We start from the raw sequence: 72,089 nt of genomic DNA on the forward strand, positions 1-72,089 counted from the left end.
GGGACTTGTTAAGAAATATATTTTCTTTAGAGTAAGCAAATAATTACAGATGATTTCTTCTGGGTTCACTCTACTAACTGTCTTATTAAGAGCTCCCTAAATGGAACACACTATTCCAGGCATATGCAGTGACATGAATTCAGTGAGTAAGATTATCTCCTCTCTCGTCACAGTTACATTTCTATGAATGTAGTCCTTAAAGATATTAGTGTTTTGTAAGATACTTTATAATGTTCACCCAATTTGGGTGTAATATTAACTATAATATCTAGGCTTTAAAAAGTTAGGTGGTACTTTAAATGTTGAGTAATATTTTCTGCATTAAATTTTAGCCCTCTATTCAGGACCTTATATATCCATTTTAGCTTAGTTTTTTTGATTTGGCTATTTTGTTTGCTAAATTGTCACTTATAATATCCAAAATTGAAAGGCACTTTCATTGCCTTGAGAATAGATAGCTGATTACCTATATTCACTTTAAATCCTTCACAGCTTTGGGAAAGCAGTCTCTAATTTCTTATAAAGAATACCCAGATCTTTATGCAAGTAATGGGTAAAAAATATTAAACTGCATGAAACCAGGATAGGTTCCTGTGCTACAACCCAGGCAAACTTCATAAGGGTATCATCTTTTGAGTATGATCTTTAGGTACTTAAGCCACTGTGTAAGATGTATAACATGTAGCATTTCCCATTTTAAGGAATATATAATGTTTCAGAGCCAGGTCTATGGTGGGTAATGGGGGGGGGAGTAAAATATAACAGATAATGTGAGTTTTCAAGGATTTTATCCCTTCCTAAAGAGCAGCCTTAACCATCCTAACATATGGATAAAGTTACATTCAATGTTTAATTTTAAACTGGTAATAGTGGTTCTTTGACTAATCCCAAGCTATGAGAGTGCCATCCCTGTTTTAATTGAGTGTGGGAGCATTTTACTCCGTGGTTGATAAGAGATCACTCACTGGGCAGTTCTTACAAAAAATAAGATTGCATTTCAATACTAAGCAGCATACAAGATGCATACTTTTCTTTCTATATTATAGTCACTGAAAATTACCAATTCAATTAAAATTTTTTATCCTTAACTTCACACAGAGCCCTGTTCGTTCTAATACTGGGAAGGCTGTGATCAATAAAATTCAGTCCCTCTACTTAAGAATCTTACATTCTAATGAAGGGCGTAAGACAATTAATAAATACATATTTTAGGGCAGTGAAACTATGCTGTATGATACTATAATGGTGACTACATATCATTATATATTTGTTAAAATCATTAGCACATACCACACCAAGAGTAAACCCTAATGTAAACTAAGGGCTTTGGATGATAAGGTGTCAATGAAGGTTATTGATTGTAACAAATGTATAACTCTGGTGTGGGATGTTGATAGAAGAGGTTATGCATGTATAAGGGCAGGGGTTATATGAGAATTCTCTGTCCTTTCTGCTCATTTTTTTTTCTGTGAACCTGAAACTGCTCTGAAAAGTCTATTAAAAAATACATGTAATAAAATGTTATATAAATGCCACCAGCAAAATTCTGTGAGCGTTGAGTTACTTTATGGGAGGACGAGTTGAGAAGAGTTCATGATGGATGGATAGGACTCACAGGTATTCCAGTTAGCAGAAACAGGATGAGCAAAATCTTGGCAGAGAGAAATTTAAAGGACATTTGGGTAGGAACAAGGGTTCTTGATGCCTCTTACCCGCACTCCTTCTGAGTTAATGGCCTGTGGAATATACAGACAAGGATTTATAGCCAAATGAGAAATAAAGCACTCATCCTAACAACCCAGAAAATGTAGGCCTCCAGTAAACTGTATTGAAAAAAATGAGTGGGTCTTGTTATTCCTCCCACTCTGCCCCCCGTGGAATTATCAACCTTTTTGGAGGTAGAAAATATGAAACAAGGGGCTAGTGCAAATAACTTTTTTTCTTCAATTAGGTGATCCTGCCCTCCAGTGGCAGGTAACCCACTGAGTGCTAGGCTCTCTCCGCTGTGCACTCAACACTATCAGGTGATGGAAGGGACTTATGCTAAACCTCTGTTCTCCCCATGGATTCAGGCAGAAGCATGAAGTCAAATGAAGACTAGATCTTATCCAGATCATATTCCCTTCCACCCTGCCTCCAATAATTCAATATTTGATTTGATGGTAATCTTGCAGAAAAAAATAATAATTTGCTTTTTGTACTTACTAATCTATTTCCAATATTGATACATACTTGCTTAAACTGACTTATGTTCATTTTAGACTTCATCTTAAAGAAATTTCCATTTATACACTAAGATAAACATCCAATTTATCCTTTTGTTTTATAATCACCGCAGCAACTGAATTACTATCTTTTCTTAAGATGGCAAAACAAAGGAGTGCCTGGATGGCTCAGTCAGTTAAGAATCTGACTCTGGATTTCAGCTCAGGTCTTGACCTCAGGAATGTGGGATCAAGCCTGGTATTGGCTCCATGCTGGGCCTGGAGACTGCTTAAGATTCTCTCTCTTTCTCTCCCTGTGCCCCTCCCCACTGTGCTCTCTCTCTCTCTCAAAAAAAAAAAAAGATGGAAAAACAATAACAAAAACAAAAATGACTTTTTTTTAATCTGGTTATTCTAGATTCTAGACATAAAAGAATCTTACAAAAATAATGGGCTTTGATAAAGGTACTTTTTTTTTTTTTTTTAGGATTAGAGTGAAATGAAAATAATTGTAAGGGTGAAATTTATGGCATTGAAAAGAAACCAGTTGGGGGGCGCCTGGGTGGCTCAGTCGTTAAGCGTCTGCCTTCGGCTCAGGTCATGATCCCAGGGTCCTGGGATCGAGCCCCGCATCGGGGTCCTCGCTCCGCGGGAAGCCTGCTTCTCCCTCTCACGCTCCCCTTGTTTGTGTTCCCTCTCTCACTGTCTCTCTCTCTCTGTCAAATAAATAAATAAAAATCTTTAAAAAAAAAAAAAAAAGAAAAGAAACCAGTTGGGACAGAGAAACAGAGACTAGCATAGTTTTTTGTTTCAAAGAAAAAGTCTGTAAGATGGCACAGAGAATTGAATTAGGACGACAGCTCTGAAATGAGGTTTTAATGTGGAAGAAATGTTATTGCCTGGCTTTGGAAGAGCTGAATAGATCTGGGTAACTGAGAATATTCAAGAGCTATTTTAATAAGTTATCACCCACATGCACACTAATAAAAATGCCATTGAGAATTTGTTTTACTATATGGATTTGTAAGCCAAAAATTAGGACATAAGTTTCATCATACCCCAAGCTCCTTTGCCCTATTCCCCCAAATTTGTCCAATCAAGTACCCAGGCTCCTAAGCAGCCTGCAAAAAAATTAGGATAATCATCCTTCATTTTTCTCTACAGATATTATGAATATTCTAAACAGATAAATTCAATTGTTAAGCAGGTAGATGTGTTCATTTAAAAATGATAAGCATTGTTAATACATACAGATGAACAATTTATCATGTAAAATATTAGAGCAAAAGACTGTTTAAAAACTTACAAGCACATACAGATCAAACAAGCTGGCACTAATTCAAGCCTTTACCAAAACATAATGCAGATATAGAGATCACTGAAGGCCCATTAACTAAATCCTGTAAAACTACAATTCTTTGGTCAAGTAGTCTGGCTAGACCCACGCGTCCTTTGGAGCTAGGGTGTATGGAATGTAAGAATGGTACAGAAGACATACAGAGAGAGGGTGGGTGCCCAGTGTGTGAAGTCAGGAAAAAGTCAATACCAAGTAAAGATTCTCGGGGGACATCCTAAGGAGAGAATGCCTCCTTTTTAATACTCATCTCCATTATCTTACAAAGATCAATTAAAGTACACACCTGATTGGTGAGACAGACAAACATCACCCAGAAGCATCTGGCTTGCTGCAATTTCTATAACTGAGGTACATTGACGAGTATTTTCAAATACACACACACACACACATACAAACACTACCTTTATGCCTCTTATCCTTTCTCACACCCACATACAATATATCTTCCCTTTTACACAAGGAATTGAAAACAGGGGAGGCAAGAAAACAAATGAAGGATTGTGTAACACTAAAACTAAGACCAGGTAGAATGGTTCATTCAGAGCGGGTATGGAAAAGAAAGGTGAGTTTTGCAAAGTATTTTACAATAATTGAGCTGGATGTGAAATTTAGTACGGTGCAGAAACAGTTTTGATGGAGTAAAACACTATACCCACGAATGTTACCTTCAGGAGGTATTGCCTTACCTTTGCCTCATCTGAAAACTACTGAGGGCCTGGCACACCTTCACTCCTCAGAATCTTCCATCTGGGATCCCCTTTTCTTCCTATCCATCCTTCTTCATCCTCCTTCTATTTACTTTCTTCTAATCTGGAAAGGTATTTCCGTTTCCTTTGCATCGCTCTGTGTATTTAACTGTCTCCAATTTGATGACATTGAATTTGAATTAATATAGGAGTCAGCAAGTTCAGCAACTCATTCTATTCTTCACCAATATTAATGGTGTCTTTGTTTTCTTCCCAAATTGTTCCCCTTAGTGTAAAAGTAACATGTTTATGGATTAAAAAATACTATGCATAAACATAATGTTTTATATCCTGCAATTTTTTTCAATAATTTTTAATGGCTTTTTACCATTATATGCATGTATTATAACTCAGATCGCAATGATTTAAAATCTTACAGTTGTAATATTATAAGAACATCTCCAAGTTTGGAGTGTCATATTTATTGATTTATATCTCTCACACTAGAAAATAATCATAAACTATTAGCCTATTTTTTCCCATCCAGGAGCTTTCCCATCCAGGGATAGCCATAATATTACTGGGGATTGCACAATGTTAGAAGGCATTTTGGGGAGTCAGGGTGAGATCATGAGGTACACCAACAGGGCCTTTAAGCCAACGATTTCCAAATGTCTCTCCAAGTCTCCCCAAGTGTTAAAAGAACATAGCAGTGGGATGGCTAGAAAATATTTTTAATACTTCCAAAAGTTTAAGTAGATATACATTTGCCTACATAAATGCAACATGAGCTAAGGAAAGTATTAATTTTTTGGCTTTGCTAATGCTACTTAAGTCATGCTGTTTAGAATTTCTTATTGGCATTTTTATATGAGTAATAAAATATTTGTACAAGAATTGCTTAATTAGTTTGATGTAGACAAAAATCTTTCAAGAATCATAAAGTCTACCCTGATAAAGTAGCAAAAAGTTTCTTGATAATGAAAAGAAATGATTAGGAGTTATTAATTTAGGAAGATTTCTAAAACAAATACTCAGCCTTTAAATATGTTCCTTTGTGAAAAACCTAGTTTAGACATTCTCCTGGGCCTCTTGCAACAAAAGTGAGAATACATTTAGCCACCTGGTATAGGAGAGATACCATAAAGAATGGTACTCAAGAAAATGGATATGCAAAAGAAAAGCACAAAAAGTTAGCTTGGAATAAAAACAAAATATTAGTCAAGTCCTGGTGGACATGTTTATATTGTGATTGAAATTCAAATAATTTCAGGGGAGAGAATGTTATACTCTTGAAAGAGAAGTAATCAACAAAATAAAAATAATAAAGTGTAAATGCTATCGTGGAAAGAGCATTTGGTTGGGTTATAGTCTAGGCTCTGAAGTTAGGGTAACTGGGATTTTAATTCCAGATCCATTGCTTACCAGTAATATGTTTTGGAGAAATTTACTGAGGCATTTTGTTCTAAATTATAAAATGTACATATTAATATCTAATTTACAATGTTCTGCTGGATTTTAAGTGTGTGCTTGCATACGTTAACTACTTCAAGAAAAGTTATTATTATTTTTTGGATGACCTTGGGCAAGTCACTTAATGTCACTTAATGTTCCTCATTTTCTAAATGTAAAACCAGGGGCTTTGTCTAGATGATCTATCTGTAACTCCTGAGACACAATTACAATTACTGCAATATTTTTGGAGTGCTCATGGTTTAAAAATATGTAATAAATGAGAACATACTAAAATTTAAGTCCAACATGGACTGAGTTTACAGGACTGAGAACTCTCATATCTAAGTGCCCTCAGATTTATTTCCTCTTTCCTCAACAGTGTTGTGATTTGTGCTTTGAATCTCGTGATTACCAAGTTTTTTAATAGATGAGTCATTTGTATCATTTTTCTAATTTCCAAATGTCCATCTTCCCCCCTCACTGCCCATCCAAAGTGGCTACATGTTTGTGTATATAAGTATATAAAAGGGTACCTTTTTTTAAATTGAAACTTTGAAACCCTGGATACAAGAGTTGTCAAACAGAGGTTGGTAGTTGCTAGGTCAAACTCATCTAGTTCCTAAAGACTGATAAATAACTCAGTTGGTTAATGTTAGCCCAGTCAGAAAGGGGACGGATCCCTCTCCTTTAGATGACATAAAAAACAAGTCAATAGTGAGTCAGTGGTGTTATCTCTCTTTAAAACGACCAGCATATATTTTCTTGTTTAGTTCTATGACCTAAAAATGTTTTTATGGCATTCAGCCAGGAAAGAATCTAACAAGCCATGGACCATACACAGGGTAGTCATCAATCCTTCTTTTGCTGTCTTAATGTTAGATTCCCAAACCTCTCCAGCAGAATAAAAGGTGAAATAAATTGCCAGGTTTAAATTTAATACCTAGCTCCCATGCTGAATAATTATGGCTGTGCTGGAAACCTTGATAGAGTAATAATGAGTGGCCCAATCTATAATGTGTAATGTATCAACTAAAATTTTATATTGGATTCTTCTAGCACACTTGGTTCCTATATGGCTGTGAAAGATGAAAGGCATTAGCACCAAAACCTGAATACTAAAGTCTCTGAGGACTTCTTCCCCAAACACACACACACACACACACACACACACACACCCTTAAAAAAGAATAACAAGGGACACCTGGGTGGCTCAGTCGTTAGGCATCTGCCTTCAGCTCAGGTCATGATCTCAGGGTCCTGGGATCGAGTCCCACATCGGGCTCCCTGCTCAGCGGGAAGCCTGCTTCTCCCTCTCCCACTCCCCCTGCTTGTGTTCCTGCTCTCACTATCTCTCTCTCTGTCAAATAAATAAATAAAATCTTAAAAAAAAAAGAATAACAGAATGACATGATTTTATCGACAAAACATGAGCAAGCCTAACTATATAAAATAATCGACAGAAATGTAGACAAGGAGAGCTTGTACACAGGCTTTCAATATAAAGGAGAAAAGCAATGCAACATGCCTGAAAGAAAGAAAAAGGTTGTTTTCAGAAAAGTCTAGGGAAAAGAAAGTTTTAAGAAAGGCAGAATGGTCAACAGCAGATGAGAACTGACCAAACAGTGCCTTGGATATATGACAATAGAAATAACTGGTGGCCTAAGAGGCACCTGCTAAATGCAGTGACAGAGGCTGAAGCCCGACTTACGTAAGATCAAAAGTAGGAAATTGAAAATATGCAGGCAAGATATATAGGCAGTTTTTTGAAACAGTTTGTAAAGAGGGAAAGACATTACTTGATTCATCCACCAAGGCTAACTGGTAAGATTAGACATCCCTTCTGCAAAGATTTCTCTGACACTCCACCTTCATCCTCAAGACTGTTTTAAAGGCTTCTTACATAAGTTCCCACAGTATTAACTCTTACTGTAGCACATATTATACTCTTTTGCCACTGGCAGTCTCTTCTTATTAAATTGTAATCCATTTGAATGGCAGAAGTTGAGTCTTTTTTGCAATTGTACCCTCAGCACTTGGCTCTCAGTAAGTATCTTTTGCTTTTAAAAGCAAGAATAAGAAATAATATAACAGACTTCCAAGAATTACATATAGGAGAAATATATATGTTTTTGTGTATGTATGTATAGGTATGTGTACACAAAACACACATACATTGATTTTGAATTAAACCAAAAAGAAACTGCTATATCATAGGGATGCAATTAGTGTAAATTTTTTTGTCTTAACCCAAACTTTATTAAAGAAATTCTTTTTATTGCTGCTATGGTATAACTTAAAAATTCTAAAATTAACTGAAATTTAAATACTTAAAATTTAAAATATTCAATAACATGCTAATGGATGGTGATTATATTTGATTAATTCTATGTATAGTATTCTCTAGTGGAACTAGTTACTAGAAACTAGTTACTACAGAACTACTTATACATTTGCTTTAATAAACTGAAGACTATACTAATTTTTCCCAAATGTGAAAATTAAATTAATATGTGAACACGCATCCTCAAGACTTCTTGAGCTGAAGTCAAGGATATTAAATGTCAGTATAAAAATGTATTTCATGAAAATCTAAAGAGTAAAAATATAGAAAGCAGTATCTTTTAATGAAATCTTACAAATTGCCAACCAAATACTAATAGAGATGCTGTTTTGTTATTTTTCAAAGCAATGTTTTTTATACCAGAGGATAACATGTTGTTTTTTTACTGTAGGAAATACACTTCCTCACATATTAGAGGAATAGAAATCATCTACCCATCAGCTGTCACTTCAGATCTGAGGCAGCATAATGGGCTCCCAGGCAACTGCTGGAAATATCTCAGAAATAGCTTTTCAGAAGTATGTGGCCTGATGCATACACAATGTGGCTGCTAATATGATTTAGGAATAAATTAGTACTTTTTTCACCACAGAACAGCTCTGGAAAGCTGGAAAACGACAACTTTCCTTGACACTGATGAAGATTCACCATTGCCTTACATTTTTTTAGCTTTTAAAACACTTATTTCTAAAAAAGACTTTATTTTTTAGAACAGCTTTAAGGTTACAACAAAATCAAGAGGATTTCCTCATAATTAGATGTAGACTGTAAATTCTTTGGCGGGAATATCACATATGTAGTTTTCTGTTCTTCCCAGTGCAATTTATCAGGGGGTACATGATGTTGATTTGCCACAATCTTGTTGATTTGAACTTTAACCAGATAGTGTCTACTAGGTGTACATATTGTAAGTTACTATTTTCCTGTTTTGTAATCCATTTATTAATGGAAGATATTTTGACATGACATGAGGTTCTTCATCAAAGTTTCCTCTACTACTAATATCTTTGATTTTCAAGCTCCATCATTCCTTTGTTGTTCCATAGTATGCTTTCTAGTATATGTAGGAGCTTTTATTTCATGTTTATTTGAAATCTGTATATATTTATGGATTTATACTTCATTTATTAAATTATAGTCCAATAGTTTCATTATTTATTTTAATGCACAAATGTCCCAGATTTGGGAAGCCAAAGCCCCTTCAAACTGTGTCCTGTATTCTTTTGACATATCCCCATCATTCTTTGAGTTATTTCCTAGCACAATAAGAATTTCTAGGTTCATTCTGAAATTTCCTTATCCCTAACCCTGGAATCAGTTATTTCTGCCAGGGGTCCTGATTCCTTTCAGTGAAGAATAATACTTAAAAACCAAGGTCTGGGCATTTATTGTGGTCTTTTTGATTGGTTCTTTAAGTGTGCATATAACTAATGCTTCTAGATCCTCTTAGAAATACACACACAAACATACATACTCAAACATTCATTCACACATATATAATATCTATTATCTATTTATTTATCTTTCTCTCTCTAGGCATGTATTTCAACTGGTATCTCCATTTCCAATCAAACACCATAGCATATGATCTATTCCTCCACATTTTCTTATTTGTAACTCAGTGGTTTTACCATTTTATACTTCCACCAGAATGTTTCAGAGTTCGAATTGCTCTCCATCCTTGCCAATATTTGATGTTTCCATTCTTTTTTTATTTTAGCCACTCTAGTGGTTAAATAGTGGTATCTTATGGGTTTTTTAAAATATTTTATTTATTTATTTAAGAGAGAGAGCATGAGCAGGGGTAGGAGCTGAAGGAGAGGGAGAAGGACAAGGAGGTTCCCCACTGAGAGGGAAGCCCAACACGGGGCTTGATCCCAGGACCCTGATATCATGGCCTGAACTGAAGTCAGATGCTTAACCAACTGAGCCACCCAAGTACCCCAAGGGTTTTTTTTTTTTAATTTAAATTTTAGGTATAGTTTCTGGAATAGAACTCAGTGATTCATCACTTACATATAACACCCAGTGCTCATCATAACAAGTGCCCCACTTAATAGCCCTCTAGCCCATCCTCCACCCACATCCCTCCATCAACCCTGTTTGTTCTCTATCATTGAGTCTAATGTGGCTTGTTTCCTTCTTTCCTTTTTTTCTCTTCCCCCTTCCCATATGTTGATCTATTTCCTTTCTCAAATTTCACATTTGAGGGAGATCATATGGTATTTGTCTTTCTCTGACTGACTTATTTCAGTTAAGTCCATGTTAGCTCCATCCATGACATTGCAAATGGCAAGATTTCATTCTTTTTGATGGCTGAGTAATACTTTTATCATCTATCTATCATCTATCTATCTGTCTATATATATATATACACTGAGTAATACTTCTATCTACCTATCATCTATCTATAGATATATATATACATAAAATATATATAGATTAGATAGATACAGATGTAGATATAGATATAGATATAGATATACCACATCTTCTTTATCCATTCATCAGTCGATGAAAATTTGGGCTCTCTTCATAGTTTGGCTATTGTTGATAATGCTGCAGTAAACATCGGGGTGCATGTATCCCTTCAAATCTGTATTTCTGTATCCTTTGGGTAAATACCTAGTAGTGCAATTGCTGGGTCGTATGGTAGTTCTATTTTTAACATAGAGTTAAAATGCAACACCAGTTGCATCCCACCAATAGTGTAAGAGGGTTCCCCTTTCTCCACATCCTCACCAACACCTGTTGTTTCTTGTTTCTTGTGTTATTAATTTTAGCCATCCTGACAAGTATGAAATGGTATCTCATCGTGGTTTTGATTCATATTTCCCTGATGATGAGTGATGTTGAGACTCTTTTCATGTGTCTATTAGCCATCTGGATGTTTTCTTCAGAAAAGTGTCTAGTCTTCTGCCCATTTCTTAACTGGGTTATTTGTTTTTTGAGTGTTGAGCTTGGTAAGTTCTTAATGGATTTGGGATACTAATGCTATATCAGATATGTCATTTGCAAATATCTTCTTCCATTCTGCAGGTTGCCTTTTAGTTTTATTCATTGTTTCCTTGGCTATGTAGAAGATTTTTATCTTGATGAAGTCCCAATACTTCAATTTACTTTTGTTTCCCTTGCCTGTGGTGACCTGTCTAGTAAGAAGTTGCTACAGCCGAGGTCAAAGAGGTTGCTGCCTATGTTCTCCTCCAGAATTTTGATGGTTTCCTGTCTCACATTTAGGTCTTTCAACCATTTTGAATTTATTTTTGTGTATAGTGTAAGAAAGTGGTCCAGTTTCATTCTTCTGCATGTTGCTGTCCAGTTTTCCCAAAACCGTTTGTTGAAGAGACTGTCTTTTTTCCATTGGATATTCTTTCCTGATTTGTTGAAGATTATTTGACCATACAGGTGTGGGTCCATTTCTGGGCTCTCTATTCTGTTTCATTGATCTATGAGTCTGTTTTTGTTCCAGTACCATACTGTCTTAATGACTACAGCTTTATAATATAGCTTGAAATCTGGAATCACGATGCCTCTACTTTTGTTTTTCTTTTTCAAAATTGCTTTGGCCATTCAGCATCTTTTGTGGTTCCACACCAATTTTAGGATTGTTTGTTCTAGCTCTGTGAAAAATGCTGGTGGTATTTTGATGGGGACTGCATTAAATGTGTAGATTGCTTTGGGTAGAATAGACATTTTAACAATGTTCTTCAAATCCATGAGCATGGAATACTTTTCCATTTCTTTGTGTCCTTTTCAATTTATTTCATAAGTGTTCTATAGTTTTTCAGAGTATAGATATTTTACTTCTTGAGTTGGATTTATTCTCAGGTATCTTATTGTTTTTGTTGCAATTGCAAATGGGATCAATTCCTTGATTTCTTTTTTCTGCTGTTTTGTTATTGGTGAAATGCAACAGATTTCTGCATATTGATTTTATATCCTGCAACTTTGCTGCATTCATGTATTCTAGCAACTTTTTGGTGGAGTCTTTTGGGTTTTCTACATAGAATATCATGTCATCTGCACATAGTGAAAGTCTGATTTCTTCCTTGCCAATTTGGATGACTTTTATTTCTTTTTGTTGTCTGATTGCTAAGGCTAAGACTTCCAGTACTAGGTTAAATAGAAATGTTCCTGACCATAGTGGAAAGACTCAGTTTTTTCCCCATTGAGGATGATATTAGCTGTGGGTCCTTCATATATGGCTTTTATATTGTTGAGATATGTTCCATCTATCCCTACTTTGTTGAAGGTTTTTATCAGGAAGGATGCTGTATTTTGTCAAATGCTTTTTCTGCATCTATTGACAGGATCATATGGTTTTTATCTATTCTTTTATTAATATGGTGTAGCATGTTGATTGATTGCAAATATTGAACCACCCCTGCAGCTCTTATAGGGTTTAATTGGAATTTCCCAATGACTGACAATGTTGAGACCTTTTCATATCCTTGTTTCATATCCTATTTATACATCTTCCTTTATGAAATGTCTATTCATGTTTCCCCCATTTTTATTCAGTTATTTCTTCTTTATTGCTGTGTTGTACGAATCCATTATACATTCTATATTCTGTATAATGGTCTTTGTCAAATGTGTCATGAATATTTTCTTACAGCTTTTGGCTGCTTGTTCCAATTTCTTAGTCGTGTTTTTTGATGAATGAAGCATTTTTTTAAATTTTGATAAAGTCTAATTTATTGTCTTTTGTCTTAACCTTGAAGGTAATTTTTATTTGTGTCCTGTTCAAGAAATTTTTTGCCTCCATCTGCCCCCACCTTGTTTAAACAGATATTTTCTTTTTTTTCTTCAGTTTTTATGTTTAGATTTATGATCCACATCAAATTACTTTTTGTATAAGATATAAGATAGGGGTCGGTTTCTTTTTTCCCTATATGAATATCCAGTTGTTTCAGCATCATTTATTGAAAAGACTTCTTTTTTCCCCATTGAATTGTTATGGATCTTTGTCTAAAATCAACTGGCTATGTATGAGTCCATTTCTGAATTCTTATCCTTTTGTGAAGACTATACTGCCTTGACTATTTTTATTATTTAAGTCGGGTTAGTTAGTCCCTTCAATTTGTTCTTCTTTTTCAAGATTATTTGGCTTCCCATGTCCATCATATTTCTAAAGAAATTTTAGAATCATCTTGTTAATTTCTATTTGAAAAAAAAGATACCTTGCTGGATGGATTACCTATTATCTTTCATTTCCTAACAAGAGCAACAACAACAAGCAAAATAAAAACAAATTTTATTTGGATCTAAATTTAGAAAAAAAATTTTTTCAATGAGTCCTGAGACTTTTCAATGAGGTCTTCTTTATGCTTTTCAAATTTATACACTGATAGAGATACATGTTGGCTGGAAAATTTGAAGGTACCATAAGATTTCTAAATTCCATTAACAGTAATCTGTAATTTATGGTTCCTTAATATAATTTCAGAGGTAGAATACTTCCTGCCACATTACTTCAACATTATAATGCAAGTTTAGAGAAAAATTTTTTGAAAAGTCTTTACAAAATTGTTTTTATGAAACAGTTTTTCAGTAAAATTAATATTGAGCTGGCATATTAAGAGTTCATTCTTTGGAATTCTTAAGCTAATCCAATAAATAAAACAGAAAAGTAACTAAGAAGCTAACCCAATAAATAAAACAGAAAGTAACTACAGAAAAGTAACTAAGAAAAATGAGAAAGTAACTTTCTCATATAAATAACCTTGGAATCTCAGTGTTTCTCTTGGTTAATATCTAATTCTCAAACCATATAAAAAAGCAAAACAAACAAAAATTAACACCAGTTCCTTATTGTTAATTACCAAAAATTTATAAAAGAACTGCCTATGATGTGTTTCACTTGACATGACCTTTTGTCAAAACCTTCTCTATTCCCAATATTGCTTAGAAAAATGTCTTTTAAATGAGGGCCTGAAAACTCAGATCAATACTTCAAAGAGATAGGGATGCTATCATCACAACCATTCATGGCAATTTTATGTCCTAATCATCCCAACCATATCTTGCCTTCTCTTCAATCTTGTTGCTGTACTGATAGTTCCAGGGTCATGATATCACAAGGATAGGACAATGAGGACTTAAAAGTCATATGGCTTATAATTCCAAATGCTGTTGTCAATGACTTCTCCATGATAAGCTTTGTTGGAGCCATGGGGAAAATGAGAAAAATTAAAACAAGGTGGTAAATATTTCATAAAATTAAATGTATTCATCTTTTTATTCTATGCCCTTCTTGCTTTTATATTAAAACACCTCATATTTTATGAAATTATAATGAAAATTTACACACACACACTTGTTTGGTAAAATGAAAAAATGGTTGTAGGTCACTACAATTTAGGAGAAGAAAGACCTAGAATTTCTGATTTTAACACAATCTTTCCCTTTCTTCAATGAATGCTAGAATGTCCCTTATAATATGCGTGACAATCATGATAGTATTAGGTGATTACAATCTGAAAAATTTAGGGTTTATCTTAGATATTCTTATGCTATAAAGTAAGCTTATATAACTATTGAGATAACTCTACCAGAGTTCACTTGATTGTCCAGAGTCCATCTCATCATGTGTTTCATGAGCCAGATAGTTTCTAGAAAAGACAACCCAGGGGTATGTCATAAGCTACAATTACTGAAACAGGGAATACAGCCTTTTAAGGAATTAACCTGACACACCAAACTTCACCAATAAGAAGTCAACTCTAATCACTCTAAGAAACAACTCAGCCCAACGGCAGTGTTCTAAGAAAAAGTGATTTTAAAACTGGAAAGAGAAACTAGAAAAACGGAACCTGGGTAGTGATAAAGTAAGGCCAAAAATTTAGAAATGGAGGGGGGAGGGGAAGGGAGGAAGGGTGGGCTTAGAAATTAAACTTCTTCCTGTATTCTAAGTAGCAGCATTCTTCTTAACAGAAAATTCTTTTATTTAGTAAAGCATTTTGAATTTATGAAAGATGATTCCCTACCCTCTACTCACAACATGGTTCAGTTTGGAAAGGGATGTCAAAATAATGAAATGTCTATATAGCTCTGTTTAAGAAAATAAAAGTTGAGAGAAGAGAAGATGGGGAATGGCATGAGAAATGGAGAAGGTATTGGAGGTAAGAAAAAGTGAGGATTTGAGCAACATGATGGCATACAGGTATCCCCCGAAAATTATGTGACAGCCATGATGGCCAAACAATTTTCAAAAACAAGTTCTATTTTAAGTAGTTTAGATTGTGGTGGTATTAAATAACTATCTTCTTTTACCCCCAAATCTTCAGTTTGAGGAAATGAAGACAAACAAGATGATTTCAAATCTAAGTTGCCATAGTCAAAGTGGAAAACAACAAAAATCTTTCTGTCTGCTGTGTGAAAAATTGACCTTTGGTTAACTCTCTAACTTTGTTGCCTCTAGTAACCAAAAAAGGAGTATCTTTAACAACTATGTTCCTGGACAATACTGGTTATAATAGAAATGACATGTGTTTTTGTGAAGCAAATAATTTTAACAAAGCCAAAGTATTAGTTTTGCACTGTTTTTTAGTTTTGGAGGCTACTAGAAAGCATCTATATTTTGAATAATTATAAATTGTTCTACAGGAACAAATTTCTCTAAGTTTTCCTATAAATGACTAGAGACAATAGTAAGGTGGTCTTGAAACCCTCAAGTAATTCTTTATCATAAATATTTGGGTCCTTTATAAGTAAAATCAAACAAAAATCTAGATTGGTCCACTAGAGGGACAGAAAAAGTAGAACATAGATCAATCACAGGGAAAGACTTTGCAGACAAGAGTACTGAAGTAAGCATAGTTGCAGGGTTTGGAAGTACAGGGGTTAATGAGACAAAAAATTGTTTTTCTAAGATCTTATATAAATCTCTGTAGCAGCCAACCAATCTCTGGCAACTTTCCTTTTTTATGGAAACAAGGGAATATTACAGAGTGAGTACCCCCTTTCAAATTATCTGTTCTTTATCTAGTTCTTTTTTACCTGATTTTACTCTTTCTAATTGAACATTTGAAAATGGATGTTGATTTACCTCATGGCCATACCTTATCTTTTTGGAAAACTATTGGTATTAGTTTTATATTTTGAATTAAATCAGAATCATAATTCCTTAGGGCCCAAAGCTATGCATACATTTGTTTCAGCTTGGGGTGCTTTTTTAGAACAGTGTAAGACTGCCACTCTCTGATATATCCCTTTTCTTCCAGAAGGCATAGAATAACCAATCCAGGTGCCTTTTTCCTAAGGAAGCTCCACAAATATTCCAACTGGAGTATAGAATATGATAGCCTTTAATTTGCACAGCAAGGCTGTCCCAGTGGGTTTATAGGAGATTCAGCAGAAAGGATGCCTATTCCTCAATCAGAGCACCTATCTGTAAGGGAATTGTGGAAGGCAAGAAACAAGTAAAGGATGATCAAAATAGCACCAACCAGGGGTGCCTGCATGGTTCAGTCAGTCAAGCATCTGACTTCAGCTCAGGTCAAGGTCTCAGGGTTCTGGGATCGAGCCTGCCTCAGGGTCCCCTCTCAGTGGGGAGTCTGCTTGTCCCTCTCCCTCTGTCCCTCCTCCCGCTTGTGCTCAGTCACTCTCTTTCTCTCTTAAATAAATAAAATCTTTAACAAACAAACAAACAAACAAAATAGCAACAACCTGCTCTGTCACCAAATGGAAAGTGAGAAATTTCCAAGGAAACTGCAGAATAAGTAACACCAGTAGCAATCAGAAAAGGCAAAGATAGATTAGCCTAAGAAAAAGTTATTGACACATATGGCTCATCAGTTCCCACCACCAAGATTCCCTCAATGTGGCTATCCACTTTAAGCCACTTGCCAAGTACTTCCTAGCTGAGGGTTGTCCTTTAGCCTCTTTTGATTCTCTAATCCTTATAAATCCTATATCCTTCCGAGTCTCTTTCTGCAATCCCTCTTCTATGTCCTGGCGTTTTGCAATAAGGACATTGATTTACTATCTCTTTTCCTGCTTTCTCCCTTTCATAGGTTGGCCAGAGTAGGGATTATTCCCTTTCGTAGAATTCTAACTGAGCAGCCAATACAGCAGTCTAATCTCTTCTTTGGCTTTCTTTAAATTATTCTCAAACAGTAGCTACTGCTAACATTTGAGTAATAATCTGTCCTTGCCATACCACCACCTTTTTCTTAAGCTGGGTTTGGATAATGGGCATGAGAGCCAAGACAAAGGGAGTTAGGCCATAGATTCTTCCTTGGATCTATGAGAATAGACTTGCGAAAATTTCAACAAACCAATGACAGAAATCAGTGGAACCTCATCCATCTTCTGAGTGTACCACTGCAACTTCTCCCAACTTATCTTTAGCAGAAAGATATCAAGTATATGGCTATTAGCAACCCCTCTCAATGGATCTCTATTGCTCTTAGCTCATCCATATTTGGGGGGGAGGGGAGTAGCAGATCATTGATTTTCCTCGGCCACCATACCCCTTGATGTGGTGATTATCTGGACCCCCACATTTGCTCTATCAAAGGATAAAAAACAGTTTTCTAAAGTAAATGCTCTAAGACAATGGATGGGGAGGAGTATCTTCCCTTATTTTCAACAGGGAAATTTAGGCTTCTTATTTTTTTATTTTATTTGCCCTTACTATAATATAAAGAGGGTTTTTTTTTAACCATAAAATATAATCTCCTCATAACATGTAAATAGGAAATTTCACAAAGAAAATCCAAACTGAGATTACTCATTATTAAATTATGCTGTATAATTCCTTTTCTCATCTTTGGAAAAGCAAATACCACAAACATGTTTATAAGACTTAATTTTACTCCCCTGTGCATAGAGAAAACTGATGATAAATTTGATAGACTTAATGGAAATAGCCTCCATGGTTTGTAATCACTGTCCCCAGTTATTAAGTTCTTATTCTAAATAGCTGATAACTAATGGCATTATTGGTTACAGCTCTCTTTCTCCTGTGCTGCTCATTAGTTTCATCATCACTGCATAGACTATAACATGTACTCAAGCTTTGTAAAACTTGTACTGTCCCTATCCACAGCCATCCAACTAATTAATTCTATTCAATCTCAATATTACTCATAGAGGCAACATATTTCACTGATCATAGTGGTAACTCAGCCAATGATTCAGTTGAAGCTGCTAAGGGAATATTTAATTTTTGAAAAGAGATCCTCCATGCAGCATACTAGCAATATTAAAAGTACTTATATCCATAAGATATTCTCCAGTGTTTTTTAACTTTGGGAAGCTTTCCTGGACTTCACAGCACATTAAGAAAAATGAGTATGACATAAGGGGAAATTACCACAAGTTTCAATGTTTTGTAAGATGTAATGACATATTTTATGGCAATGCTGAGATTATTATACTCACTAAAGGGAAGTTATAATACAGTCACATATTTTTTGATGGATTGAAAGAAATTGCATTAGATAGCCAATAAAAATTCTGTGACTCTTCTTTTCTTTTTGTAAAAGAACAAACTGACTTAATTCTGATATTTCTTTCAGACCTCTCTCTCATTCCTAAAAATTAAGTTTGAGTATTTTTTAAAAAAATAACATAGACTTGTCATAATGTGAATATATCTGGCCAGTACAGACAATAGTTTAATCTTTTAGCCATATATTCATTCATTCTGACTTTCTAATTACCCACTTGGTGATAAATAGAACACATGGCCTCTACTGAAACCACAGGGGTGAAGGGTGTCCTCATTAGTGCTAAGTGGTAGTAAAAGTCCTGACTCTCCACCCGGCTTCTTCTGACACAACACCAGTGAGGAGTGGACAGGATGGAGCAAGAGTGCTGGGTGTAGATGGAAGTCCAGATTCCTCTCACATGGTCTCTACTGACGCTGGCAGTGGGGTTTTAGACTACTCGGTAAGGTTAGAAGTCCCACTCCCCTAATTTTATGTTCTTTGACACCACTCTAGCAAAAAGGTTCGGTCTCCACTTGTCCTGGCTAGAATGGATGGGGGTTGAGACACAGCCTTTTCTGTGGCATTTTGCCTGAGTAGAATGGTTATTATATACAAGTTTTTAGTCTTACTAGTTTCTCTCTTTCCTGGTGCTTTGATTAGAGATTGCAGGTTTTGTTGTTGTTTGGTTTGCTTTTTTGTCTGTGTCCATCGGAATTTCTAAGTTGCCTACTTCTTGAGCTCTAATTATGAGATATATGAGAGAAAAAGTATGGAAGTGTTGAATGACTATGTTGTATACCTGAAACAATATTACACTGTATGTTAACTAACTGGAATTTAAATAAAAACTAAAAAAAAAAAAAAAAACAAGGAGAAAGAAAAACCAAGGAACTAACTATCATATTAGCCCTTGTTTGGTCAAAAAACATTACATTTTGGATTATTTTTAAGAGAATATCTTCTTGAAAATGCTTCATTTCTCTAAGAAAAATATGGATTATATATATATATATATATAGAATATTCAATATTTTACTATGTTGACCTATAAAAACTTCAATTTCATATATTTAGTTCCCAAAGTTAGTTAATTTTCTTTCAACAGCACACCAGTCAGGGAACTTAGTGGTTAATCTTTATCAGAGCAATTTTTTTTTCTCCTGGAATGTGGCATGCTTACTCTCTTGAAATAATATTAAATCATCATTTCTCAACATTTAATGCTCATATGAACAGCTTTATATGTTCTAAAGGCTGTAAATTATAGCATATATGGTAGTGGGATATTGGACCAAGCTTATATTATGCTATAACCCAGGACGTGAATATGAATAGAAATGTCTGCCTTGTGAGAGACCCTCCACCTAGCACCCTCACATAACTTCTCTAAGAAACCAAATGGTATTATTAAGCTTCTTAATACACTTTCAAATGATAGGGAAAATGGAGTAGACAGTCACCATTCTTAGTGCAAATAAAGTGACTTGGTCTAGAAATTGTTCAGGCCACTAAGTTTCAAGAACTGGCTTGAATATGAAACTGTATAGATGAGATGATGCCAGTCTGCTAGTTTCAGTTCAAGCTTCTCAAACAGCTGCTCCATTTTAGCTTATGCCAAGCCACATGAAAATGCCACGGTTTGGATTCTTTCAGATCTAGTAAATTCACCAGACTGTCCCTCCAATTACTAAAATTCCTCATCTGGAACGTATCTGGATAGTGTCCAAAAGAGAAAAGGTTCTGAAAAATTAGCTTTTCTAATAACTTTTAAAACTAATGACTACTTATTCATTTTTAAATCATGTTTGAATTTTAAATATATTTATTTCTCTAGTTAAAAATTAAAAAAGTCTTGACATAAAAGAATGGCCACACTGATGTCTATCAAGCTCACCCAAATAGCCATTTATCACCTATAAAAGTAACATGTCCCTCTAAATCCAGTTTGTGTCCCTGATAAACTGTATAAAATCTGCCTCTATATTTTGATCACTACTCCAGAAGTGCTTGAGATCTGTGTTTATATGTATTTACATGTCTTGATTTTTTCAAAAGTTTGTACTTACTCTATGTTTCTCGTTCATGTAAAGCAGAATCTTTTGGTGAGTTGCATGAAACACTATTGAAAGTGACTAAAAAATAAGAATCATGTCCTTTGAACCATTTATCACCCAACAGATATATCAATTTTATTGGAAAGCTTTGATTAAATTTATTTCAATGGATGTTCACAGCAAATCTTGAAATAGGATTTTATTACTGTATCATAACATGCCTGGCCCTATTATGCTTGGGTTGGATATTCTTGACTGGGTGGAAAATTAACATTTTCTGTCATCTCTTCCTAAAAAACTGAAAAAAAAAAAAGCATGCTGATGACATGTTTTTATTGTCAAATGTAGAGTGGTTTCAATAAAAACTATTCTTCTAGCTAATTACTGTCAGAAAGAATAGTTTTTAAACTCAAATGACCATTTTTGGCAGCTATCTTCTAACATTTTATTAGTATATATTTACAAATCCTAGAGTAGTAAGTAAAATCATTTAAATACCTGGAGATATATATTGAAACCAGTTTTTCTTGAACTTATCATTACTTGAAATTTGGCAACCCATAGGTACTATATTAATAATTCAAATGACTGCATTGGGTATTTGAAATGCTTTTTACATTTCAAGGCTAAAATTTCATATAATACTTTACAGCCCCAAATTCTGAGGTTTTGATTGCTACATAGTCCGGTATTTGAGCAGCTTTAGAATTACATTTTGAGAAAATACTGGCCCTTCTCATAGACACAGCCTTGTCTTATCTTATGCTATACGTGAGATGGCCCTCTACTCAGACATGTTTCCTGACTAGGGCATCTTATTTTCATAAGATTTCAATCCAAACTTCAATAAATCAACTGTTTGCCAAAGCAAATGCATGTGACCTGGGTTGTCAGTTTAGATGATCTGCAATTAAGTTTCATGGAAAATTGCCTAAAGGAAAAGCAGTCCATTAGTCCTAGTCATTTTGACTTTTATCCTTGAATCAAATTGTGCCATCAACAAGCTACAATCCTGAACTATTTAATTTTGATGATATATTAACTTCATTAAGATACGTCATATGTGTGATCCAAGTGTCACCGGTTCCTACAGAGGATATCATACATCGACTTAAATCTCAAATTTTGCTGTCTAGCTTGGTAGGCTTGAGTAGCATAGCAGCAGGCTCTCCAGCTCCCTGCAAGTATCACTTCCCCACTCCACCCTTTACCACCATATAACTCAGAGTCTGTAGAAGGGGTGCTACTTATGTCGCAGGAACTGTGCCACTGCCAGCCACTGTCATTTATCAGCACTGGCCTTAAGAATGCCAGTTCCTCAGTTTGTGCCAGCAAACACGGCATTTCTCTGTTTGTGGCCTAGGCCATCAGGTCCTCTATCTTACCCCTTCTGTTGCACATTAGGATGCCAAAGCTGATGGGTAGTCTGTAATACAGTACAACAGAAAATGAGCCTCCTTTTCACATCTCACACATTACATCTTACATGTTAGAGGAATAGTATTGTGTGAACCACAGCATATTATGAAAATAGCTATTCGTTTTATTTACAAGCTGCTATATTTTTAAGACCTAAACACTGTTGATGTGATCAGGAACATTATTTTTAGTGTTTTTCTGCTTCAGTCACCTTGACAATAGTGTTAGCTAACCACTTTCAGAGTCATGTCTCACTTCTGTAGTAGTTTCCTAAACACCCAATGGAAGCACTATTCTTGCTTCTCCTTTGGACACTATACTCATTGTGACAAATCTTCCCTACAGCACAATGTGTAATGCAGGGACAGGGAAGAGCAGATGGCTCTCTCCTCAAGTACTTGTTATGAAACCTAGAATTACTAACATTTGTTCCCATAGTCAATTTAAGTCATTTATGAACACAGCTCATGTTTATGCTGCTAACTCATCTCCATACCATGCCCCCCAAACCAACTCAAGAATGAGACAGTGGCAGGGGCGGAGCAAGATGGCGGAGGAGTAGGAGACCTGGATTTCGTCTGGTCTCAGGAATTCAGCTAGATAGGGATCAAACCATTCTGAACACCTACAAACTCAACAGGAGATTGAAGAAAAGAATAGCAACAACTCTCTGAACAGAAAAGCGACCACTTTCTGGAAGGTAGGACGTGCGGAGAAGTGAATCCGAGGCGATATTCGGGAGGATAGACGGCGGGGGAGGGGCCTCCGTCGGCCGCTTCTGGCAAGTGATAGAGCCGCGGAGCACAAAATCGGAACTTTTAGAAGTCGGCTCCGCTGAGGGACGTCGCTCCAGTGGCTAAGCGGGGGGTGGAACCCTCATGGGACAGTGTGGTCTCAGGACCCTCGGGGTCACAGAAAGACCGGGGGTGCCTGAGTGCGGCAGAGCTCCCAGGGATCGGAGCGGGGAAGCCGGCTGCAGAGACAGAGCTGAGGTGCAGGCTCTCAGCTTGGGGTTGCCATAAACTGTGATCTGCGGCACAGTTGGGCCACTGCTCCTCCAGCAGGGACCCAACAAGCGGCAGATCCGGGGAGACTCACCTTCTTCCCCCGGGAGAAGCGGCGCGGGAGCGCACTGCAGGGATCTGCTGGGTTTGGAGACTCCACACGGGGTCGGATGCCAGAGATAGAAATGCTCGGTCACAGGCCGGGTGAGCACGGAGAGCGGCCGGAGACCGGGGAGACAGGAGTGACTGACGGCTTTTCTCTGGGGGCTCGCTGAGGAGCAGGACCCCGAGTTCTCAGCTCCTCCGCGGCGGAGATGGGAGGCCGCCATTTTCACTCTCCGCCTCCAAAGCCGAACGGAAAGCTTGCAGGGAACAAAAGCTCCCGAGAGCAAACCGGAGCAGATTCCTTAGCCCGGACCGGCAAGGGCGGGGCAATTCCGCCTCTGGCAAAGACATTTGGGAACCACGGCAACAGGCCCCTCCCCCAGAAGATCATCGAGAACAGCCAGCCAGGACCAAGTTTACCGATCAATGAGAAAGGCAGAACTCCAGAGCTAGGGGAATACTGCACATAGAATTCATGGCTTTTTTACCATGATTCTGCAGTCTTTCAAAGTTAATTTTTTTTTAACTGTCTTTTTTTTTTTGGATTTTTCTTTTTCCCTTTTTCAACCAACATCTTATCAATCCCTTTTTAAAAAATCTTTTTCATTTTCAGAGCCATATTCTATCCCTTCATAGTAGTTACCCTTATTTTTGGCATATATATATAAGTTGTTCTCTCTTTAAAATTTTGAGATAGTTTCTTCTAACAGATCAAAATATACCCTAAATCTCTAGTGTATGGCTTTGTTCTAGTCTCCAGCCTGATCACATTCTCTCCCTTTTTTTTTTTCTTTTTAAATCTTCTTCTTTCTTTTTTCAAACAACTTCTTATCTTACCAATTCCTTTTATAAAATTTTTTATAATTTTCATCTTTACAGTCATATTCCATCCCTTCATCGTATCAACCCTTATTTTTGTACATATACAAGTTTCTCTTTCTTTAAAATTTTGGGAGGCACTTTCTTCTAACAGACCAAAATACACCCAAAATCTAGTGTGTGGCACTGATCTATGCACCAGCCTGATCATATTTGATCATATTCTGTTTTGTTTGTTTTGTTCTGTTTTTGTTTGCTTTTATCTTTTTCTTTTTCTTTTTTTTTCTTTCCCTTTCTTTTCCCCCAGTTTCAGGTCTTTTCTGATTTGTTTAGAATATATTTTCTGGGGATGTTGTTACCCTGTTAGCATTTTGTTCTCTCATTCATCTATTCTCCTCTGGACAAAATGACAAGACGGAAAAAAATCACCTCAACAAAAAGAACAAGAGGTAGTACCGACTGCCAGGGACCTACTCAATACGGACATTAGTACGATGTCGGACCTAGAGTTCAGAATCATGATTTTAAAGATACTAGATGGGCTTGAAAAAAGCATGGAAGTTATTAGAGAAACCCTCTCTGGAGAAATAAAAGAACTAAAATCTAACCAAGTCAAAATCAAAAAGGATATTAATGAGGTGCAATCAAAAATGGGGGCGCTAACTGCTAGGATAAATGAGGCAGAAGAGAGAATCAGTGAGATAGAAGACCAAATGATGGAAAATAAAGAAGCTGAGAAAAAGAGAGATAAACAACTACTGGATCACGAGGGCAGAATTTGAGAGATAAGCGATACCATAAGACGAAACAACATTAGAATAATTGGGATCCAGAAGAAGAAGAAAGAGAGAGGGGCAGAAGGTATATTGGAGCAAATTATAGCAGAGAACTTCCCTAATTTGGGGAAGGAAACAGGCATCAAAATCCAGGAGGCACAGAGAACCCCTCTCAAAATCAATAAAAATAGTTCAACACCCCGACATCTAATAGTAAAACTTATGATTCTCAGAGACAAAGAGAAAATCCTGAAAGCAGCTCGGGAGAAGAGATCTGTAACCTACAATGGTAGAAACATTAGATTGGCAACAGACCTATCCACAGAGACCTGGCAGGCCAGAAAGGACTGGCATGATATATTCAGAGCACTAAACGAGAAAAATATGCAGCCAAGAATACTATATCCAGCTAGGCTGTCATTGAAAATTGAAGGAGAGATAAAAAGCTTCCAGGACCAACAAAAACTAAAGGAATTTGCAAACACGAAACCAGCCCTACAAGAAATCTTGAAAGGGGTCCTCTAAGCAAAGAGAGAGCCTAAAAGCAACATAGACCAGAAAGGAACACAGACAATATACAGTAACAGTCACCTTACAGGCAATACAATGGCACTAAATTCATATCTTTCAATAGTTACTCTGAATGTAAATGGGCTAAATGCCCCAACCAAAAGACATAGGCTATCAGATTGGATTAAAAAACATGACCCATCGACATGCTGTCTGCAAGAGACTCATTTTAGACCCAAAGACACCCCCAGATTGAAAGTGAGGGGGTGGAAAACCATTTACCATGCTAATGGACACCAAAAGAAAGCTGGGGGTGGCAATCCTTATATCAGACAAATTAGATTTTAAACCAAAGACTGTAGTAAGAGATGAGGAAGGACACTATATCCTACTTAAAGGGTCTATCCAACAAGAAGATCTAACAATTGTAAATATCTATGCCTCTAACATGGGAGCAGCCAATTATATAAGGCAATTAATAACAAAAGCAAAGAAACACATTGACAACAATACAATAATAGTGGGAGACTTTAACACCCTCCTCACTGAAATGGACAGATCATCTAAGCAAAAGATCAACAAGGAAATAAAGACTTTAAATGACACACTGGACCAAACGGACTTCACAGATTTATTCAGAACATTCCACCCCAAAGCAACGGAATACACATTCTTCTCTAGTGCCCATGGAACATTCTCCAGAATAGATCACATCCTAGGTCACAAATCAGGTCTCAACCAGTACCAAAGATTGGGATTATACCCTGCGTATTTTCAGACCACAATGCTTTGAAACTAGAACTCAATCACAAGAGGAAAGTTGGAAAGAACTCAAATACATGGAGGCTAAAGAGCATCCTACTAAAGAATGAATGGGTCAACCATGAAATTAAAGAAGAATTAAAAAAATTCATGGAAACCAATGAAAATGAAAACACAACTGTTCAAAATCTTTGGGATGCAGCAAAGGTAGTCCTAAGAGGAAAGTATATAGCAATACAAGCCTTTCTCAAGAAACAAGAAAGGTCTCAAATACACAACCTAACCCTACACCTAAAGGAGCTAGAGAAGAAACAGCAAATAAAGCCTAAACCCAGCAGTAGAAGAAGAGAAATAATAAAGATCAGAGCAGAAATCAATGAAATAGAAACCAAAAGAACAGTAGAACAGATCAACAAAACTAGGAGCTGGTTCTTTGAAAGAATTAACAAGATTGATAAACCCCTGGCCAGACTTATCAAAAAGAAAAGAGAAATGACCCAAATCAACAAAATCATGAATGAAAGAGGAGAGGTCACAACCAACACCAAAGAAATACAAACAATTATAAGAACATATTATGAGCAACTCTATGCCAGCAAATTAGATAACCTGGAAGAAATGGATGCATTCCTAGAGATGTATCAACTACCAAAACTGAACCAGGAAGAAATAGAAAACCTGAAAAGACCTATAACCACTAAGGAAATTGAAGCAGTTATCAAAAATCTCCCAACAAACAAAAGCCCAGGGCCAGATGGCTTCCCAGGGGAATTCTACCAAACATTTAAAGAAGAATTAATACCTATTCTTCTGAAACTGTTCCAAAAAATAGAAATGGAAGGAAAACTTCCAAACTTGTTTTATGAGGCCACCATTACCTTGATCCCCAAACCAAAGACCCCATCAAAAAGGAGAATTACAGACAAATATCCCTGATGAACATGGATGCAAAAATTCTCACCAAAATACTAGCCAATAGGATCCAACAGTACATTAAAAGGATTATTCACCATGACCAAGTGGGATTTATCCCTGGGCTGCAAGGTTGGTTCAACATCCGCAAATCAATCAACATGATACAATACATTAACAAAAGAAAGAACAAGAATCATATGATCCTCTCAATAGATGCAGAAAAAGCATTTGACAAAGTACAGCATCCTTTCTTGATCCAAACTCTTCAGAGTATAGGCATGGAGGGTACATACCTCAATATCATAAAAGCCATCTATGAAAAACCTACAACAAATATCATTCTCTATGGGGAAAAACTGAGAGCTTTCCCCCTAAGGTCAGGAACATGACAGGGATGTCCACTATCACCACTGCTATTCAACATAGTATTAGAAGTCCTAGCCACAGCAATCAGACAACAAAAAGAAATAAAAGGCATCCAAATTGGCAAAGAAGAAATCAAAGTCTCACTCTTTGCAGATGATACGATACTTTATGTGGAAAACCCAAAAGTCTCCACCCCAAAACTGCTAGAACTCATACAGGAATTCAGTAAAGTGGCAGGATATAAAATCAATGCACAGAAATCAGTGGCATTCCTATACACCAACAACAAGACAGAAGAACGAGAAATTAAGGAGTCGATCCCATTTACAATTGCACCCAAAACCATAAGATACCTAGGAATAAATCTAACCAAAGAGGCAAAGGATCTGTACTCAGAAAACTATAAAACACTCATGAAAGAAATTGAGGAAGACACAAAGAAATGGAAAAACATTCCATGCTCTTGGATTGGAAGAACAAATATTGTGAAGATGTCAATGCTACTTAGAGCAATCTACACATTCAATGCAATCCCCATCAAAATACCATCCACTTTTTTCAAAGAAATGGAACAAATAATCCCAAAATTTGTATGGAATCAGAAAAAACCCCGCATAGCCAGAGGAATGTTGAAAAAGAAAAGCAAAGCTGGCGGCATCACAATTCCGGACTTCCAGCTCTATTACAAAGCTGTCATCATCAAGACAGTATGGTACTGGCACAAAAACAGACACATAGATCAATGGGACAGAATAGAGAGCCCAGAAATGGACCCTCAACTCTATGGTCAACTAATCTTTGACAAAGCAGGAAAGAAATCCAAGGGAAAAAAGACAGTCTCTTCAACAAATGGTGTTGGGAAAATTGGACAGCTGCATGCAGAAGAATGAAACTGGACCATTTCCTTACACCACACACAAAAATAGACTCAAAATGGTTAAAAGACCTAAATGTGACACAGCAGTCCACCAACATCCTAAAGGAGAACACAGGCAGCAACCTCTTCGACCTCAGCCGCAGCAACTTCTTCCTAGAAACATCGCCAAAGGCAAGGGAAGCAAGGGCAAAAATGAACTATTGGGACTTCATCAAGATAAAATGCTTTTGCACAGCAAAAGAAACAGTCAACAAATCCAAAAGACAACTGACAGAATGGGAGAAGATATTTGCAAATGACATATCAGATAAAGGGCTAGTATCCAAAATCTATAAAGAACTTCTTAAACTCAACACCCAAAGAACAAATGATCCAATCAAGAAATGGGCAGAAGACATGAACAGACATTTTTCCAAAGAAGACATCCAAATGGCCAACAGACACATGAAAAAGTGCTCAACATCGCTCGGCATCAGGGAAATCCAAATCAAAACCTCAATGAGATACCACCTCACACCAGTCAGAATGGCTAACATTAATAAGTCAGGAAACGACAGATGTTGGCGGGGATGCGGTAAAAGGGGAACCCTCCTACACTGTTGGTGGGAATGCAAGCTGGTGCAACCACTCTGGAAAACAGTATGGAGGCTCCTCAAAAAGTTGAAAATAGAGCTACCATACGATCCAGCAATTGCACTACTGGGTATTTACCCCAAAGATACAAATGTAGGGATCCGAAGGGGTACGTGCACCCCGATGTTTATAGCAGCAATGTCCACAATAATCAAACTGTGGAAAGAGCCAAGATGTCCATCCACAGATGAATGGATAAAGAAGGTGTGGTATATATATACAATGGAATATTATGCAGCCATCAAAAGGTATGAGATCTTGCCATTTGCAATGACGTGGATGGAACTGGAGGGTGTTATGCTGAGCGAAATAAGTCAATCAGAGAAAGACATGTATCATATGACCTCACTGATATGAGGAATTCTTAATCTCAGGAAACAAACTGAGGGTTGCTGGAGTGGTGGGGGGTGGGAGGGATGGGGTGGCTGGGTGATAGACATTGGGGAGGGTATGTGCTATGGTGAGCACTGCGAATTGTGCAAGACTGTTGAATCACAGATCTGTACCTCTGAAACAAATAATGCAATATATGTTAAGAAAAATAGAAGAAGAAGATAGCAGGAGGGGAAGAATGAAGGGGGGGAAATCGGAGGGGGAGACGAACCATGAGAGACGATGGACTCTGAAAAACAAACTGAGGGTTCTAGAGGGGAGGGGGGTGGGAGGATGGGTTAGCCTAGTGATGGGTATTAAAGAGGGCACGTTCTGCATGGAGCACTGGGTGTTATGCACAAACATTGAATCATGGAACACTACATCAAAAACTAATGATGTGGGCGCCTGGGTGGCTCAGTTGGTTAAGCGACTGCCTTCGGCTCAGGTCATGATCCTGGAGTCCCGGGATCGAGTCCCGCATCGGGCTCCCTGCTCAGCAGGGAGTCTGCTTCTCCCTCTGACCCTCCCCACTCTCATGTGCTCTCTCTCTCTCTCAAATAAATAAATAAAATCTTTAAAAAAAAAAAAAAACTAATGATGTAATGTATGGTGATTAACATAACAATAAAAAAGAAAAAAAAAAAGAATGAGACAGTGGCTATGCCTTTCATCCTATCTCTTGCTCTTATTGCCTGGTGTTCGTGCACCAAAACAAATCTCTCCCTAACCCCACAGAAACAAAAGCACCCAAGCAGAACACCATGTGCAAATCAATACCAGCAAGGTCACAGGCCCACAGGCTTCCAGAAACAGTAATTCATTTGGGCTCAGTTAGAAGTCCAGTCCTTGGCAAGTACATATAAATTGAATATGAATAACGAAAATGAATAAAGAAACCATCATCTAGTGTCTGCAACTCTGTCTTCTCAGATTCTCTCTACATCAATGGGCTTGTATCTCTGACTTCACATTTGTTATAGTCCCTTGCTTGTTGTGGAACCAACTGTTTTAATTTCTTCTTTCTGGTTTAACATTTCTCAGGCAATTCTCTGTCTCTGAATGGTCTTATAGGCCTTTTTACCTGAACTGTCCCCTAGAGGCCAAGGGCTGGCATAGTTGTGCCGGTCCGGCCTTAGAAGTTTGGTGATCAAACCTGTAATGGCAGGCACATGGTAGATGCCTGATTAATGTTTGCTGATGATTCTGAATTCAGAACCAATAATAAATTACTTTACTTTATTACAGGATTGCACTGTTCTGCAGCTGTTTCTCATCCATTTTTGTCACACTATATCAATGAGCCACATTCCCCAAGGCTTTGGCTGAGCTACAACCTGACTATAAATTAGACATCTCTGGAAAATGTGTTAAACTTTTTCATGATAATAGTTTTCTTGTGGGGGTAGGTAGTGGGGACTGTTGTTATTATGTTGCTGGTGTCGTGTGAAAATGAATACAGCTTTGCTAATATAAATCCAAGTTAGATAACTCAAAATGCCAAACTCAGTGGGTAGTAAAGGCTGAGCCAGCATTGCACATAGCCAAGGGCTTTCCTAGATCTAGTTAGGTGCATTAACCAAAAAGCAGCCTATTCATAAGAAATGTAAAAATGTGAATTAAATCTATTCTAGTTACAATCAAACACCTAGGAAGTAAACCTGTTTAAGTCTTCAAATATGAATGACATTTCTATATATCATTTCTTAGAAATAATATCAATTATCCCAGAGTTATCAAAATTTACTTTTCAAAGAATATTCTTTGTATTTTAGATCCCAGTTGTAGACCTAAGTAAGTATTGGTATAGCTCTTGGGAAGGGTGTCTGTATCACTTCCAGACATGAAAAATGTCTACACTCATGCCATGGTATTAACAGATTCTACTACTTAAAGGACAGCGGCAACTGACCATTTTCCCTGTATAGGTTTAGACATTGCACACCCTTTGGAAATACTCCCCACCTGAATCTAAAATGGACTTAAACCATTTAAGAATGTTAAGCAATGTCAGCATTCTACATCTCTATTTAATTATAAACTCCTCAAGGGCAAAAGCATTGTTTCCTACCCCTGTGTTCTGTTCACTGTAACATCTACAATAGAATTATTCATTCAGCAGCCTCCTAATAAACACTGGTGACTGGACTCCTTCTGAAACATGCCACCTTAGGTATCTGTCAGTTTATTTGTCAAACACCATAAAGCAGGAGGTCTTAAACTGAGAATTGAGGAAGGTATGTGTTCCAGTATGGGAAAAGGTTGAAATTTTTATTTTCATAAACCTCTACTGAAAATTAGCATTTCCTTCAATTATGAAGGTAGGTAGTAACAGCACAGAGTAGAATGAATGGTGTCTATGACTCTATAACCAATAGAAGTCAGAGGTGATTTTACACCATATTACAGTAAGTTTTTATCTTTAAATTTATTTTATACTCATAAATATTTGAAATAACGAGTGATTGGGCAAGCCACAAAATCACACATGATTAAGAGTTGTCTATTTACAGATGTTAGAGCAACCTAACTGCCAACTCATGGGCAACTCTGTGCCTGATGACCATTCAGGCACCTAATAAAGCTGCATGTGTAAACATCAGTGCTTCAGACATTTCCATTACTTTGCAATACTCCATATCTACAGTTATTGATTAATATGTGCAATAAGGTTAGCAAAGACCACCTTAGAGCTTAATGATCTTACCTACATTAAGCAACAGCAGTCTATACAATGATGTCTTAAAAAATTAAATTTAACTTTTAACATGTCTTGTCTGTTAATGCACTATAAAGAAGCATATATTTGAGTATATCATAAAAAATTTAAAACATTTTCTTAACTCTTTTGGTATGGCACAAAGCTTTCAATGAACATATGTCTCGAGGAATAGAAAATAATGGAAATAAAAGCAAGTCCAGGTATCTCATGTCAGTGATCACTGATTAGTAAACCTTTTTATTCTTCTTTCTATCTCCTAATTGATTGGTTCATCCACAGTGGAGTAGAACTTTGTATTCATGTGTCAGTATAGTGCAAAATAATTCCATGAAGACTCTTTTGTATGGCTACTGTAAAGATTTTCAACTTTGGGAAGGGAGAATTGCCCTTGCACCTATTAACCTTTCAAAAATAAGCAGAGTAGTAAATGGTGAAAATAAAATGTAATTAAACCAAGTATTTGACTTGTAGACAAAAGAAACATTTTCTCAAAGAACTAAACCCAGTGAAAGCAATTTTGGGATATAGAGTTTTTATGATCATTTTTATTGAATATACATTTAAGAGGTCATTATCCAGGGATTCATTTCTAAGGCCTCTTTACCACAATAATATTTAGAATTTTCCTAGTAAGAATTGTCACTTATTCAAGCCGAGTCTTTGAATTGAACTGAATCCAATGCTCTAGGAAACAAAGTCACACTCAGTAAAAGTCAGTTGCTGAGCAATCAATGGAAATAGAAACTTTGTGTATGAGACCATTGATTATTTGCTATTGGGCTGGATAGAAAAGACACTACTATAAGTGGAAGATTTGGTCACACCATATGGACATGATGGGTCTGTATAGTTGTTACCTTGACAACAGACTTTGCCATAAACAGAAAGACAATTTATGTGAGGCATTAAGCTTCACCCCAGTAGAACACTGCAATTATGCAGTTTTTCTGTGACAGAATTGCTTTCATGACCTCCAAAATCTATTATGCACCATTTCCTATAATATTACTTTCCCATAATTTTCCTTAGCAGGTAAGATCTCATCTATACACTTAATATAAATTGTGAAAACAGCATCTAGGTTATTAAGAAGTTCCAATAAGTCTTCGAAGTAAATAGAACTTATAACAATATTTTTAGTTCTGGACTTTGCTTCTATATTTTACTAACCGACTAGAAATAAAAACCGGACTGTAAGTTGATAGATTTTAGAAAAATATTCCCAATGAGAACAAATTTTATCTTACTATTTCTTGTATGTAGTTTCATTTTCCATAACACTGTAGTTTAAATTACATCAATTGGGCTCATTTCACTTAATTTCACACTTAAAAGACAATGCAAATTTGGAAATCACACTTGCATGTGGCATAGGTCTAGACTTTAAATTTCATGCTTCTGTTTTTGTTTATTTGCTTTCTTTTCAAAGCCCCTGGCTTTGCCATGGAGGAAGTATACAGTTTAAAGACAGAGCTCACAGAGGAAGCAAGCCATGGAGGAAGTATACAGTTTAAAGACAGAGCTCACAGAGGAAGCAAGCCATGGAGGAAGTATACAGTTTAAAGACAGAGCTCACAGAGGTGCTTAATAGGATGTATGTGGGATATAAGAGAAAGTGTGGAATCCAGATGACTACACATTTTGAGTCTAACAAAACTGGATTCTCAGTAAGGAAGATGAAGGAATGAGGAGATTTAAAGGCAGAATTAATAAGCCAGTTTTAGTATCTCATAGTTAGATGCCTATTAGATATCCAAATAGAGATAATAAGAAGAAATTCAGTTATAATAGTCAAGAGAGGGGTTGAGCCTGGAGATACATGTTGGAACCCCACAACATATAGATATAATTTAAAGCATATCAATGGATAGGATCTCTTAGGGAGTAAGTGGTCAAACAGAAGAGAACAGTTTTCAGGTCTAAGACAGAGACCCCTGTAAAATTTAAGAACTGAAAAAGTGAGGAATTTCCAGCAAAAGATACTGGAAAGGAGTGGTAATTGTGCTAAGAAAAGATCTGGAGAATGTGATGTGAAGAAATGTTTAAAGAAGAAAGACAAGATCAAGAGTTTCAAATACTATAGATGGATCAAGTAATACAAGCTAAAATTTGCCCAATAAATTTGGCAACAAGAAGATCACTGGTAACCATGATAAGAATGGTTTCCATGAAGTAATGTGATAGAAATGATCCAGTACAGTGAAAAAAATTGATGATTTAATGAGTCGGAGGATAATTAAAGGATAAAGGCTTTAAGTAGGTGATGAGGGATAGAATTCACGGCACAAATAAAATGACATTCTTACATTCCTTATACTATAAGAAAAGGCAAGTTGTAGAGGTATACATATAGGTCACTTGCAGGAAGATGTAGAGGTTCTTTTAAAATGACTTCAATTATTTTGTTGAATTAATAAGATAGCTCATCATCTGAGAGTGCAGATGAAGGAGGGATAAAAGATTAAAACAGAGTGGATAAAATATGAAATAGTATTCTTAAAGAATAGGGATACAAACTGATTATGAAAATGTCACAAAGCATTGGGCAGCATTGGGGTTTCACTTGAATTCTGTGATTTAGCATCTGAAATGAGACCAGTCAGCTTGGCTGTATTTTCTTCAGCAATTTTGCTCTGATGTACATCTGGAGTAGGCAGAGAGTTTGATTTAACAAGCTTTGGAGTTTTGCCAAGAGGAAGGGAGAAAGAAAAAAAAAGAATTATGGGTATATGCAAAAGAATGATTATAATAGTGAATCATGGCATCTAATTCTGTGTAAGAAAAGAAATGAGGACATAACATGGGTAACAATGAAAAACTAATAGAATGAATATATTGGAGTTCTGAGTCAGGTGAAAGAGTAGTTGGAATTAGGGTGCTAAAAAATAAGATGGAAAGATGGAGTTGGTTGTCAAAGACAGGGATACTTGTAATAAAGAATTTAGATGAGTTGTAGTTATTGCACACAAAAAGACCTGGAATACATTAGAATATACGGCTGAGATAAGTGGAGAAAAAATCACTAGAAGTGAGCAGGTGAAGAAATTAATAAGTCAGAGTACTGAATGTATTATATAGATGATATACATGGAATAGAAATTATTCAGATTGGAAAGAATGGGAATAATGGTGAAGAAAAAGATCTTGAACCAGTTGCCATTATCATCAATAAATGAAAGAAAGTGACCACTAGGGATGAAGATGACTGGAACAGAAGGTGACAACGTGAGAATCAAAACTGGGCTTTTTACAGCAGCTGAAGAAACAATATCTGGAAGGAGCAATGAGGAAAGGTGAACTTACCCCACCTCTAGTAATATGTAGGATGCCACCACCTGAGAAGGCTGTAAAAAAGCTAGCTTCCAATTAAGAATAAAAACGAGCGCCAATTTATAGAACATGCAGAGCCATGTGGAAAAGAGATTCTGGGTAATGAGAGATGTCTATGAGCCTTGGGCTTCTTAAATCTGTTGACTGAAGTAAACAGAAATGAGAGACATCATAGAATTATTCTCTTAAGGAGAAGTTCTATGTTAGTTTTTCACCTTGGGACAGTTCTCAGGTAATTTGTAGTGGTAAGTCAGAGGGTAGATGGTATTGATGAATATTGATCTTACCAGGAACATGGAGTAGTCTATGCCCCTCTTGAGCTCTACAAAGACAGTTAAGAATAGGCGGACAGCCTTGCTAGGAGCATAAAATTTCAAAGGTTATAAAATACAGCATTTATGAATGCTCATCAGATCCCATAGGGCTTTGCAATGATATTGAAGTGCAATAGCAGAATATGTTGAAGATCTGTTAATGAATTTTCCAAGAGGATTCTGCATTGTTAAATAAAGGCTGCTCTTTTATGGAAAATAGCAGACTTCTGCAGAAAGGCAGTTAAAAAAAAATCTTCTGTTAGTAAAATTCATACTTTTTAATTACTGACTCTGAGGTATAACTAAATATTTATTGGAGTGGTAAGAAGGAAATAGGTGACCCTAGAGGGGAGTGGAAAGGCAATGAAGAATTCACTGTTCTAGAAAAAAAAATGATTTTTACATATAGAAACCAGTTTCTGCAAGAAAATGCAAGACTAAAATAAAAAAATTTCATTATTTCAAAACATAATATTGACTTAAGAAAATGTTACCAAGAATAATCTCTGACAACAATCTACACAGTCTACCTCGCTTTGAACTGAATGACAAACTACAAGTCTAAAAATATGTCCAATACTCTGTACCAACCTGCAGAAAGACTGTCTAATATTGGATAGATCATTACAGATGAGGTACGACTATCAGTCAACTGGATTTGTTGTTCTTAAAAAACATCTGAGCCTATTATTCAAGAGCTGGGATTTCTATTTCCATTACTGTCTTTCGGCCTACAGGTCTGTGTTGCTCAGAACACAAGATGTGCATTACAGAGAAATGCCCAGTTTAGAGAAATAGCATCATCTTCTCTTTAACTCTAGGAATAGGTTGACAAAGTTATCAGCAAATCATAGACAGGGTTTAAAATGAAGTCTTACAAGCTTTATTTCTATCATTCATATAAAGAAATCATACAATTTATTTACTAATTTTCCTAAATGTATTATGTATTCATGCATTCACTCATTTATAATTATTTTATTAGTGTCCACCCTGTACCACACACTGTGCTAGGCACTGCAAATATAACATGAATAAAACTGATACAATTCATTCAGAGAGATAGCTACAACAAATAGACATAATGAATAAATAAATAATTGGAAACTATAATTAATATATAGATAAATACCAGGTCCTCACAGAGACAATATTATGGGAATATAGTTTAGATTATAAAGTCAAGAAAGTGAAATTTAAGCTTATCTCCCCACAATTTACTTGTTACTTACAAATGGGAGAAAATGTGCCTTTCCAGTGAAGAAATCTGGCAGATACTAAGAATGAACAAAGTTATCACCACCAAATATGGAACAACAGATGTGGTACACTGAGAATATACAATTATTTCTGAATATACAATTATATTATTATTTCTGATGTGGTACACTGAGAATACACAATTATTCCTATTAAAAAATAACCTAAATCCAACCATTAGGCAATCACTGAAAAAAACAAAGAACTGGCTTGGACTTCTCAAAAATGCCCAAGACATTAATGACAATGAAAGGTTGAGGGACTGTTTCAGATGAAAGGAAACTAGAGAGATATAACAACTAAATATGATTGATGCAAGAGTCTGGATTGGATCCTAGATGGAAAGGTAAAGTTGCTATAAAGAACATGGAGCTAACTGGCAAATTTTGACCATAGAGTACATATTAAATGAAAGTATTTTATTGATATTAATTTTCCTTAATTTGATAAAGTACTATAGTTATATAAAAGAACGACCTTATTCTTAAGAGACAGGTGCTAAATTATTTAGTGGTGAAGGATCGTGGTGTCTGTAGCTTACCCTGAAATGGTTTAAAATAGAGATAGGTAGAGAGAGAGAGAGAGAGAGAGAGATACACAGAGAAACAGAGACAGAAAGAGACAGAGACAGAGAATGATAAAATATATACAAATAATGAAAAGATTTACAAATGGTGAATGTATATGGAAGTTGAGTATGTGTTCATTGTACTATTCTTACAAATTTTCTGTTGTTTTAAATTTTTCTAAATAAAATTAAAAGCAATTTAAACTTAACACCTGATGGAGGAAGAATGGATATTACCTATATGGAGACTATTATAGGCAAAGAGAAAAGGATGTGACAAGGTTCTGAGGCAGGAAAAGAGAAGAAAATTCCATGCAGTCTAGCTGAACGAAAGAGGGTTTAAGTCTTCCCTGAGTTCAGAGAGATTCCTCTACTGATGTTGAAGAAGCAAGCAACCATAGGTTTTATAGCTACAAGCAAATGCATTCTGAATATAGGCACGTGAGATTGGAAGAGGATCCTGAGCCTAAGATTAAACCGAGCCCAAGCTAACACCTTGATTGCAGTCTTTTGAGGGCCTGAGGGGAGCCATCCCTGGACTCTTGACTCGCAGAAATTATGAGATAATGTAACATTATCTTTTCTCTAGCAAACTTCATTATAAGATAAACTATATAACACATATAAAATATGTGTTAATTAACTGTTTATGTTATTGGTAAGGCTTCCAGTCAACAGTAGGCTATTAGTAGTTCAGTTTTGGGGAGTCAAAAGTTCCACGTGTATTTTCTTTTTTTTTTTTTAAAGATTTTATTTATTTATTTAAGAGAGAGAATGAGATAGAGAGAGAGCATGAGAGGGGGGAGGGTCAGAGGGAGAAGCAGACTCCCCGCTGAGCAGGGAGCCCAATGCGGGACTCGATTCCGGGACTCCAGGATCATGACCTGAGCTGAAGGCAGTCGCTTAACCGACTGAGCCACCCAGGCGCCCTCCACGTGTATTTTCGATTGGGCAGGGATGGGCTTCCCTAATCCTTGTGGTGTTCAAGGGTCAACTGCATACTATGCAAATGACTTAGCACAATCTTGGAAAAGAAAGGTTGGAGGACATTACCTGATTTCAAGACTTACTATAAAGCTTCATTAATCAAGACAGCGGGATTTTGGTGCAAATACAGACAAACAGATCAATGAAACAAAAACAGAATCTAGAAATAATCACAAAAATAGTCAACTGACTTTTCACAGTCGCTTAGGCAATGTGATGGGGGAAAACCAGTATTTTCAAGAGATAATACTAAAAAAAATGAATAAACAAACAAAAAAATCAGCCTCAAAGCTTATTTCAAACCATGCACAAAAATTAATTCAAGATGGATGATAGTCCTAATTTTAAAGCTAAATCTATAAAGCTTCTAGAAGAAAACATAAGAGAGTACCCTCATGATCTTAAGACAGGAAAAAATTTCTTTTTTTTCCACCTTTATTAAGTTTTTTATTTTAATTCTAGTATAGTTAACATATAGTGTTATATTAGTTTCAGGTATACAATATAATAATTTAACAATTCTATACATTACTCAGTGCTCATCATGATAAATGTACTCTTAGTCCCCTTTGCCCATCTCCCTACCCATTTCCCTTCTGGTAACCATCAGTTTGTTCTCTTTAGTAAGACTCTGTTTCTTGGCTTGTTTCTCTCTCTTTTTTTTCTTTGCTTGTTTGTTTTGTTTTTTAAATTCTACATGTGAGTGAAATCATATGGTCTTTCTTTGATATATCTCACTTAGCATTATACTCTCTAGATCCATCCATGTTCTTGCAAATGACAAGATTTCATTTTTTTTATGGTTGAATAATAATATGTACCACATCTTCTTTATCCATCATGTATTGGTGGACATTTGAGCTGCTTCCATAATTTTGCTGTTGTTAATAATGCTACAGTAAACACAGGGGTACATATATCCCTCTAAATTATTTGTATTTTTTTGGAAAATTACCAATAATACAATTACTGGATAGTCAGGTAGTTCCATTTTTAACTTTTTGAAGAACCTTCATACTGTTTTCCACAGTGGCTGCACCACTTTGCATTCCCACCACAGTGCATGAGGGTTCCTTTCTTTCCACATCCTCGCCAACACTTGTTGTTTCTTGTGTTTAGCCATTCCAACTAGTATGAGGTGATGTCTCACTGTAGTTTTGATTTACATTTCCCTGACAATGAGGATGTTGAACATCTTTTCATGTGTCTGTTGGACATCTGCATGTCTTTGGAAAAATGTCTGCTCATGACCTCTGCCCATTTTTAAGTGGATCATTTGTTTTTCTGATGCTGAGTTGTGTTAGTTCTTTATATATATTAGATACTAAACCTTTATCAGACATGTCATGTGCAAATTACTTCTCCCATTCAGTGGGTTGCCTTTTAGTTTTGTTGATTGTTTCCTTTGCTGTGCACAGGCTTACGTTGATGTAGTTCCAATAGTTCCAATGCTTTTATTTCCCTTGCCTCAGGAGACATATCTAGAGAAATGTTGCTACAGCTGATATCAGAGAAATTACTGCCTGTGCTTTCTTCAAGGATTTTTTATGATTTCTGGACTCATATTTAGGTCTTTCATCCATTTTGAGTTTATTTTCATGTATGGTGTAAGAAAGTGGTCCAGTTTCATTCTTTTGCATGTTGCTATCCAGTTTCCCAGCACCATTGTTGAAGAGACTGTCTTCTTCCCAGTGAATTCTTTCCTGCTTTTTTGAAGATTAATTGACCAAATAGCTGTGGGTTTATTTCTGGGCTGTGGGTTTATTTCTGGGCTCTCTATTCTGTTCTATTGATCTATGTGTCTATTTTTTGTGCCAGTACCACACTGTTTTGATTACTATAGCTTTGTAAAACAACTTGAAGTCTAGAATTGTGATACTGCCAGTTTTGCTTTTCTTTTTCAAGATTGCTTTGGCTATTCAGGGTCTGTGTGTGGTTCCACACAAATTTTAGGATTGTTTGTTGTAGCTCTATGAAAAATGCTATAGGTATTTTGATAGGGATTGGATTAAATGTGTAGATTGCTTTGGGTAGTAATGAACACTATAACAATGTTTTTCTCCCAATCCATGCGCATGGAATGTCTTTCCATTTCTTTGTGTCATCTTCAATTTCTTTCATCAACGTCTTATAGTTTTCAGAGTACAGGTCTTTTACCTCTTTGGTTAAGTTTATTCCAAGGTATTTTGGTTTTGGTGCAACTGTAAATGGGACTGATTCCTTAATTTCTCTTTCTGCTGCTTCATTATTAGTGTATAGAAATACAACAGATTTCTGTACTTTGATTTTATATCCTGCAAATTTACTGAATTCATTTATCATTTCTAGCAGTTTTTTTTAGTTGAGTCTTTGGGGTTTTCTCTATATACTATCATGTCATCTCCAAAGAGTGAAAGTTATACTTCTTTACCAATTTGGATGCCTTTTATTTCTTTTTGTTGTCTGACTGCTGTAGCTAGGACTTCCTGTACTATGTTGAATAACAGTGGTGAGAGTGAACATCCTTGTCTTGTTCCTGACCGTAGAGGAAAAGCTCTTAGTTTTTCCCCACTGAGGATGATATTCACTGTGGGTTTTTCATATAAGGCCTTTATTATGTTGAGGTATGTTCCCTCTAAGCCTATCTTGTTGAGGGTTTTCATCATGAATGATGCTGTATTTTGTTGAATTCTTTTTCTGTTTCTAATGACATGGTCATATGGCTCTTATCCCTTATCTTAATAATTGATGTATCACATTGATTGGTTTGCAAATATTGAATCACCCCTGCAACCCATGAATAAATCCCACTTGGCTGTGGTAAATGATTTTTTTAATGTATTGTTGGATTCAGCTTGCTAGTATTTTATTGAGAATTTTTGCACATTTGTTCACCAGACATAATGGCCTATAGTTCTGTTTTTTTGTTGTTGTTGTTTGTTTGTTTGTTTTTGTGGTATCTTTATCTGGCTTTGGTATCAGGGTAATACTTGCCTCATAGAATGAATTTGGAATTTTTCCTTCCTCTTCTATTTTTTGGAATAGTTTGAGAAGAAGACATATTAACTCTTCTTTAAATGTTTGGTAGAATTTGCCTGTGAAGCCATCTGGATTTTGCACTTTTGTTTGTTGGGAGTTTTTTGAATACTGTTTCAATTGCTGGTAATCAGTCTGGGCAAATTTTCCATTTATTCCTGATTCAGTTTTGAGAGGTTATATGTTTCTAGGGATTTATCTATTTCCTCTAGGTTGTACAGTTCGTTGGAATATAATTTTTCATAATATTCTCTTACAATTGGTTGTATTTCTGTGAGGTTGGTTGTTATTTCTCTTATTTCATTTTTTTCTTTTTTTAGAGAAAGGCAGACTGCCACATGCAGCACCTCATTTGGATGTGTCTGGAGTCTTGGAAGCTTGATTACCCTATGTTCTCCTACAAATGGACCTTGAGAGCTTTTCTGGAGGTTCTAGCAGGGGAATGCAGCTTACTCATATACCCTAAACCGAAGAACAATCCTCCTCTATCAGGGAAGTTTGTCCTCTTCCACCAAGCATGCAGCTTTGGGAGGGACACACATGGAGTGGCAGGAGAGGAAGGGGACTTCTCCCTTGCCAGTCAGATCAGCCAAATCAATCCTGACTATCAATGGGGTGACGTCATTTTGTTTAACTCTGTGTCTCTTTCTGTGTGTTAGGAAAGCGAGCTACATCTCCTACTCTTGAAGGTAATGGTTTTTTGAAGAAGAGGTCCTGTAGTGTCCTGCGGTGCAGTGTTCCCTGTTCCCCAGGACCTGGTACTTCAGACGGTGTCTCCTATGTGTGTTGCATGTGCCCTGCTCTTGAGTCCAGTCAAGTTGTCTGCAGAGGCTCTCTTTGCTTGTTGTTGTGAGCAGTGTTTGGTCCCTGGCCAGGTCAGATGCTTTTTAACAAGATGTGCACTTGTCTGCTTGCATAATGAGACTGCTGCCATCACTGCTGCCACTGGAACTTAGGGTCTCAAAATGCATGGCTTGGGAGAGAAGGTATTGGTGAGGTTTGCACAGGTCTTCTGTGGGAGGGGGCCCATAGCACCAGGAGTTAAGCAAGTGTGACTGGGCAGGTGGATCTGCCAAAGCGGAGTGGAGGTGGCACTTGGTGTAAGCAAGTTAGATAGTGAGTGTTGGTGCCAGGCTTGTTCCCTGTGTGTTTATGTTGGGGAGTCAGGGAGGGAAATAGTGCTGCCAGCTCCTTTATTCCTGCAGGGGTCTCCCCATGATCCCTGCCTCTCTGGGTCACATTCTGAGATGAGTAACTAACTTCCTCCTGTCCGCCTCTGGTGTTTTGCAAACTGCTGCTTCTGTATGTCCCCTGGCTGTTTGTTGTGCTGTCCCTTTTAGGGTGGGGACTCCACTTTCTGACACCCTCAGGGCTCTCCCAGAGCCAAGCATGATTTTTAAAATTCCTGTCTTTAAATCCTGCTGGTTGTAAGAATTCAAGATATTCGACCCCTCTAGCTTTCAAAGCCAAATGTTATGGGGATTTAATTTCCCTGTGCAGGTTCCCCAGTGTAATAGTGAAATAAATCTTCCCTCTTCTCCCCACCTTCATCTCCCTCCCCACCATGGACCACCTCAATCTGTTTTGCTCCCAAACCTCATATTCACCCTTCCTACCTTCTTCAGTGTGGCCTCTTCTCCATCTTTAGTTGTGGAGTTTGTTCTGTCAGTCTTTGGGTCATTTTCTGAGTTATTTATGTTGATGTGAGTGTTATCTAGTTGTACCCATGGGACAAGGTGAGCTTAGGGTCCTCCTATTCCACCATCTTCCCCTGCCAACCACCAGGAAAGGATTTCTTAGATAGGATATAAAATGCGCTGAACATAAAAAAGTTAATAAATTGGGCTTTATCAAATGAAATCTGCTTATTAAAAGATTCCATTAAGAGGATTAAAAAGGCAAATTGTGGCCTAAGAGAATACATCTAACCAATACATAAATAATAATAAGCAATAATAAAAAGAAAAAACAACCCAATTTATAAACTGGACAAATTGACATTCACATCCCCAGGAAAGGTACTTGAATGGCCAATAAGCTTCTGAAAAGGTATTCGACATCATTAGTCATCAAGGAAATTTAATTGCACCAATTAGAAGGCTAAAATTATGAAGACTGATAACAATAAAGGTTGGCAAGGATCTAGTACAATAATATGAAAGAATAATAAATATTTACTATAGAATTACTTTATTTTTAAGATTTTATTTATTTATTTGACAGAGAGAGAGAGAAAGCACAAGCAGGGGGAGTGGGAGAGGGAGAAGCAGACTCGAGTTGAGCAGAGAGCCCAATGCGGGGTTTGATCCCAGGACCCCGGGATCATGACCTGAGCCAAAGGCAGACACTTAACCAACTGAGCCACCCAGGTGCCCCAATAAACCCCTCTCAACTTGAGTTTATGTTAATGAGGTAACTTTTAAAGTTAGAAAAGCACCTAAGGATGGGGGCTTGTTGCCACAGGAATTAACCATGTGATTTGAGGGTTGGAACCTTCAGTTCGACCCCACTGACCTCTGGGGAGGGGTAAGAGGCTGGAGATTGCATCCATTAATATGACCAATGATTTGATCAATCCTGCCTATGTAATGAAGCTTCCATAAAAACCCAAAAGGGCTAGATTCAGAGTGCTTACAGGTTGGTGAACATATGGAGGTTTTTGGAGAATGGCGTACCTGGAGATAGTATGAAAGCTCCACACCCTTTCCCCATACCTTGCCCTATGCATCTCTTCCATCAGGTTGTTCCTGAGTTATATATTTTATAATAAACTGGTAATATAGTAAGTAAAATGTTTCCCTGAGTTCTGTGAGCCACTCTAGCAAATTAATTGAAGCCAAGGAGGGGGTCGTTGGAACCTCCAATCTATAGCCATCCAACTAGAAGCACGAGTCATAACCTAGACTTGAATTGCCGTCTGAAGATTGATGGGTGGGGGCGGCAGTCTTATAGGACTGAACTCTTAACCTGTGGGATCTGACAGTATCTCCAGGTAGATAGTGTCAGAACTGAGTTGAATTGTGTGTCAGACAATTACTTGGTGGTTTGGAAAACAACACATATTGTAATTGAGAGCAGAATTATAGCATTATATATTCACATCCAGATTTTTATACACCTGGACCTACCACACCTAGTTTTGTCAATATTTCTTGATGACAATATTTATTTACATATAAGACTATAACCTTCACCAGAGAAGAGTCTGTTTACTTTACTCAGGAATGATTCTTAGTGCTTGGTAGAATGCCTGGCACATAGTAAACACTCAGTATCTATTTGTTGATTGGATGATTTATATCTAAGAAGAAATGGAAATATATGGTTACCAATAATAATTATTGAAAAAAATCTCATCCTGGTACACTGAATTGTTTCCCAAATGGCTGGTCTATCAATATAAAGAAAATGCAGGACAAATTATTAGGCATAATGCAGCTATGTAAGAAGCTCAACTTGAATGACTAGTCTTCTTATATAAAATGTTTAAAATAATGACCCATAAGAGACTCTTAATCTTAGGAAACAAACTGAGGGTTGCTGGAGGGGAGGGGGTTGTGGGTATGGGATAGCTGGGTTATGGACACTGCGGGGGGTATGTGTTGTGGTGACCACTGGGTGTTATGTAAGACTGATGAATCACAGACCTGTACCCCTGAATTATATGTTAATTAATTGAATTTAAATTAAAAATAAATTTAAAAAAAATGAAAGATCAAAAAAAATAAAATAAAATAAATGACCCCAAGAACTGGGCTAACAGGTGCCACAGTTCTTGGCATTTGATTTTGGGAAGTCTTCCAGGCTTGCTGCCTCCTACAAGCTTCAGACCTATGTGTTAGTCAGCTCTCCTCAGTCTGTGTCAGCTCTCCTCAGAAATGTGTCTCATTTCAATTCATAGCCTGATGATTTTTCAAACTTTCTTTTATATTTTTATATTTTCATATTTGCAACCCAAATTCATAATGGTGACCTATATGTTATCCAGTGCCCCTTTAGAGTAATACTTCCAGACCTGGGTGCTACCATAGAGGACATGTCATATATTTGAGATTCTGCTCGTAGGTGGTCCATGGTAATTCTCAAATAATGATTATTAGGGAAAGGAGGCCAGAAGACACCAGGAAGTACATGTATATGACAAAGACAGTAAGCAAAAAAATGAGTAGTTAAGAGAGAAAATAAAAATTTTTTTAAAAGATTTTATTTATTTGACAGAGAGAGAGACAGCGAGAGAGGGAACACAAGCAGGGGGAGCAGGAGAGGGAGAAGCAGGCCTCCTGCCGAGCAGGGAGCCCGATGTGGGGCTCGATCCCAGGACCCTGAGATCACGACCTGAGCCGAAGGTAGACGCTTAACCGACTGAGCCACCCAGGCACCCCGAGAAAATAAAATTTAATATACACCATAAACAGCAAGGACAATGGAAGGTGCCATGAAAAGAATAGAGTCATGATCACCATAGATTTGTCAAGGCCTCAGAGGACAAATCATCTGGTCTACTCTGTCATTTGAGTAAAACAAATTAGCTCTATCTTTGTAACTCATAGAGGTTTGACTAAAGTTTTGATTAATTTTACTAAATTTCTGACCAAAATGGCAGGATGTTTCTGGTCTTCTATGGACATGACCTAAAAGAACAAAAGACTGAACTTAAAATAAAAAGTCCAAAAATCAGAAAACAATCATAACCCAGTAAGAATACAACAATAATGAGCCATCATCCTTAGCTAAATGGTATGCTGAGACAATCTAAAACCTCTGAGGTGAGAACTGCAGGTTAAGTATGATGAAAGCTCACATACAGAGAATGTCAGTAAAGGAAAATATTGTGAACAAATTCCTTGGAAATGGCTCAAGGAATGAGCAGGAAGGAGAAAAAAAGAATTCAAATAAAATTAGTAAAATTAGTAGTGTTTTATTATTAAAGCAAAGAGTGAAAAGTCAAGATATCAGGAAACTTGCAGGGATGGAAATGTTTAATATCTTGATTACAGTGATAAGCTTAGAAATGACCACATTGTACACTTTAAATATAGTCAATTTATTGTTTGTAATTATACCTCAATAAAACTGTTAAAATCAATACATTTGTATCTTCTTCTACCTCAGAGGCTTTACTTGTGAAACATTTGGCATAAATTCCCTGTCTCCTCTGCAAAGCAAGCAAATACTTTAAAAATGCTGTAATTCCAATGAGATAAAAAAATCTATACGTTTTGGAGTGAGAGCTCTCATGCTGGCTGTAGCACTGATAGCCTGAAAAGTTACAGAGTTGCAGGAAAATATCCTTTCCTTAAACAGTCTTCAAAAAGTTATGCAAACAAAAAATAGAAATGTGGTTCACGAAGTTACCTAGGAAAAATGTATTTAAAAATAATATCACAAGCAACATTTCAGATGACAATTATGGAGTTTAAATTAGTCTGCAAGATTCCAAAATTCCCTGTAGGTAAAATGCAATAGCAACAGATGGCAGACAATTTGGAAATCACAGTAGCAAGCAGAGCATCTTAAAATGCAGATATATACCTAGAAAAAATTTCGACAAAGCCTTATATGTAAGCACTCTGAGCCAATGCACATATTTAAAATAGGTTATTTTTCACTGATAAAACAACTTTAATGTAGATTTCTCCAAGATAAGACTCTATCAATATTCTTTCTGATTCTTCAGGAAAAAAAGTATTTTTGTAGATTTGGTATCTTTCATGATGATGAGTATTTCCTGATGTGGAACTTTTCTTTTTCTTGTTTTATCAATTAATCAGAAGCATTGAAAGAACTTAAAATTCCTAAGCTAGACCTATATCACTTGCAAATTGATCACTGACCCACTGAGTAATTAAATTGCCTGAATTTTTTAAGATAACGTCTGAGATAATTACACTGAAGCCCATTGATTTGGTTGATTCATTTATTCACTCACATATTCCTATAATACTGTTGAGTATTCAATATATATCAAACACTAGATTAGACAGTGAGGATTTAAAGACAAATAAGACCCAGAAAGGTCCTGTGGCACAGAAATCTGCTATCTATTGTGAAGTTAGAAACTAAATAGAAAATATTATGTGATAAGCACTGTGACAGAATTCCTGCACATAGTATTGGGTAAACACAGGTAGATGCACCTATCCATGGACTGGAGTGAACTCAGCAAAGTTTTTCCAAGAACTCATGTTAGAATTAACAAGGCAAGGAAGAAGTGTTGGAGATATAGAACATGCAAAGCCAGGAATTGAATGAGCACTTCCTCTCTCTTTACAATGAAATTTGACTGACCTTATACCAGTTTTTCTATATTGCTTACAGATAAGCCAGTGAATAAGTTGGGCTAAACTTAAAGCAGTTGAGACATCCACTCAGACCGCTTCATCAAACAAACATTAATTTATCATGTGTTTCTAACCTGCATGGAATAAGTGCCAAAATCAAGGTAATATCACAATCTAATGTACCCATATCTAGGTTCATCCTTCCACCCTGACCAATGCCTTCTCCTGTGGCATGAGTGTCTACCTGATCCCCATATTTCATCAAGAGAAGGGATCTGTGAAAGAAAAGAAGTTTCTGCAACCAGAGTAATTGTTCTACAATGTAGAGTGAAGTTGTGAATTTAATTCACACTACAATCTATATATTCACAAAAAAAGCAAATTCCTTTATCTTTTTTATAGATTATTTATACTCCCATACAAATCCACCCATCCTTTAGCATGGATATATATATCTATATATCTATATCTCCAATACCTAATGTAATTAACATTTATCCTAACTTAAATAGTAATTAAGCTAATGTTAGACTTCCTAGGATTAGCTCAGTTCCTCAGGTGGTCTTCTCTCCTTGACTCTCCTAAGATGGTATCTCAGAGCATGAACAGAGGAATGCATGGTTCATGAGATCACTGAAGAGTGAATTATTTGGGTTCTTTTTACATGGTATTCTCTGGTATTCTGTGTGATGCTCAAATATGATCTCTCAGCTCAAGATTTGTATATCTTGGTGCTTACTTGACATTTTATATGACTATCTAATAGGTATCACAAACTAAAATGTCCAAAACATAAAGTAAGTTTTATTCCTCTCTGAATCCTCCTCATTCATATAAATGGTCTCATCATCACCTAGTTTTTCAAGCCAAAATCCTAGGAGTCATTCCTTTTCCCTCCCACATCTTATATCAGAAGAGCCTATCAGCTCAACTAAAAATGTACATGGATTTATCCTTTTCCCTCCATCATCCTTGCCATTATTCTGGTCTAAGCCTCATCATCTCTTGATGAGATTTCTGAAGTAACGTTTTGTATCATTTCAACTTTGTTCTTCTCTTGGCAGCCAGACTGATCTTGGAAAATGTCACTCAGACCCTCAATTTCCTTCAAACCCATCAATTGTTCCCATTGCATGTAGACTGAAATCTTGTCTAATAACATCAAAACTGAGGTTACCTTGTCCTATAGGCCATGCATGATCCAGCTCCTCCTCCTTCTTCAATGTCATCACTCCCGCTCCCAATCATAACAGTCTCTTTTCTGTTCCCTGAGTAAGACAAGCTCTTATGTGCCCTAGAGCCTTTGTAATTCACTGTACTATGTGTGCCTAGGTTCTTAGCAAGCAAAAATGTCACTTCACCCGACACTTCTGATCACATTGTCAAGAGTGGCAAGAACTCAGTTCTCTGCTTTGTATCACATCACCTTCTTTGTATTGCACTACTTTTCACAAATTGTAATTATATCATTAAGTAATTAATGTGTTTATTTTACTAGTTTATTGTCTCTCTTCTCCTTTGTTGTATGCTCCATAAGGAAAGGACCTTATCTGTGCCGTTACCATTATATCTCTGTCACTTAATTTACTGAGCAGAATGGATGAATGAATCACTAGATGTAGTAGTTTGATGCACATTTGGTTATGCTTAAAATTATTTGTCAAATTACACAATGTCTTTCACAGTTGGCATAATATGGCTTCAGTCATCTTAAACTACGCTTGTTACTATTAATACTTTTACTTTTGTTATCACTACTACTACTACTGTTGCCTTTTAAACATGCCATAATAAAATAACTGATCTCTCCTAACATATTTAGAAACAAGAGCCTAGTGCTTCAACTGGGCAGAACTGGTAAGAATTACCGGAGTGTTGGCCATATCTGCTACCATCACTTTAGGACTCTGCCAGGAGCATTTTAGAAGCTAGCGATGATGATTGCCTTGAAGATTCAGTCATTCAGAAAGTTGAGATAACCTACATTCACTTGGAAGAAATGTATAGTTCCTAAACATAAATGGGTAACTTCTCTGGAGTGTGCACTTCGTCTGTAACCATGCAGATCTAAATTTTATGCCCAAGGCTCTGATAAAACAGATAATCCAGATATCCTTTGCATTTCTATGGTGCTGGGCCATGAAGCATGATATTGCCTGAGACCAGTATCACCCAAAACTATCACTTGTCCTGAGGCCTGGAAAGACTTAATGGAATTTAATTTTTTTGCTAGGAGCATTATTGGCTCAAGCATATGGCATTCATCTGGAAGTGTATCTTTGAAAACGTAGCAATAGCTGCTTTGACATTAACTTATTCCTCCTGTTTTGTATCATTGTGAATATTGTGTTATCTCTAGAAATTACTCAAAATTATACCTGTGGTGGATGAAACTTTATTGGACTTTCCAAACACATGAACTTTCCTCAAATTGATGCACAGAAAGAAAATTCAAGAGAGTCTTTCTCCCAGGAAGCTTTCTTAGAAAATCATTTTAAGTTAACCAATGGAATACTTGTATTCTCTATTAAAAGTCCTCAGAATTAATTTTCACAGACATTTTTCACCTTTACACCTTTTGCTGAAACTTTGTTCAAGCCTGATAAATATGTTAAATGGCTCAAACTAGCTGATATCCATCAGCCCTAGCTCCTATAATTGCTTTGTGCTATGTGTCTTTGGTCAAGTTTTTTAAACCTTGTTAAGGCTCTATTTTTCCCACTATAAAGTAAGAAACTAATAATTTCTATGGTATATGATTCTCTAGGATTAAATGAGTTATAGCAGTAAAGTCCTTAACCAGAGCTTTGGCACTGTTGCCCAATATATGATAATTACTATCACTAGCTACATTGATGACTACTTCTTTATCTAGTTAGTTCTTTGTGTATAACACATTTGTTCAGCTGTAAATTAATTGTACACTTGTATAGAAAGTTTGTTGTGTTTTCTTTTAAAAAAATTTATTTAAAATCAATTTAATTAACATATACTGTATTATGAGTTTCAGGGGTAGAATTTAGTGATTCATCATTTGCATTTAACACCCAGTGCTCATTATATCAAGTGCCCTCCTTAATGCCCATCACCCAATAACCCCTTCCCCCTACCCACCTCCCCTCCAGCAACCCTGTTTGTTTCCTATATTAAGAGTCTCTTATGATTTGCCTCCCTCTCTGTTTTTGTCTTTATTTTTCCTTTCCTTTCCCTATGTTCATGTTTTGTAGCTTAAATGTCGTTAACTATTCATTTTACTAACTTTTTTTCTATTTTTCTTAATTCTTTTACACTTAACCTCTTAAACAGGTAAAATATAATTATATGGGCATTATATATTTTGAATGTCTTTATTATGCTGGGCCAAATTTTTAAGACAACTTTCAGTACCACTTCATTGGCTATAGTTGTGTAACAAGGACCATTCTTCCTTTTTGCTCATGCTTCAGTCCTATAAAGTACCTCTGCCTATAATAAGAATGGACTTTTCACACCTTTTTCCCACTTAAAGAAGTATTACAGAGACTTCTTTCAACTCTATATGCAATCCCTTATTAACTCCCCACCAAAGGAGGGCTGGTGATGTAATTGGTTAGAGCCTAAGATAGTCATTGTGCTTTAAATGATAGTGTTACTGTACCTTGAAAGGCAACCACATGGGAGCCTCTCTTCCCCTTCACCTCATTGTCTGCCAAGAGGATTTAGACCTTTTGTTACACCATTTATCTTGCTTTTTTATCCCCCTTGTGGAAAGCAGACATGAACGTGTTTCTCACTGAGGCAAAGATGCTACCGGCCCTCTCTGTTCTGATGTCTCTCCCTGTGGATAGGTGGGTACTTCCAACTCCATGGGGCTGATTGGGCACGATTTAGAGTCTGTCTGAAAGACCCACGTGTTCTAAATCCAGGGAGTAGTGAGTAGGAAGCTTTTCGGTCTAGTTTATCAGAGAAGCCCTGCTTTCAGAAAGTTCTAGCTTGCCTAGGAATTAAGAAATGTATTTGGCTCTTGTTTCTTGTGTGTGGCATAGTTTCAAAGGATACCCACAAAGGGAGAAAAAGTGAACAAAAGCTTTAAGTCATCTGTAATCCCTAGTGTTATGCTTCTTCTTTTAGAACAATTCCAAGAACGGTTTCATACATGCAACATAAAGAGTTATAAAAAGAGGACAGTTCAGGGGTGCCTGGGTGGCTCAGTCGTTAAGCGTCTGCCTTCGGCTCAGGTCATTATCTCAGGGTCCTGGGATCGAGACCCACATTGGGCTCCCTGCTCGGCGGGAAGCCTGCTTCTCCCTCTCCCACTCCCCCTGTTTGTGTTCCCTCTCTTGCTGTGCCTCTCTCTGTTAAATAAATAAATAAAATCTTAAAAAAAAAAAAAAAAAAGGACAGTTCATTTGTAATCACAGATTTTCACTAAATATTTTGATTTTTCACTATTTATTTTTCTCTAAGTCCACCTAGAAAAGGTTTTCAGAGTGCAAAATTTTGTTTAAAAAAAAAAGACTTCTAAGAGGGAAATAAACACTAGTTCTAAATATAGCTTTTATGCTCCACAGAAAAAGGCAGCCATAATCTCAAGAACCCAGCCATGTAACCCGACCACTATTTAATGTCACAGGGACTTGTAGGCTCTATTTATATAAATTGGCAGACACTGAAATAGTTTCAAATATATTTCTAAAACCCCACACCATGCTGCACTTGTGTGCTAAAACTTCACAATCTCATGAGGAAAAAGAAAATCAATTTTAATTTCAAAATTAAACATAGAAGAAAACAACAAATTAACAATAACAAAAATGTTTGAGTTAATGTTCCCAGAGCTGTTAGTGACACACCACTATAAAAGCTTATTTTTTTAAAGATTTTATTTATTTATTTGAGAAGAAAGAGAGGGAGAGAGCATGAGTGGGGACAGGAGGTAGAGGAAGAGGGAGAAGCAGACTCCATGCTGAGCATGGAGGCCGATCCTAGGACCTGGGATCATTACTTAAGCCAAAGACAGACGTTTCACTAACTGAGCCACCCAGGTGCCCCCAAAAGGCTTATTTTTAATATGAATTGTTGGAGAACAAATTACCATTTCAGTGAAATCTAATGATGAAGTGTTTAAGAGAAAGGCGCAGGTTGTGGAGTGAAACAGAATTGGGTGAACTGGGTAAACTCAGATTTTTAAAGGCTTAAGTTTCCAGCTGAGTAGAAAAGAGGTGAAAATTCCTTCCCCACAGAGTCATGGTAAGTATCATAGGAGAGTGCCTGGCATACAGCAACAGCTGAAAAATGGCAGTAATCCATTAGATTAAGTGCCTGGCTAGTCAGTACTAATCAATAAATAAACTCAAAATAAAAGTGGGACAGTACAAGAATATTTTTATTTTCATTTAATACATATTTTATACCTGGCTACAAGATATTTTTTAAAATATTTCATTTTTATAAAAGAAGATAGTAGTAATGTAACCAGATACTTATTTGGACATATAGGGATATTAAATGGAATTAACGTCCTAATTTATTTCCCAACTTCTGTGTCTTCTTTCTCCCTCTTACTGACAGTTCTGCTGGATTAATCTTCCTAAAGAATAATTACCATCTTGTTACTCTCTTGTTCAAAAATCTTCACAGATTCCCTATTGACCACTGAATAAAATAAAGTCCAAACTTCTTACTGTGCTTTTTGATACCTTCCACATATATAATCCTAATCTATCCTTCAGACATTACCCCTTGCTCTTTTCCTTTATAAGTCTTATGCTTCAGCCAAACTGAACTAGATTACAAATTCCTCAAAGTCAGGAATCTTCATTTATTCATCTTTGCAACTCCATCTAACATTGACTACCCTGCAATGTGTATATGTCCTTCCCAGTCAATACTAATATGGCAGTTTCTAGGTTTGTTGAATTTATTCTTACCTCTTCCAAAATTTACACTGTGATTTGTCATCATTTTGAATGACGTTTGGTCTTCTGAAATGTTAGTGATTCCCAAACAACTCTAGTGCACATCATTTCAACCACATCATCAAATCGTTAATTATAAAACTAAGATGATCCCAGGGTAAACATTATGATATCACTTCCAGTATAATACTGATGCCTTCTTCATTTGGGACCTACCTAATATCGACTTAACCCATGCTTTCCCCACCTGAAGATATGACTATCAAAGACACTAAAATATTTTGCTTAGTTCAGAGTGACAGAGTAGATATTCAGATGTTATTTTTTCTTTTTTTAAATTATTTTTTAAAGATTTCATTTATTTGAGAGAGAGAGAGAGAGCATGAGTGGGGGGAGGGGCAGAGAGAGAGGGAGAAGCAGACTTCCTGTTGAGCAGGGAGCCAGATGCAGGGTTCCATCCCAAGACCCTGGTGTCATGACTTGAGGCACTGAAGATAGACGCTTAACCGACTGAGTCACCCAGGTGCCCCTCTTTTTTAAAAATTATTTTTAGATGTTTTTTTGAATAAAGAAATGAGTTGAAGACCTCTATGAAGTAAAGGATACAGGCCATCTATTCTTTCTCACTAGTCTATAGTATGCCACTATTGCAAAGAAAGAATACTGTTAATATAAATATTGTTCTAAAGGCCAAAATGTTTTCCAGCCAGTACACTGTGATTTTTCATATGATTACACATTGATTTTTCATAGACTTACTATAGCTTCTTACCAGGAATGGAAAGTCTATAATTGTTCTCTTTTTTTTCTTTAAAATACTGAGAGCGACCATTTTCTTTCTGTTGATCAAGCACTCATATTGTAAGTAGCAACTAACAAATATTATTTAGTATCTCATATGCATAGAGCACCTTGTTAGTACTATAACAAATAGTTAAAACAATAATTCACAAGAAATGTATCTATACTTGCTGCCTACACTCCTTATGACCATTATCTTCTTCACTCCCTATAAATGGGCCTTGGTCCTAAGCACTCTGCTGAAATCACTCTTGTCAAAGTCAGTAACCTCTCTTTCACAAAATCTAACACTCATATCCCTCGTCTCATTTCAGCAGCAATTGCTACAACATAGTCAAGAGTTTCTGATTTCCCCTGTGCCCACCATACACCTTTCTCCAAACATTTCCCTAATTTTTCTACAGCACAGTAAATATCACCACCCTATTATTCAAGCCAAAAAGTTAGAAGTCATCCTTATTTTTTTCCTTCCTTCACTTGCTGCATTCAAACTAACAGAACCAAGTTGTATTAGTCTTCCTACCAAATATATTCTATTTCCCCTCATCTCCACTGCAACCATATCAATGACAGATTCATTTAAAGCATACTCATTTTTGACTGAACTGCTACTATGACAATATCCTTCTAATTGTTCACCTGCCTCCATGTCTCAACCCTCTCACATGCATTCTGAAGGTGATCAAAACTTCTTACTTCCCACATTAAAATCTAGAAATTTTCTACTTTGGATGTAGAATATCACCCCAAATCCTTACCATGGTCTTTGTAGAAGGCCTCCATGAAGTCCTGCCAACACTCTCTTACCTCCTCTCCTACTAACAAGTTCCTTAAATAAACCACTCTTCTTCACAGTACAGGGCCTTTGACTTGCTTTTGACTCCTCAGAGGATCTTTCCCTGACCATCCACTATTAAAGAGAATTCTTAGTCCTTTGCTGTTATATCATCCATTTCATTGGCTTCATAACATTTACTACAGCAATGAAATGGGTCATAATCTTGGTCATTTACTTATCTGCTTCTTTATGTTTTGCATAAATTGTCTAAATTAGAAGTTATCTGGGGGCCAGGACCTGTCTTCTTGTTTACTGGTCTAGAATACAGGTTGGCAACTATTGCTTTTGAATCAACCCAGACCACTGCCATTTTTGTAAACAAAGTCTTATTGGAACACAGCCACACCCATTCATTTAAGAATTGTCTATGGCTGCTTCCATACTATAAGGATAGAGTCCAGTAATTGCAACAGAGACTATATGAAACTCAACCAAAAATATTTACTCCGTAGCCATTTATAGAAAATGTTTGCCAACCACTATATTAGAATTATGGAAAGTCAAGACGATTGGATCCATTACAAAAAAAACAAAAACAAAAACAAAACTTATCAGTTATCTAGTCAAGGATGTAACAAATTTTGGAGACTGAATTAGGGTATTTGCAGTAGACTATGAAAGAAGTAAAGAAATCATCCAGAAATAGCATATGTAGAATTTGACAACTGCCTGGGTGTGAGGAAAGAAGGAAAAGAATGACATGACTTCAGGGTTTTAAGTCTGGGTACCTTAGAGAATGTTGGTACCACTAATGAAAACCAGGATGTAAGGAGAAGGATGTGATCTGGAGTAAGGACAATGAATATGATATTGGACGTGTTAAACACGCAGTGCCATTAGCACCTTGTAAGAGAGATAGTAAGCGACAGTTAGTGGTCTAAAGCTCAGAAAAGTTATTCAGATGAGAGAACTGTATTTCAGACTCATATATACCTGAGCAATAACAATATTTGAAATACTGCACCTAGATAAAGATTCAGGGAGAGAATCTTTTTAAGCAAGAAAGTACTGAAGGACAGGACTTTAAGAAATGTATAGATTTAAGGGTGAGAGAAGAAACAAAAGAGAAAAAATAATCGTCTAAGATGGAAAATTATAATAGTTTCCAGAAGAAATAGTTTTTGAGTCTTAACCGCTGAAAAAAGTTAAAAATGTAAAGGAAAAGGAAAAAAATGGAAAAAAGTGTTGCACATTTATAACACAAAATGATTCATATACTTCACATACATGTATAAATAAAATTATATACATACACACATATAGAATTCTTATAAATTAAAAACCACAATTCAAACACCTTATATTTGTAAGGATAAAGGCATAACTGCCATACCAGTTTATCAAATGGCAGAGACTTAAAGGCTATAGAAATTAATTTCTCCCTCATACTGCAATCTGAGCACGAGCATATCAGGGCTGACATGGCAACTCAGTGGGATGGTGGTAAGCAACAGGCTTCTTCTACCTTGTGGTTCTATTATTCTTAATATGCATCTTCCGTTTTGTGGGCTACAATGGCTGCTCCAGTTGCTGTGATCATGTCCCTATTCTAGCTGACAAGGAGGAGGGAAAAGAGAGTAGACAGCATCCCTCTCTCTTTCTCTTTATGGACCCAGACGTCACACATATCAATAGTGCTCATCTCACACTAGCCAGAAAGCAGTCACAGGACCACTCCAGCTGCCAAGAAGCCTGGAACTTGTTTTTTTTCTCAATAACTATGTGTCCAGATAAAATGTGTGGGCTTATTCCCAACTAAGAAAAAAAAAAAGAGAAAGAGAGAGAGAGAGAAGATACTAGGAATAGCTGCTAGTATAGTAGCTATAGTAATAGTATAGTAATAGTTTCTGCAAACAGTGCCCCAAATGAAAGGGGGAAAAAAAAAAGAACACAGAGTATGAGAAAAATCACAAAGAATATAAATGGTCATTAATGATAATCGAAGAAATAAAAATTTTAACAAGACACCAATTTTATGACATTAACAATTACAAAAATGTTAAGGTAAACAAGCCTAACCATCCATCCCTATGCCTCAACCCAGTCCAGGCCACTTCACTGTCATACCTAGACTGGTACAATTACCTCCTAACCTGTCTCCTTGCTTCAAATCTTGTCATTCTCAATCAATCCTCCAAACTTAAGTGATCTTTAAGAAAACTCAAATCTCATTAGCTTACTTTTTCTATAGGAAAAAAAAAAAAAAAAATCCAGGATTCTGACATTGTGTAGGCCTTACAGATCTCCACCTTTAGCCTATATGCCAGCCATTAGGAAATGCTGACAGTTCCCCTAATGGACCTTAATGGTTCACACTTTTGCTGATTCTGCTCGCTCAGCCTGGAATGCTTTCCCCTGGTCTCCCCAGCAAATGCCTACTCATCTTTGGACTCAGCTCAAATGTAACTTCTGTAAATTCTGATCTCTTTTTACCACATATAGAATTGATTTCCTCAGCTGTGCTGCTACTGCTTCCTTACATATTTGTATTACTTTATTATGCCTTTTTGTCTACTTCACACATTAAGAAATTAAGCTTTTTAAAACACAGGATTGCATCATCTCTTTCTTTTATCTCCTTTAAATACCTTAGTGCCTGCCACATAATAAACCTTCACTAAATATTATTGGTGAAGCTACCAGCACTCATCTCTCTAATAACAATTTCTCCTAAAATCCTGGATTCAAGTAAAAAAAGGATCAATCTTACCTGAAGGTTCACAGGAAATTTTATTAGACAGGGATGTCCCCATACCTCGACATTTGCACACTGTCCTGGCCTAAACTTTCATAGAAAAAAGCAAAACAAAACACAACACTTTTCCTTCTTTACGTTTTAAGAAGCCTCCATTACAATATCTTTCAGTCTGTTCTCAAATTAAGAGAGGTTCCAGGTGTTTATATTTCCAGAATCTGGGAGGATCCTTTGATATTCAAAATAGACCATGGATAGACTCCTCCATGATCTAGGCTATATATCAATCATAGGAAGAACCTACGCTAATTTTCCATCTGTTGCTTTTCCCAATCTATAGTCTCTTTGAGGGAGGGAACATGGGAAAGTTAAAAGTGACTAAATAAGAATATTCCCAAAACTAAGGAGATATTTTTTTAATTGCAATGAAATTAAAACTAGGACAGCCATCAGACAATTAGCTGACCAGTCACACTTCTTTTCCCGAGGATGTAACGTCAGATGTTTAGTATTGAATCTGGGATAAGGAAGATTCAGAATCCCTCAGAATTTTTCTGCCACTCTTGAGTTCTTTCTGATGTTATTCGTATATTCAGCTTCCACATGATTAATATAGGTCTTTATACCATTAGGTCTCTGGAACACCTTAACTTGTTAATGTTTCTCAATAGACTAAAGAATGATTAATGAATTTGTATGGCAGGGCACAGGGTAAGAACAAGGGCATGTCAAGAGCAAATGACTAAGATCTCTAGCAGTTTTTCCAACTCCAAGCAAATTCAATTAGAGGAATTTTATTATCTCGTTATTCATCTGTTCACTTTTTTTTTAAGTAATATATTGTTTCTTCATGAAGGCATTAGCTTTCTTTAAAAAAAGTGTATCTTTCTCTATATTTCAGAATTATAGTTTCCTTTATAGTGACTTATAAGCATCACACAGGATTATAAACTAACAAAAGATTATCCCTCAGAAGAAAAGCATGATCTGAACATTTACTTTTGTGTTTATCAATATTTGCTCCAGCCCAAGGCATTTTTAAGTGACTAGGCAGAGACCATTCCTGTTCTTTTTTTCTTTTGTTTGCTTTGTCCTTTGAATATTCCCCAAGTGAAGTTGAGAGAGAAGCATCTTTCCTTTCTAGATACAAAGCTATATAAGTTAAGTTGGGAGTTCCTGGAGGGCAAAACCTTTACTTTATGGCAGACACTGATTTAAAGCTGACAACAAAGGGTGCCTGGGTGGCTCGGTCAGTTGAGCCACCGACTCTTGATTCTGGCTCAGGTCAGGATCTCAGGGTCATGATATTGAGCCCCAGATGAGGCTCCGCACTCAGGGCAGTCGGCCTGTCCCTCCTCCTGCCCCTCTGCCACTCACTTGCTGTCTCTCTCTCCTTCTATCTAAAATAAATAAATAAATAAAATCTTTTAAAAAAATCAAAACAAAAGAGGGAAAGAACTAGGGGTGGGGGTGGCAGAGAAGAAGGGAGAAAGAGGATGAGAGCACAAATCCTGAAATACACAAATTCCTGGTTCCCAACCTTCCCTATGGCTACTTCATTCTTGCCCTCTTTATAATTTTATCATAGGAACCAATCTTTCCCCATTTCACCAAATCTACTTTGAGTTTGGTTTCTATTCCTTGCTTGACAGAGTTGAAAGAGTACTGACTAATAAGTACTAATCAGTCTTTGACCATGATAATAAAAATTAAAATTTGGTTTCCCTCTCAGAACATATGCATGCAAAAGTATTAATTCAGAAATGAATGAAGAATGCCCTTTATTTTATGAATTCAAAATATGTCAGCCACTTCTCTGCCTACTGCTTTAAGAATAATTATGGAGGAAATGAAATTGGCGGGAAAAAAATGAATGACTACCTTCCTTCCACACTCTTAAAGGAAAGGAAAGTGTTAACCTTTCCCATGTCCTTATTTAAAATGTAAAGCTTATAAAATGTTTGACTCCTGCTATTTTGCTTTCTGGTGAGAGCCGGCACACAGCTGTATATGCAGAAGCTGTGAGGAGGACATTCATGTCTTTGCCTAATTAATGTGCAGCTTTGCTGGACTTTTGTCCAATCCCTGACAATGCTGACAGTGATAAGGGACCATTAAAGTCTAATGAGCTTGGAAAAATTGGAAATCTGAGTCTCCTGTAGAATGTTAAAACCGATCTACTTGTGTGGGGGGAGAAAAAAATCTTAAGACATTCATTCTATTCATGAACAATGTCTTTTTGAGTTAGTAAACAAATGTTCTTATCATTTAAAGTTCTATTATGTAAGTGTATCTTTCATTTTTTAAGGTGCAAATTGTGTTGACTAATTGCAGCAGGGAAGAACAAATAAATTAATCCTTCTTTTCATCAGAAAGCAAAATTGAGTGTGCCTAAATCAAGTTTATTGTCTTAAGAGCTTCATGGAAGAAATGTTGTCTGATCTTAGCAATCTGATGTAAAACTAAAACGTACACATTTTTGTGCAATACAAACATAGATTATTGATGTTCAGAGCTAGTCCATTAATAATTTACAATATGTTTCACAACTATTACTTTTAGTTGGAAAATTATAGAGGATGCTTAATAAATTTCCCAATTCTTATCCTTGACATTAGCCATCATAACTTGCATTCATTTATTCTCCAATTAATGTGCATGTACACACACACATGCATATTACATTAGTTCTTTTTTTTTAAAGATTTTTATTTATTTATTTATTTATTTATTTATTTATTTATTTATTAGAGAGTGAGCAGGAGAGAAACAGCATGAGAGGGGAGAGGGTCAGAGGGAGAAGCAGGCTCCCCGCTGAGCCGGGAGCCCGATGTGGGACTCGATCCCAGGACTCCAGGATCATGACCTGAGCTGAAGGCAGTCGCTTAACCAACTGAGCCACCCAGGCGCCCAACATTAGTTCTTTAATACTACGAGTACATGAATACATTAGTAAACAAGACAGATACTGTCACTACCTCTACCCCATATAGAAAAGCCTTTATGGAAACTCTTCTTGTAAAATGCTTTTCAATAGTACGGATTCATGCAATAAGTAATATGGTGTGTTACTATGATATACTCTGTATTCTAAGCCTCCTTGAATGGATCAAAAAAATACCATTGCTATGCTGAATCCATGCTATAATGAACTGTTATAATGAAACTCCTATCTGTTTCCAGAAGATAAATGACATTCAAATTGGAGAAAAAGTCTTTCCTGAAAATGACCAAGCAAAACACTGTAAATTCACCAGCACTTCTGCATTCTGAGGTATTTTCCTCAGGAGTCGACCTGCAAATCATTAAGGTCTACATATTGTTCCCATTCACACAAAGGACAGTGACAATACAAATTAGCCATTTTGATCATCAGTAAAAATCAATAAAAGTGCACTCACTGCCTGGATATTTATGTAAAAAGTTGTGATTTTTTTTTTTCTGAATCATTTCCCCTGAGCTATTTCTACTGACAGAGTATGTCTACTCACATTAGTGACAGGAAGAAATAATTAACTGTAAGTTGTCACTAGTGATCTGATGATCCATGAAGTAAGGCACACTAAGTGGGGCAGATGAAATCCAGGCTATCCTTCCCCACATCTGCTGAAACATAAGTAAGAAATAATCTCAGAAACATTCCCACTTCTCATTTCCAAGTTTATGAGGATAAAAATGATAATAACCTATATTTTATAGAATCTTTAAGGGAAACACCCTACTCTACTCTCAGAATGTGTCTCAAATAAAGATAAATCTATGTAATTGTAATTAGGGTGAGATCTTAATAATTGGTAAATGTTACTCTGCCTGATTGTTAAGTGTGAATTGTTAGTGAATAAAAAAGAAACTATTTGGTTCCTAATTCATTCATTCAACAAATATTTAGTGGGTGCCTTCTATATATCGCAAGTTTTTCAAATAACTGAGAAAATAAGGATGACTAAAATATAATTATTCTCCTTAAGTAAATCCAGTCTAATGGAAAGTAAATTAGAAAATTGATGCTTAAAATATAGCATTATCAGGGCTATAGAAGCCAGAAGAAGGTTCTAGAAGAAAGATTAGCAGATGTGAGGAAAGGGGCCTCAGAAAAGCTTCAGGAGCATGTAATGCTTTATCTGATCTTTTAGGATACTTGGCAGATACCTAAAAAACTAAGAATAGAGGAGTTTACTGGAGTTAGGTGAAATGTGGCAGCTGACAGATAATTCCAGAAAAAGGCCATCAACAGCAAAGTCAAGTATGTGTGAGGCCTTAACACCTGTGTGAAGAAGCAAGTAGTGTTGTGTATCTGGAGAGAAGGGTAAGGAAGGAATATTGTAGAAGGTGAGCCTAAAAGAGAGAGACTAATGTCAGATCAAAAAAGACCTCAAATGTTTCCATGAGAAATTTGTATTTTATTCTGAATATTTGTAAGGGGACATTAAAAATTTCTAAACATGGCTAGTTTTGTATTTTAGAAAGGTCACTCTGCTATTAAGTTGAGATGAGTAAGACTGGATACAGGAGACCATTTTGGAAGAGCTGGAGCAGAAATGGAAGATGCCCCTCTCATCTCAGTTAGAAAACTAGAAAGATGGCTGTGCTTCTTCCTGAAGATGGAAACAAAGAGGAGTTTCCTTCTTTGAAAGGTAAATGATAAAGGAAAGGTCAAGTTCAATTTGGATATTCCAGTTTCAAAGGCATGTACAACATATAAAGCGGGCAGTTAAATAGAAAGAGGAATATCATGGGTTAGAAATAGACCATGGGCATCACGATCATATGGGTATTAGTTTCATCAGTCCTGGCAACCTCCCCTTTGATAGGCCCATGCTGCACTGGATGTTCTGTTACAGGTTTGCCCACCTTTGCTGAAGATAAGAATAGTCTCAAGTGTTCATTAAAAGAAGTTTTACAAGGAAAAGAAGATATTCCCAGCTCTCTTCCCAAACTGAGTGAATAAGAATCTCCAAGGAAAAGTTTGGAGACCTGTTTGTCTCATTTTGTTTTTAAAATACTATGCTTAAAGGATTCATACCAGCATGGAATTCTAGGATCTGCTAGACTAGTAGCAACATTTGTTAAGTATCTACTATGTGTTAGCACTCTACTATAGTCTCTATGCTTTACAATAACATAATACAACAGATATTATTATGCCCACTTTAACATGAGGAAACTGACATTTATGGTCTTGTTCAAGGTCTCAAAGACAATAAGTGGAAACAGTAACTCCTACTAATTCCAGTGTCTGCACTCTTTACATTAAAATATATCTTGCCCTGCTTTGTTTTGAAGAATGCCCAGCATTACATGAAAGGTATTTTCTTTTAGTAAAAAACCTAGTATAGAGAAAATGAAGAAACTGCCAACAAAATAATCTTTTTTTAATTTTAAATCTTATTTTTTTATATAATTATCTTTATGCATCTAACACCAGACCATTTTTAGTGTTGCAATTCCCAAACATATCTTTTCCTTCCTTGCATCAACGTTGCTTTGCTAAGGAACTGCAGGTGCTCAGGTGCTTAGCCTCACACCCTTTAAACATTTTCTCTATTACTTTGCTCTTTTCTTCCTCATCTCTTTTCTCTTCATTCTCTTGTCTGAAGACAGAAACCACTACCCACTGAATTCTGGCCACCTTTGAGCCAAAGATGACTGAACAAAATGGGAATAAGAAGTAGGGAGGCTATCCAAGTTGGAGTGGCAAGTGAGAGAAATAGCAGTGATATCTAACATAAATAGAATATAAGAGAAAGTATAAAATACCTGATTAAGCTATATTTCAATGTTAAATACTTTTTTGCTACATTAGTCTTCTGTTCAGCAAGTACAAACACATTTTCCTCACTACAGGTGCCCTGTTAACAATTACACTACTCTGACAATTAACGATCCTAGGATCCTCATCCAACATCATGTGCCCTGCAGGTCCTTACAGTGCTAACAATTGGAAAGGTTAAGTCATTTTTTAGCTTGCTCTTCCTCCTGAGATTTACAATGCAGCAAGCTTTTCTATATATGACCATCAATCAACCAATACTTATTAAAGGCCCACAGGGTGGAGCATCATACAGAATCACATGCCGTGGTAAATTCAAGAAAGCAAAGATAATATCTGATAGGTTTAATGAGACAGGACACATCCAAACAGGGGTACTGGAAGCACAAGGAGGCTCAAGAAACTGGTGAAGACAAAGTTAAATAAGCATTCTGATATCCATGTGGAGACAGACAAAGGGCATCATAAATGGACATCAAAGGCCAAGAAGTTCCATGCTACAAACTATGAAGCCAACGAGTGGAACATTTTGTAGTGCAGGACAGTAAGAAAGTACTTAAATAAGAATGGAAACACATCAAAAGATCATAAGAACCAGCCTGAAAGTGTTTCCACTAATTAAAGCTGGGACAATCTAAGCATCAAAATAATAACCTTAACAAATTAAAAAATGGATTAAATAAGAATCCATGAGTATATGTTGATATTAATCAATTAAACAATATGAAAGAAAGCCCTTTCTTATAGTAGAATGCCAGTCATTAAATGTAGAAGGAATGACAGAGTTAGAAAATCATCATTTGGCAACCATCAACACAATAATTGAGTCAGACAAAAATCATCAATGGATGCTAAAACTAGGGGGTGACAATTTAATGAGGAACAGGATATTTACATAGCCTCAAAGTAGCTTGCACAGATATCTATTAATTACAAAGTGAAAAACAGTAACTTGAAATGTTCATTATATCATCAATAATAAAAATGATTCTATTCTAATTTTATGTCACTGTTCAATAGGAAAAAAATTTTAATTAGTATGTGTCTGAACTAAAAATTAAATTGAAGCCAGTTTTTCTGATATCAATTTATTCTGTTGTCTTCCCTCTCTAACTCCTCTAAGTATTGCAGGGAAAAAATTCTAGGTAATTGATTGTTCGAATCAGCTGCATTTTTACTGATCAAGATTTTACTGAATTTATTGTCTCTAATTTCAGTGAATTCATAAAAATGATCCATAATTTTTTTTTACTTAATAGTTAGTGTCCACCCTCTCTCAGAACAGATCTCTTAGAGGTGTATAAGGAAAACAGCACCTGGAAATCATGCTGTCAGAGCTATGGAGAAATAGTTTGGGTGAGAGAGATGAGAAAATTATTCTCAACCCCGCATGCAACAATATTCGATACAGCACCCACACTTAGCCTGATCTCAACAGAGTTGGAGGGATTAGTGCTCAAGGAAATGAAAGAAACAGATCTAGCACTCTCATGAAAAGGCCATTCAATCATAGAGCTCCTCAGAAGGATGATTTTCATTCTAGCCTTGGTGTTTTTAAAAGAAAACACTTCTCTCAAGTACTGTATGGTATAGCTACAGGGGGCTTCCAAGCCATGGTATTATGTTTGGCAGTCTCAAGTGAATTCCAAGGAATACAAATTCTATAAGATGCCAATACATATTCCAAAAAAGGTGGTATCTACAGTCAAATAAGATTGGAAAAGATTTGGGTTAAAGTAGGTTAATTAATTTTTTTTACTGCAGAAATATTTAAGAAAGCTCTTTATTATTTGTCAATGTAAAATGTGAATTTCCAGAGGCTGTGTGATACCATATGCTTTCAAAATTATTTGATCATGAAGTTAACCTTTCTTGCAGAGCCTCTTACAGACCTTGTGTTCCAATAAGTAAGAAAGAAACAGAAAATACCAAGGAAATTTGTCCTTTACATCAAGGAGAGAAAAGTAGGACTTCCCTGAGAACAATTGAGAACAATGGTTGAGAACAAATTCAACAAAGAAATTGTAACTGATGCATGGAGAACACGTTTAGAAAAATTCTATGAGACTGTATTTAAAATAATTTGTTCCATCTAGCATCCGATCTTGGTTTCTCCAATAAGTTGAAGCAGGGCTCCTTGGAAAACTGGCTAATGCTAGAGCTGGGGCAGGAAAAATACAAGATAACCCTGGATCATCATGTAATGACAGAAAATTAAAAAGTGTTAAAAAATTTAAAATACAACAATGGATGCATGTCAAAAGGAATATAAGGCCAACTGAAAGAGGTCCCCATGGCCAAGGTCAGAACAATTTGAGCAACAAAATGAATCAATTAGTATTGGATAATTACCCAAAATATAAAATAAACATACATGAGTTCATATTAATATAAATAGACAACTGAATAAATAAATAAATGGAGGAGAAAAGACAAATCTTTCTTACAGAATTCCAAATGATACTTCCTACCCAGAAGGTGGAGCCAAACTCTCCCTCAATCTACTCCCTGCCCCTTCTGTGTGGGCTACACTTAGTAACTTCCTTCAAAAGGATAGAGTAGGAAAAAGTAATTTACTGTGGAGAAACTAGAAAAAAACTACCTGGGGTAGAAGATCATGATTCACATCATCAGTGGTAAATCAGCTTGATAGTCCATTACCTGTATTGCTCAGGATGCCACAACAAAATACCACGGACAGGGTGGCTTAAGCAACAGAAATTCATTTTCTCACAGTTCTAGGGGCTAGAAGTCTAAGGTCAAAGTGTCAGCAGGTTTTGGTTTCTTCTGAGGCCTCTTTCCTTTGGTTTGCAGAAGGCTGACTTCTCACGGTGTCCTCAGTCTGTGTTGTCTGTGTCCTAATGTCCTCTTCTAATAAGGACACCAGTCATACTAGATTATAGTCCACCCATATATAAGCAATTAGATTGTAATAGTACTAATTTATTAGGGCAAAAGGAAATATGGAAGGAAGGAAGGAAGGAGAAAGAAAGCAACAAATTATGAATGGGATAAATCAAGATCAGTCTGGACGAAACCATAGCCCTAGAAACTAAAGTACATTCTCATGAGTGCCTTAAGTCATAGAAAATCTTAGATAGGATTTAATAGTTCAAAGGCAAAAAGTTAAAGCCATAGAAAGAAAGGACTGACGAGGAAGCTGCAGACCAAAGGAAGTAAATTAAGAACCACTGCAAATGAGCAACCAAAAAATACCATTACAGAGCCAATAAATCAGAACACATAAGGGGCAAATAGACTTAAGCAGAATTTGAATTAATGACTTGAGATAACCACAATAAATGAGGAAGAGGGAAGAAAAAAGTAATCAAACAATGATAGATTTGAAGGACAAAAACAATACAACATAAAAATAATTGTCATTTGAAGTAGAAAACTCAACAAACTGAACAGAAAAAGTACTTAGAGATATGATACACAATATTTCCATGAACTAAATCTTCAAATTTAGGAAGACAAAGATCAATAGCAAAACATGCTAGCTAAACAACCGAACTTTAAAGATAAAGAAATAATTCTCTAGGGTGTCCTAAAAGAATAAAACAGGGAGAAGGCTGGCCTAAGAATGTTTCCTAAACATTCAATTCCAGAACACAATGGAGCCAAGTCTCAATGTTCTGAAAAGAAAGACACAACAGTACTGTATAGTATTATACTCAACCCAGCTGTCATTTAAGGCACTGATACAGTAAGATGGACAACATTCAGGAGAAAGGAATAGGAGGGGAAGCAAGTGTAAAAGAATTCACCCTCCATTTTCCATGGAGAACTGTTGGTCTATCCAGACCAAGTATAGATATGGAACTTAAAAGGCTCCATACTATAATATTTTTCCTTACTATTTTCTTCTTTTTGTAACAACTGATAATCCTTTAGTAAAAAGAAACATTTATTTCAAGTTTAATAATTCCTTCAGTTCCACTTGTTTCTTATTCTGTTAGATTCAAGTGGAGTTAAGCTTAATACTTTTTAATTTTAGAAAAGCAAGTTGTCTATCATTCAATTATTATAAATTTATATTTGGCTTCCTTTCTCTTTTTTCTATGTATACACATAGAGATATATCTGGGGAAATGCTTTCCAAATGTAACACTGGTCATTTCAAGGTGATGACATTTTGAATGAATTGCCTCTTCCTTCTGCTTTTCTATACTGTTAAATCTGTTTAAGATGAGCATGTATCATTTTATGTAGAAAAAAGCTGTTATCTTTAAAAAATATAGTTACAAGGAAGAAAGAGAATTATCCTTTTTTCATGGCCTAGAAAGGAGGAAAAAGAGCAGTGAAATGAGCAAAGGGAAAGGGAGTTTACAATCTGGTTTGAGATTAGAAAGCCAGTTTCTTCCAGAGGAAGGATTTGTTAATTGATGAGAGCTGAGTGTGGAAGCCACACAATGAAGCACTCTCAGGGTAAATAAGCAACAGTTAAGGACACCATATGGGCTTTTTATGCCAAAAACTAAAATCAACTGCCTGAGTGACCATGGATGAACTGAGAATGGAAGGTTCTATACTACTTAGAAATCATAAGGAAAAAGATTAAAATTAAATAAAATGAAAGGTAAGCAATAATTGATAATGGGCAAGTTTAATGGCAAACTGTACTTAAAATTACCAAGAACTAGCACTTGCAATTTATTGCAAGGAGATTTGTAATTTTTATTAAGAATTCCAGTAAGCCCCAGAGTTCTGGGTAATGTGAATCATTGAGAAGGAATTGAAGGGGGGGATATCAGAGGGGGGATTCTGATCTTTTAACGATGTTATAAGGTCAACAGATCATGAAGTTTCCATTAACTTACCTTATATTGACCCCTTCAATGACTTTGAAATGTATGAATTAGGCTCTATCAAGGATTGGATGAAGATTATTATACTTTTGACTGCCCCACTCTTTTATGAAGCATTTAAGGGATATTTGCACATTGCTTTCGCCATTTTCTTTTCCTCCTTTCTCCCCAAAAATCCATTTTTCCTTGACACTCCCTCATAGAATGATTTGCATTCTCTTCACATACAGAAAGAAACATCAGTATCTGTCCCTGAATAACCACAGGCAATACATTGAAATAATTGCCTAGTTGAGAAAATCCCCTTTTAATAATCTAAGGATGACTACTACAGTTCTCATCTAACAAAACTGAACTAAATCTCTGCTAATGGAAGGGTACTTTCAGTACAAAAGACAAAATTCATCCCAGATCAATTCCACTAGATATTCTGTGCAAAAACGATTTGATGGCAAATAGATATAGGAAAAAAATAATTCCATATATTTCCATTCATGAGCCCCAAGGCACTACAGTATATTAGAAGCTTTGAGAAATTCTCAGGAAAGACATAGTCATGATTTTATTTGATCCAGTGTTTCTCACACTTGTTTCACTGGGGAACTATTTCCCTGCTCCCACTCCCCACACCATTTTAGCAGCAGAACACATTTGGAGTTTCTTACTCTAGGTCTTTATTTTTCCATGTTATTATTTTGTTATTATATATATATTATATATACAGTATAGACATATATAATGTTGTTTCATTTTTTTTATTTTAATCTTTTTCCTTATGATTTCTACAACATATATTTTTGTTGTAATAATTTTTATTTGCCAGTCTGTATTTTCTGTTCTTGATGAATGGTGTAGATCTAATATTCTGCTTTTCAAAGGGAATCAATTGTCTACGTTGCTGAGCTTTACCTATGCTCTTTGACTCACTACTAATAAAGAATTTTTGCTTAATCAGACATATTCTGCCTTACTTCTTACTCTAAATGAGCGAATGCTCTTCTCTTGTGCAAATTACCAAATAGCTTTTTTATAGATTTATATGGTTGTGTCTATTTTTAGAGAGACAGAAAACATTATTTGGATTGTAATGATCAAATCACAATCTTATCTAAGCTCCAACTCAATATGAGATCTCCTATCATCTTGTTTACACTTAACTCATTTCTACCGTTTAAAAAAGTCTCTAAGTCACCATTAGCAATTTTGATTCAGTCAATTCATTCAGTCAACAAAATATTAATAAGCTTCTAACGTGTAGCAGATATTCCTTTACTACTCAAACATTTATGAAACATTTGTCATATTGTTGGGGATCCTTTGGATCATAGAATAGATATTTGGGATGAAGATCCTCATCTGGTATTTTAGGTCATGAAACTTGGTGAAATCACCTAGGGAGGGACCATAATAATAGAAGAAAATGGGACCAAGGACTCAGTCCTGAGAAAATCCAGCAAGTAGATTTTAGGTAGCAAAGAGAGAACCAGAAAATGAAGTCAGAAGGAATGGTCCATGAGGTAGGATGAAACCAGAATATATATCTGCAGGAAAAGAAAGATAACAATGTTTAAAAAGTAGTAAATTATATATTTTATTAAATATTGCTGAGAGATCATGATGAGGGCAGAAAAATTTCCATTTGATTTGGTCACATGGAGGTCTTTGCTTATCATGACATAGACACATACCTGAAATATAAGTGTGAATAGTTGATATGAAAAGAAGAGCAAGAAAACATTGCAATCAAGAGTAATACCATATATGAAGGTCTTACATGGGAAAAGAAGAGGCGAAGGCACAAGAAATCCTGTATGGGTGAAACATGGGCACAAAAGAGTGACAGGACAGGAGGTTAGAATTTTTCCTAGAGAGGAAAAATGAAATTTTATTAGGTACTGAGGATATAAATTTCAGGAGAGTACAGGCCTTGCTAGTATAAATGGCATTAACAAAGAATTAAAAATCACGACATAGAACTGGGGTGGTAGAGGAATTGGGTAGGCTATGCATGTACAAAAGACCAAAGCTAAGGATCAGTTTGCTACCCCTGGAACATCGAAATACTTAGGCAGATTGGAGTAGAGGGTGTTGTAGAATGTAGGGGAAAATAGTTAGGAAACAATCATGAGGGGCTATGTATGGCATGCTGAAATTAAGGGTATCCTATAGAGAGTGGGAAGACGCTGAGGAATTCTAAGTAGATGAATGATATGATTTGTAATGATTCGTGTTTTGAAAAAGTAACTCCAGTAACAGTATGGGAAAGATTGGCAAGGATAAGACTTGAAGTAATGGGCCCAATGAGGGGACTACTGTAATAGCATAGGCAAGAAATGTTGTAGGTCTGAATTAAGGTGATGGGCTGTGAAAATAAAGAAGAGGGAAAGGACAAATCCTCAAGATTTTAAAGAGGTGGAAATGAAAGAATTTAATGACTTTTAGAGGTAAGGGACTTTGGGAAAAGACACTCAAAATTGTTCCCAGGTGTCAGGCTTGGGTGATAAGATGGATCTTGACGTCATTTTACCCAAATAGGAAATGAATCTATCAAATAGCAAATAAAAAAAATAAAGGGTTCCATGAGGTCAAACAGTGGATGTAATAGTAGATTAAGTGATGGAAGTGGTGGAATTTAGAAACTTATAGTCTGCAAGTGGGATATTGGAATTTGGAGTTTTAGAGTGGGAGATTCCCTAAGCAATAAAATGGATCAAGATTTTTTACAGAGGAAAAAAAAAAAGATTTTTTACAGAAGAATAAAAAGGCAGAAAAACTAAGTGCAGCCAGATAAAAGATTAGAACAAAAGAATTGTCCAATAGTTCTGAACATATGTCCAAGATGGTTGGCAAGTTGACTTGAAGCTTTCAGGGGATAAAGTAGAAACTGAATCAGTTACAATGTTCACAGTGTCTATAACATACAAAGAAAAAGCTGTTCATCAGAAACCCAGCTTTCCATCATTATAGGACATAAAAAAATTTCTCCCATGAGTTCTCAAAAGAGGACAATGCTTTTGGTTTTTAAACTGGATTGTGCTTACTGTTAAGTCATGCCAAGTGCCTGATACTACTTAAATCCTAGTATAAAAACAGTTCATCTCTGTGGAATTTTAACTTTATTTGAAAATTTAAGTGAGAATGAGAATCATTATTTGCAAAATCAACACTAATATGTATATAGTAGCAGAAAAAAACAGTGAACTTCTAAGGTAAAATGAGTCTATCATTAATTTCTACACTTAACAGTTATATTCCATAAACTGAGAGACACTAATATATTCTCCTCTATCTTTTGAAGGTTATAGATACTCAGTGATTCTCAATGTTTTTTTATTAATTTAAAGACTGGATAGATAATGGGTGCCTGGGTGGCCCAGTTGGTTAAGTGTCTGCCTTCATCTTGGGTCATGATTCCAGGGTCCCAGGATCGAGCCCCATGTTGGGCTCCCTGATCTGGTGGGAGCCTGCTTCTCCCTCTCCCTCTGCCCCCCACATATTCTCTCTCTCTCTACCTCTCAAATAAACAAAATCTTTTAAAAAAGACTGGATATGTAAGATTGTAATAGTAACTACAATAATGACTTTTAAAGATTTATTTATTTATTTATTTGACAGAAAGAGGGAGAGAGAGAGCACAAGCAGCGGGAGCAGCAGGCAGAGGGAGGAGAAGCAGGCTCCCCGCTGAGCAGGGAGCCCAATGCGGAGC

This window comes from Phoca vitulina, unplaced genomic scaffold (assembly GCF_004348235.1).
Source record: "Phoca vitulina isolate PV1807 unplaced genomic scaffold, GSC_HSeal_1.0 scaffold4, whole genome shotgun sequence".
Lineage (NCBI taxonomy): Eukaryota > Metazoa > Chordata > Mammalia > Carnivora > Phocidae > Phoca > Phoca vitulina.